The sequence below is a fragment of the Phalacrocorax aristotelis genome, chromosome 13 (assembly GCF_949628215.1).
Source record: "Phalacrocorax aristotelis chromosome 13, bGulAri2.1, whole genome shotgun sequence".
Classification (NCBI taxonomy): domain Eukaryota; kingdom Metazoa; phylum Chordata; class Aves; order Suliformes; family Phalacrocoracidae; genus Phalacrocorax; species Phalacrocorax aristotelis.
This window is the reverse complement of record NC_134288.1, coordinates 11115998-11184391: the sequence shown is the minus strand read 5'-3', so window position 1 is coordinate 11184391 and position 68394 is coordinate 11115998. Positions and strand designations below refer to the sequence as shown.

The following is a 68394-nucleotide window of genomic DNA, read 5'->3' as shown; positions in this document are numbered from 1 at the left end:
CTGCAGGTGCCTGCATGCAAGGGGGCAAGGTCACTGTTCCTGCTGGAGGCAAAACCCTGGCAGGGATGGTATTAAAGATGCCAAATCTTCCTGCTCCAGTCTGCTTTCAGCCCCAGCATTAGATATAGGACAGTCCTTGTGTGCACCAGGTGCTGCAGCCCCGATGGCAGCCGGGGTCCGTGGGACTCCTGAGTGGTGACTTTGCACCGCTGGCATCCCGTGTAGGCAGGGGTGAAGGGCAAAGCTGTGTTCGGGCAGCTCCCTGCTGCCTGGCGTAAGAAGCAGCTGAGGGTAGGTTGCTGATTTTGCTTTTTGTCCGTGCTGCAGAGGCATCCAGGGTCACTACCAGCTTTGCTCCTTGTTTCTGGTAGGGAGATGATGTTATGTAAGCTTTGCCCTGCGCTCTTTGTCTCCAGGCAGCAGTCCTTGTCATCAGGGCAGGGGGTCTTTGTCCCCCCCCGTCCCTAGGAGGGGCCAGGGCACCACTGGGACCTCTGCTCCCCCTGTGTAAGTGTGTGCATCCAAAGGGAATGACTGAGGGGGGTTCCCCAGGGCCAACAGGGTCACCTTGTGGGTGACCTCCATGTCCACAGCAGCACATTATCACCCCATGACTGATCTGACATGACTTCCTGCTGGGCAGCAAACTGCTAGTGCTGGGCACTGCTGGGGGGGGCTGTACCTATATGCATGTGGCTGTGTATCACAGGAGGCATGTGGCAGCCTTTAAACTTCATGAACATGGGAAAATCAAGGAAAAAAAAAAAGCCTTTTCTGAGTAAGACAAGATGAGGTATGCTGTCTGGCTGGAAAGGTAGCTGTGTCACTGGCTCGTACTGGGAAGCACTGCTCTGGGGTCTTCCCATGCCCTGGCAAACGCTCTTGCCTGAGGATGCCTTGGGGGAGCAGTGGGGTCTCATCTGCTGCTGGTTCCCAGTGAAAGCCCCAGGTTTTGGAGAGACACACATTTTTCCAAGCCTGCAGCCTCAGGGCCTTCAGATGAAGGTACGGGCACACAAAGGTAAAGTCAATATTGCCATATTTGCTTGTTGGTCTCATGATCACAGAGGGTCAAACCCAGCAACTGTCCCCAGGCACCTGGGAGAGGCTGTGGCAGAGCAAAGGCACCAATCCTGGCATCTCTGGTTCTCAGCTGGGCACTTTCCCCAGCCCGATCCTGCTCTTGGTGAGCTGCTCTAGCCACCTGCTGCGATGCCACCAGCATATCAGTGCTCTTCCATCCCGTTTCTGGATGCTGCATGGAGGTTAAGATCATTCCCACATTGCTGCAAGGCAGGTCAGATTCACAGCAGGGACCATCAGTGAGTGGCTGCTGTGATGCCGGCAACTCCCTGTCCAGCGGAGCAAAACTGCCTGAAAAATCCTTGCTAAATTAAAGCGGATTTTTCTTGAGGTCTGTAAAGTTTCAGAGACTCAGGCTGCTGCTCTGCTAAGGGCCAGAAAAAAGGGAAAAAACCGGGGAGCCTGCTCCCCATCCCTTGACCGTACTCCCAGGCAGCTTCGTGGCATGGCCAGGAGCAAAGACCTCAGCAGCACCTCGGTTGCTTTGGGTGCCTGCTATTTGTGGAGCCTTTCTTGCCCTGTTGTGGCACTCAGCCACATTTAGGAAAGGCTCTGACAGCCAAGCATGTTTGTTTTTGTGCTATTTCCATCCCCACTGCTGTTACCAACTGATTTCCCGTGTCTTGGGTCACTGGGCTGCCTGCTGCGATGGGGCAGCAAGGGATTCATTGGGCAACAGAGGCAGAATCACACAGAATCACAGAATGGTGGGGCTTGGAAGGGACCTCTGGAGATTACCCTGTCCAACCCCGTGCTGGAGCAGGCACCCCCAGAGCAGGGGCACAGGGCCGCGTCCAGGCGGGGTGTGAATGTCTCCAGGGAAGGGACCCCACAGCCTCCCTGGGCAGCCTGTGCCCCTGCTCTGGCACCCGCACAGGGAAGGGGTTTGTCCTCATATTGAGGTAGAGCTTCCTATGTTCCAACTTGAGCCCGTTGCCCCTTGGCCTGGCGTTGGGCACTATTGAAAAGAGCCTAGTCCCATCGTACTGACACCCACCCTTTAGATATTTATAGGTATTGATGAAATCCCCCCTCAGCCTTCTCTTCTCCGGGCTGAACAAGCCCAGGTCTCTCAGCCTTTCCTCATAAGGGAGATGCCCCAGTCCCCTGATCATCTTAGTAACTATCTGCTGGACTTGCTCAAGCAGTTCCACATCCTTCTTAAACTGGGGGGCCCAAAACTGGACACAGCACTCCAAATGTGGTCTCACCAGGGCAGAGTAGAGGGGGAGGATAACCTCCCTCGACCCACTGGCCACACTCCTTTTAATACAGCCCAGAATATTGTTGGCCTTCTTGGCCACAAGGGCACGGTGCTGGCTCATGGTCAGCTTGCTGCCCACCAGCACTCCCAGGTCCTTCTCAACAGAGCTGCTTTCCAGTAGTTCAGCCCCCAACCTGTGCTGGTGCGGGGGGTTGTTCCTCCCCAGGGGCAGGACCGTGCACTTGCTCTTGTTGAATTTCATCAGGTTCCCCTGACAAGCAAACCAACAAACAAAGCAACAAGTGAGACAAGCAAAGGGGCTCTTTATATACCATACTGCTTCCTAAGCATCCCCCTGATGCCATGAAAAGCCAGAATCAAGATTAGGATTGTTTTTCAAACATACTTCACATTTTTGAGTCACCTGTCAGATTGTGGTATATAAATTTTTCCCTATTAAATTCTGATTAAAAAACATATAGGGACTCTGCTCCCCCAATGTGTTTTATTGTGGTGTTCTTTGACAATTTTCCCTACCAGTTTGGCAGGAATTATAATTCTGCCATCACTCAAATAGGCCCATCCTTTGTAGGGAATCTGCCCCCCCCAACTTTTCTATTAGTTCCTTATCAGTTTTAGAGTATTCAATATTTCCCTGCTTGTCTAAACCTTTCCTAAGTCTATTATCTGGAATTAATGTTAAGATCTTTTGTGTTCTTTCTGTTGCCTGTTTAGCCTTATAATCAGCCAATTGGTTAACTCTTTCCTGGTCAGTGTTACCTTTTAGATGCCCTTGGCAGTACATGACAGCGACTTTAGTTGGCAGTTGAATTGCTTTTAATAGGCGAAGTATTTCCTCTGCATGCTTTATTTGTTTTCCTTGTGCAATTAGCAGTCCTCGTTCTTTCCAAATTGCTCCATGAGCATGGACAACCCCAAAGGCATACTTGGAGTCTGGGCATATGTTTATCTTCTTTCCTTTTGCCAGTTCTAGGGCCTTAGTCAGGGCAATAATTTGAGCCTTTTAAGCTGGTGTCCCAGCAGGTAAGGGTTGGGATTCAATCACCTTGTTTGCTGTTGTCACCACCTACCCGGCCTTTCAGATACCTCGTCGGACAAAACTGCTTCCATCCATAAACCAGGAGTCTTGTGCATCTTGTAGGGGTTCTTATTTCAAATCTGGTCTGATAGAATATGCTGTCTCTATGGTCTCTAAGCAGTCATGTGTCAACAGCTCAGATGTCACCCCACTGAGGAAAGAAACTGGGTTCATAACATTAGTTACTTCAATATTAATATCATCTGGTTCAACCAGAATGGCCAGGTATTGTAAAGATTGGGACAGGGAAAGCCAGTGACTTCCTTTCTGTTCAAGTACAGCTGATACTGTGTGTGAAACTGCCATCTTTTGGCCCAAGGTAAATTTCCAGGCTTCCTGAATATTCACGACCACCGCCGCCACAGCTCGTAGACATCCTGGCCATCCTTCGCTCACCTCGTCAAGCTGTTTACAGAAATAGGCTACAGCTCTTCTGTAGGGTCCCAGCTGTTGAGCTAGGACTCCCAGAGCTATACCCTGTTTTTCATGGGAAAACAGCCAGAAGGGTTTAGTAACATCAGGTAGGCCCAAGGCCGGGGCCTTCATTAGTTCCTTTTTAAGCGTTTCAAATGCATTTTGAGCTTCTTTGGTCCAAATCAGTTGAGTGGGATTGTTTTTCAAAAGTTCATACAATGGTTTTGCTGTTATTCCATAATTGTAAATCGATAATTGACACCAACCTGTCATTCCCAAAAAGATCCTGTGTTCTTTTACCATCTGAGGGAGGGGGGTTCTGCAGAAGGCTTCTTGTTGTTCTGTTCCTAATTCCCATTGTCCTCCAGATAAGATAGCTCATATCCAAGATAGGTTATCTGTTGCCGCACCATCTGAGCTTTCTGTTGAGAAACTTGATACCCATTTAGTCCCAAAAAATTCACCAAACTAATAGTCCATTGAATACAGTCAGGTTTTGTTTCAGTTGCTATTAAGAAGTCAGCCAACTATTGTAAAAAGATTCCGTCTCTGGAGGGAGGGTCCCGTGTTTCAAGTTCTCACGCTAGTTGATTCCCAGAGATTGTTGGGACTATTCTTAAAACCTAGGGGTAACACTGGCCAGGTGAGCTGGGTTGTCCTACCAGTGGTAGGACTTTTCCATTCAAATGCAAATAATTTTTTACTTCCTTTGGCTAAAGGCAGACAGACGAATGCATCTTTTAAATCTAATACTGTAAACCATACTTGTTTATTTTGCAACTTAGTAAGTAAAGTGTAAGGATTGGCCACTACAGGGTGTAAAACTTTAACAATCTTATTTATTCTTCTTAAATCTTGTACTACTCGGTAAGTCCTGTCTGGCTTCTTTACTGGTAATATGGGGGTGTTATACTCTGATTCACATTTCACTAGCAGTCCATGTTGTGAGAAGTTATTAATTGGGCCTTCTATCCCATTGCCATCTTTAACTTCAAGGGATATTTATTGCCTTTGTCGTACCGGGTTTATTCCTTCCTTGAGATCTACTAATATGGGAATCGCATTCTTTGCCCTCCCTGGGGTTCCCGCAGCCCATACTCCTGGATACACCTGACTGATAATCTCTTCAATTTTGGGCACTGATACAGCAGACTTTTCGGGGTACATTAGGGCTAAACGTAAAATTTCAATTAATTGGTTCTTTTTTACTTTTAGTTCCATGGTTCCCTGCTTAAAGACTATTTCTGCTTCCAGTTTTTCCAATAAATCCTGACTCAGTAATGGCTTGGGTGATTTTGGCAAATATAGAAATTGGTGTATTCCAATCTGCTTTCCTAATTTAAATTTGAGTAGCTTCAAAAAGAATGCCCTTTCCTGTTGACCTGTGGCTCCTAGTACATTCACAAAATCTTCACTTACAGGTATCAGTTCTTAATTCAAAACAGAGGAAGAAGCACCTGTATCTACTAAGAATTCTATCTCTTTCTCTTGTCTCCCTAGCTTTATTTTAACCAGTGGATCCACTAGAGTAGATGCCCCAGGTCCCCGTCAGTCGACCTCTGTTTTGGCTATCAAGGTCTGTGAGGTCTCCTTGCACTTTGGACATTCATTCTTCCAATGCCCCTCCTCCCGACTATATGCATACTGATTCTTTCCCAGTCCCCCTCTATTTCCAAAGGGCCTTCCCATTCCTTGTCCTCCAAATCCTCCTCTGTTTACCATTCTCCTCTGTTCCAAGGCTGCCACCGTAGCTGTCACAATTACTGTTGTCAGTTTTCCTTTACCCACATTCTCCCGATTCCTATAAACTCTCTGTGCCTCCTCAAGCAATTTTTCTAAGTCTTTTTTTTCCAGTTCCTTTAGTTTCTGTAACTTCTTTCTTATATCCATAGATGATTGCCCCAAAAATAAAGAGACAAGCTGTTGCTGCCCCACATCCGAGGAAGTATCTAGGGTAGTGTATTTTCTCATGGCATTTCTTAATTGATCCAAAATTCGGTAGGGGTCTCTCTCTGTCCCTGTTTGATGGCATATAATGCTGACCAATTTACGGCTTTAGGAATTGCATTCTCTAATCCCAGTTTTATACAATCTCAATATCTTCTTAAAAATCCATAATCATGCCCATCATTGGGGTCCCAACATGGGTCATTTAGGGGAACATAATCTGCATGTCCCTGTAAAGTTCCTCCTGTAATTTGGGCCTGCACATGAGTTCAAGCAGTTTTTAACACTAATTGTTTTTCTGTTTCAGTCATGTCCCCCAAAATCAAATCTACATCTGACCAATCAGTTTGATTTTTTATCAACTCAAGTGGCTTTGTCACCTTAGAGGGGTTGTCCCAATATCCCTTGGCTACTTCTTTCATAGAATCGTAGAAATATAGACTAATTAAGGTTGGAAAAGACCTCTAAGATCATCAAGTCCAACCGTCAACGCAACACTACCATGTGTCCTAAACCATGCCCTGAAGTGCCGCGTCTACATGGCTTTTAAACACCTCCAGGGATGGTGACTCCACCACCTCTCTGGGCAGCCTCTTCCAATGCCTGACCACTCTTGCAGTGAAGAAATTCTTCCTAATATCCAATCTAAACCTTCCCTGATGCAGCTTGGGGCCATTTCCGCTCATTCTATTGCTAATAACTTGGGAGAAGAGACCAACCCCCACCCCACTACACCCTCCTTTCAGGTACTTGCAGAGAGCGAGAAGGTCTCCCCTCAGCCTCCCCTTCTCCAGGCTAAACCCCCCCAGCCCCCTCAGCCGCCCCCCAGCACACTTGTGCCCCAGACCCTGCCCCAGCTCCGTTGCCCTTCTCTGGACACGCTCCAGCCCCTCAAGGCCCTTCTTGTCCCGAGGGGCCCAAACCTGAGCCCAGCATTCGAGGTGGGGCCTCCCCAGGGCTGAGCACAGGGGCCCCATCCCTGCCCGGCTCCTGCTGGCCACACCAGCGCTGACACAAGCCCGGGGGCTGGTGGCCTCCTTGGCCACCCGGGCACTGCTGGCTCATGCCCAGCCAGCTGTCAGCCAGCACCCCCAGGGCCTTCTCTGCTGGGCAGCTTTTTTCTTTCCAAGGATCCAGGTCGGCAGTGGAGAAGGGAACTTTTGCTCTAGCCGCTTGTCCTGCCCCCGTTACCTCTCATAATGGAGACAAGAGTTGTGGAGCTTTCTTTGTTCTATTCCTGGTCTGTGCTGTAACTGGAGTAAAAGCACTTATTTCTCCTTCCTCCTCGCTGTTGTCATCTGCTTCAGATAGCAATGACGGATGTGGGGGAGACAAATTAAGGGGTGGAGGAGGCAATCCCAAATCCTTGGGTTGATTTTCTATCTCCTCCTTTTCTTTCTGGGGTTTGTTACGGTCAAACGTCGTTGTCCAATACTACATGCTGAGCAACATCTCTTCCTTCTCTCCTGTCCCTTTTCTCATTTCTTTGATCTCTCTCTAGGGATAAAACCAGAGGGTCTTGCGGTGGTACATTAACACCACACTCCTGCCAGACTGGATGATTTTGCAGGGTGAAAAACGTATCTGCATACATAACCTCATCCCACTTTCCTTCTTCCCTTAAAAACAACAGCTGCAATAGTGTTATAATTCAATGACCCATTAAAGGGCCATTTTTCACAATCCTCCACTTTGTACAAGGGCCACCACCGGTTAGAATATTTAATTAGTGTTTTCTTATTTACATTCCCACCTGGTGGTCCCCCTATATCTTTCCAATGTGCTAGTGATAGCCCTAAGAAAATTGAATTTTTGGAACTGTCTGCTAAAGACATAACAATGAACTATGCGAGCCTGGCAAAGCAGAAGTTGAGGCCAGAGATGGAAACTGAGAGATGGGGAAGCACTTGTTTTATGGCTATATCCTTGAGGAGAGCGAAGAGACTGATCAGAGCAAACATCCTGCCTTAGAAGATGCTGAGAATGGGGTGATAAAGTGTATAGTCAAGGAGAACAACTAATTGGGATGTAGATAAGAACTAAAACAAAGTGCCCAGTAGGGGAACTGTCCTCGTTATAATACTAAAAATCGGGCCCATGAGCCAGGAACCACCCCCCGTCTAGTAAATCCCTTAATCTGTGGGCATGCGTGGTAAATTGAGAGTGAGCTGTACTGTTACACCCAAGCGAGAAAGAAATTAACCAATTATTAGCTGAGGCGTGTGAGTATTAGCTGTGATTGACACATTTAACTGTATAAATGCCTTGCAGTTTCTCGGTGTGGGGGTGCAGCTTTGTGGGTTACCACCTAGCACCAATCTTCACATAAAAATGACTTGAATAAAATACCTCCACTGTGTGTAATTCGGCGTTTCACACACCGGGCGAATGAGCCCGCTTTTCAGGATACACTAGGGTGCATCCTAGGGGGCTTTTCTTTACAATACCGCCACTTTGTTGTTCCCCCATTGATTCTTTACTGCTTTTACTTTCCTACTCTGACCACGTTTCACAATTTTTCACATTGAATATCCCATCCAAATACTACCCATAAATTTTGGTTACAAATAAAACAATTCACGAGAGAAGGTGGTTCGCATTCATTTCCATGGTGAAATACACAGTTTTCCAGGTTTCCCACACTCACTGTGCAGTCGCGCCGCGGCCCCGTCACTCACTCACCAGTCACACCAGAGTTAACTCAGCTCATTCATACTTAGTTGCCAAATCCGAGGCAATTTCCAGCAATCAAACCTCCGCGAGCGTATCTCGGTTCCCATAAGGAGTTGCTTACTGAAAGCTCCCTGATTTTGCAGTGCCACAGTGCCTGACGGGCATATCCAAATTCAATATTAATAAACTAATGTCCGAGTTCAGTATCAGTAAATCCGTACCACCAGAAGTACAAAACTTATGCTGGTTACCTAAGTGTACCAATACCAGAAAGCACGTTATTGCAGAAGTACAAGGCTTAACCCGTACCAAAGCACTGAACACCAGAGTGCACCACAGCGAACATGCACAAAACCAGAAGTACAAAACTTTATATATATTATATGAGCCCTGTACTACCAGACGCATCCCTCAGGCACTAGTAGCCTGTCCTATGACTTATGAGAACCCTCCGATGACCAGTCCCAGATTCCAGAACAGAAAACCAGAAAGAGTTAAAGAATACCTTCATTTCTTTACATGGTCCCTGTCTGCTCCCGCAGTGATCCGACTGAGGCGAGGAGTCCCTCTGGGAAATCCCGGGGGTACCCTAGGGAGTCCTGTTCTCAGCGGGTCCTGCAGCCGAGCAGAGGGTCCCATCTGGGTCACCAAAATGATGCCATGAAAAAACGAAATCAGGGCTCAATAGTCTGAACGATTATTAAGCAGGTATTCTTTATTGCAGCACTGGACCAACAGGGGATCACGCCTAATCCTCCTAATGTGTGCGCCAAACAAGGTCAGTTACATAGCTGATATACAAGGTATATATACATATTCATTAAGTTTCCGAGAAATTATTTACGTATTCATTATTTTTCTGGGAACTTATCATCGTAAGTTACCACCCACCCCCACATGCACACTATAGTCTCTCGGTGGTCTTGAGAGGCATCTGGTGGTCCTTTACTTTCTCCATTCCTCATCACCATGTCCTTTTGGTGAAGTTTAGCTTTTACTTCCTTATCTTGCTGACAAAGCCGCAGAACTGGTTTTGGCTAGTCCTGCAGTCTGCAGCCTAAAGGCATTCAGGCATTCTCTTCTCTTTATCTCATGACACCCTTGCATTCTGGTCTCAAAGGTAAGTTCCGCTTAAAGAGCAGTTTATATACATATATCACAATACAACTGTTACATAGTTGTTGGTGGTTTTTTTGTAGCTGCTTCTTTAAAGGCTTTAGCTAGTAAATTTCCACTAGGCCCTTGCTTCACCCCTTTCCGCTGGGCTTGCTATTGGAGGGGCAGGCACCCACCTCCCGTGGCACCCAACCCCCACAGGGGACAGATGTCCCCTCCTCTGCTCCCCTGCTGCTGCCTCTTGCTGCTGGACGAGGCACCGTGTTTTGACTGTTGATTAACTCACATATTTGGGCAAACAATAGCTGGTGCTTTCCGCTCTTGGCTCTTGCAGCAGCCCTCGTGCCACCCCACTGCCCTTGGACAAGCTCTCACAGGAGCCCCAGTGTAAGAAATATTTGCTTTCATTGCTTGCCTCTTGCTGCTTGGGGAATTCAGTTTTTTTCCTGCAGCAGCTTTGCTTCCTCCTCACCCTTCAAAGTCCAATGTGCGCCCTTAAAAATAGAAACAAACTGTGCAGCTCAAACACATGGCATTAGCCTGACGCTGTTTTGAAATGCCACTCGGTCAAGTTGAATCCACAAATGGGACACATGCCAGGCTGAAACCAGAGCAAGCGAATGCCTTTAGCAACAGTATTTGCATTGCCCACCCTGAAGGGGCTCGGCAAGGACTGGGGCCCTGGCAGCTCTGCCTTTGCGTGAGGGATTTTTGGGAAGAGCCCAGTCCCTGTAGCTGCTATGATTTTGGGGGATCCCTGCCCAGGCTGAGATCCTGGGAGAAGGTGAGAAAATCTGGGCTCCACCCCCCAACTCTGTCTACTTTTAGAAAGCAAATAATGACTCAGAGGAATGCCAAAACCCAGCAGCCCGTGTTGGAGGGCAAACCCAAGCAGCAGATCAGCTTTTAATGCAGCTGCAGAGGAGGAAGGGAAAGCTGCTGTGGGCAGCGCCATGTTCCCCCTCCACACCACCCATCATGGCATTGCTGCAGCAGAGTGAGCTGTTTGGGGCCCCATGGGCGACGGGGCTGGTGCAGGCAGGAGGGCTGCCTGCAGCCCTGCCAGCCCCGCTGGCTTCTTGAGGGACCCCGGCCATGCACCGCTGCTCCCCACGCCAGCCCCACCGCCCCAGTCACCCCACGCACAGCCTTCTCTTCCTGCTTAATTTTTAGCTCCATCTGGTGGCAGCTAGGTCTGTAAATTCAGTATCTTTCTGGCTGCAACAGCCCTGCCATGCCCACAGCACTCATCTCTCAGCCCTTTCTTGGTGTGCAATAAATCTATCACCTGCTGGATGCAGCTTCGGTCTTTAGTTTCTTGTAGGAGGGGACCTGGGCTGTGCGTACGTGTGCCTTCTGCCTGTGTGTTTGATCAGGCTTCAAAATGCTTTGCGAGATGAGGGTTTCTTCTTGCAACCATGGACACATGCTGCAGCAAACCCAACCTGTTGCTTTTTCCAGCTGTGAACAGTCTAACCCAGAACTGCCACCTTCCCGGGGCAGGGCGGCAGCTCCTGCGGGCTCAGCAACTGCCTCGCTCTTGCTCGAGCTTCAGAGGAAACATGGCCAGACCAGAATTTATCACACACCTAAACCAGATTCCCACCCCCCCTTTCCAGGCCCCCTCATGCACCGAGACTTGCTCAATTAACAGCCAGACACGTTTCTGCTATTTTGCACAGCATGGATGCTGCTCACACAGGGAGAGTATTGCATAAACTTTATTAACTTTATATATTCCAACCCTGCTGCTGTTTCAGTTCTACTGGTCATCCCTTCTCCTGCAAACATGCAAAATGGGCTTGTCAGAAGGAAACCTAAACCCGGGCAGCTGCAGCTGCCTTTCGCCCGTGGCGTGTGCTCCCTGCATCAGTGTTTTGGGGCACCGAGCATGTCAGAGCTGAGCAGCCCCGGTTGGGCTGGCCCTGGGGTGGCTGCCTGCACCAGCCTGGGGCCTTGGCACTGCCCCTGGTGCTGCTTTTCCATGAGTCCTTCCATTGCTGCCAAGGACAGCCTGGCCTTTGACAGCATGCATGGGGGGGTGCAAAAGGTGCTCGCCCAGAGCAAACGCTCCCCCCAGCTTGCAAGGGACAAAAGGCTCAAGGTCGTCCTGTATTGCCATACCCTGGGACTGGCGAGAGGGCCTCGGCAAGGGGCTGGGGGTGGTGGGAGCGCCGCTTAGCTTTGCACTGTGGGTGTGATGAAGAGCAAAACAGAGTGAAGCCGTGTTTTACCGAGTGCTGCCTGCACCTGGGCTAAGCAGGTATTAAACATTTGAACTCAGACATACATTTTTTCTTGGAATAACCACACATCAGTGAGCAAGACGAGGAGTCAGAATGGAGCAGCCTGGGCAGGAGCTGCCGGTGCAGGCTCCTTGGGGCAAGCAGGGCTGCTGCCTGGGAAAAGGGTGGCAGAGGCACGTGGTTTAATGCACAGCTGGATGAACAGAGACCAAAGAGACACAAAGATGGCTATATCTGTGGTTGCAAGAGCAGGACTGGTTGCAAACCATTGCTTCCTGGGCAGGGAGAGGAGCAGCATGGCTGGGGCTAAGCGTCCAGCAATGCCCTGGAAGGACTCACATGGATGGATGCACGCATATTTATTGCTAAATACACTGGACACACACTACAAGAAAAATCAAGCTGAGCCATAACTGAACACAAACTGCAAACCTTCACGTTGGCGTGGGGAGCGGCAGGGACCTCCCACCCTACTGGCTGAATGAAGATGTAAACTCTGGGTGATGCCTTCACTACCATGGGGCTTTTCCAGACTGCTACACAGCCAAGCGCTGGCAACGACTTCTCCCCAACTCGTTGCCTTTTCCCTTGGCCACCTCCCTGCATCCTGACTGAGAGGGACCACGGGCTGTTTTGTGATGGGGGATGTGCTTTCCTTGGAGCCCTGTCAGAGGGAAAACCATAAGGAAGGAGCGTCTTGGCAAGAGCTGGCCTGGAGGGGTTTGTGCAGGAAGGGTGGTGGGAAGGGATCCCTCAGGAGAGGGAGCTGAGCAGCCGTCTGTAGATGAAGCCCAGCTTCTCTCGCAGGGCCAGGAAGGTAGGACGCTCCTCTGTGTTGCCGCTCCAGCACTCCAGCATGATGCTGTAGATCTCAGGAGGGCAGGAGCTGGGCCGGGGAAGGCGGTAGCCCCTGGTGATTTGCCGTACGGTTTCTTGGTTTGTCATTCCTGCAAGAAAGAAGAAGATGCCCCTGAATCTAATGTCCCCAAAGGGTGTCCTGAAGGTACACCTGCAGTGGGCCAAAATGTCAGCTGGCACTGCGGTAAAATGATGCCTCTCTGCCATGAGGCTGGTAGAGGACAGGCTGTAGGAGATCATCCAGCCCATACCACCTTCCTGCCCTCAGCTCCTGCACCCACTATGCAAGCAGTGAAAATCCCTCTAAGCAAACCCCAAAGTGGACAATAAATTGCTCATGCTCTAGGAGCTGCTGCCACAGCCCTTGTGGAAGGGGCAATATAGCAATTCATGACATGTTGGCTTTGGGGACTATGGGCAAGCTGCCTGGCGTGTGGACGTAGCAGCGCTGGAGGGGGCTGGCAGCCCTACCTTCATATGGGATCTGTCCATATGTGAAGACTTCATAGAGCAGAATCCCGTAGGACCAGACATCGGACTTGAGGGAGTAAGTACGATAGTTGGCTGCCTCCGGGGCTGTCCACTTCACTGGGATTTTGGTGCTGCTGCTGGTGGAATAAATGTCATCCTGAAAGGCAACGGGAGACGAGTCATGAGGGATGGTGTGATGAACACAGCTGCTGCTTTTGGGGCTTTGCTGATGCTGCGGGCTGGGAAAGGGAACGGGCAGGGAATGGCTGCAGCAAGGGGCAGTTTGGTGGCTTGGGGTGATGGGAGGGACCACAGTATCCCACTGACCAACCTTGAGAAGCCGGGCAAGTCCAAAATCGGCGATTTTACAGGTGAGTTCTTCTCCTACCAGGATGTTTCTGGCTGCCAGGTCCCGGTGGACAATGTGCTTCTCCTCCAGGTACCTCATCCCATCTGCCACTTGGCAGGCGATGTTGAGCAGGTGGGAGGTGCCCAGGGACTTCCCTTCAGGACCTGTTAACCCAGACAATGCAAGTGTTGGGTGCAATCTAGCAACATCTATTTAGGGTGTTCTGGTTTGGAAAGAGACCCTATTCTGGCAACGTGGGGCCAGGAGAATGTGTAAAACCTCGAATTGGAGGGTTTGCCTAACTGTCCTGGTTGTGCTGCTTGGGAAGATCAGCACAGCCATGTGCTCGTCGGGAATGGAACTGGGGTGAGCTCTGAAGAGCACCCTGCACTGTATTGAAGACACAGATGTCTGGCTTGTTCAAAGCTAAAGGTGACCTTCTACCATGCAAATCTCCAGCCTTTCAACTTGTCCTACCTGCAAGCTCCAGCTCCTCTGGCACCAAATGCTGCTGGAGTCCCAACCAAAAATGAGGTCAGTGTGGGGGAGGAGGGGGGTGTATCCAGTAGAAAAACAGGTCTTGGTGGGAGCTGTTTGTCTTGTTTCTCTTCAAGACTGATTATTGGGTCAGGAAAAGAAAGGCAAAGAAAAATAAACTGATGGCCAAGTGATGAGTGGACCATGGCTTGTTACCAGCTCTGCAGGTGAACAAAACCATGCTGCCGGGCCCAGGGGGAGGTTTGGCCATTTCATGCTTAATGAAGGCAGAGTTGCCCAAACACAGCAGAGGCGTTTCTGTCCACTGATGGGAGCTGGCAGCTCTGATGGGAGCTGGTGGGTGAAGAAGAAGGGATGAAGGTCCATACCAGCACAGCCAGGCTCCCAGGGACTGATAGGGGCGCAACTCACACGGACACCAAAAGGATCATGACAGACTGTGTCTTTTGGTCTTGGGGTCACTCAAGACCACCTCCACCAAGTGCCCTTGCATTGTTCTGCATTACCACCCATCTAAGAAGGATGGAAAGCAGGCTCACTCTCTCTTAGAGTCCTCACTTGGGTTTGTAGGGCCATTCCAGGGCATGGAAAGCATCTGCAGATCAGCAGTGCCTCAGGACCCCACTCCCCATGGTGCTGGCACCAGTACTCACTGTTGAGGTAGCTGTGGAGGTTGCCTTTCCGCATGAGCTCTGTGATGATGTACACGGGCTCATCCAGCGAGCAGACAGCATGCAGCTGGATCAGCTTCTCATGCCTCAGGCGCTTCAGGTTCTGAATCTCCTTGGTGAAGTCTTCTGCCTTCATGTCAGCTGGGGGAGAAAGCCAACACAGCCGTTGTGAGCTACTTTCTCATGTGGATGTTGGGAGCTCGGCACCTCCAACTGGGATAAGAATCGTTTTCCTCCTCACAGCCCACCCCTGCTCTCAAAGTTCACGTCTGCACACCCTGTGTCTCACACCTAAGAGATGTTTTCCATGGGGCTTTGGATCCCATTTTCAGGATCACAGTACCATCAGGACTTGACTTATCACAAACCCATTGGACTTGGCTTAACATGACATCCCAAACCCACTGGACAGAGCCATTTTATAAAGGTGAAGCCCAAGCATAGGTAGGTACACAGAAGTAGTCCAGTGGCTACTTGCCAGGTCCTACCACAGTTTGCTTGATAAGACAGACACAGTGACCAAGAGGAGTAGGAAACAAAAAGCAGTGAACGATGTGGCAGTGAACGAGAGACCCAGTAGGCCACCATTAACATCCGCTCCTCCACCTACCTTTTATGATCTTGATGGCCACTGGCACTGTGTTCCTCCACAGTCCTTCCCACACTTCTCCAAAGTAGCCCTCGCCCAGCTTCCTCCGCAGGGTGAACTCCCAGCGTGGGCGCTCCCAGCTGTCCCTCTCAGGGGGGGTCTGTGAAACGGGCATTGCATGCTTGGACCAGCTGGACAGGCAGGACCTGCTGGTGGAGCCTGAACCAACTCTTGGTGCCCACCAAGGCCTGGTGGCCACAGAGGAGTGAGCGGACATGGTGCTCCACCACCTGCTTTGCACTGGTGTTGCAGCCTGTGCATTGCTTTTACTTCTAAATGTTCTTTGGGGGCACAAAGCATGTAGGGCATCCTCTGCGTTACCTCTGCTGGGAGCCAACATATGCAAGGGGGGACATTTTTGGAGACTACATGAAATATCAGGAATTCAAGTCATAATTCACTCCTCATCAGACCTCAAAGCTGGCTTTTCTCCATTTCCACCAATAAATAAAAATCAGTAAATGAATATTATTGCCTATTATGGCTGATTTAGACTTCAGCTCATTAAGCATTTCTTTTATCTTACACCTTTCAATTTCACTCTCGAATTATTCACGTTTAAATGTTATTTCTAAGTCATAATCGGTGGATGGAATTCTGATCAGGAAATGAGTCGGCAATTTGGGATTAATAGTCTAATTTGATTTACGAGTGCCACATTAATTGGTGTGAGAACTATATAAAAGCAATGTGGTCTTAATATACTCTAGGAAAAAAGTTGGAAGTGCAGGTATTTCCAGATTCAGTACTGAAGGGATTTGTAACAACGTGGTGGGGAAGACATTTCAGAAAAGCCTGTGCATTTTGGCTGCTCAAAAATACATACAAACACCATGTCCCCACCTTAACATGGCTGATAAAAGGTGATGCTGGCAGCTATCCTAATGGTATATTTTAAATTTAGCTTAATAAAGGTCAAATCCCAAATGGATAGACTAATTATTTCTATTTTTCCCTAATTTCTCTTTCCTTTTTTTCCATCGTGGGCATCTTTGGGCCTTTGGCCGAGCCGCGCCATTGGCGTACGCACCGCGGGGCTGCAGGGCTGCAGCAAGGGGCTCTGGATGACCTTCCAGTGCTCGGTGTAGAAGGTGAGGAGCTCCTCCATGTCAGGGAAGGGATGCCCCTTCTGTATGTAGAGGCTGCCCCCAGGGGTCTTGCAGATTCGGAAGTGGCTGACCTTCGTGTGGTTGCGCACTGCAGGGAAGCCCAGGCAGGGGAAAACTCAGCTTGTGCAACCGCCGGCTCCTTCCCACCTCCCTGCTGACTCTCACCCTCTCTCCTTTCCAGGCACCTGATCTATTAGTTCACCCTAAAGCAACCCAGCTCTCCTCTGGGGTATTACACCCCACTCCCCATCGCCCCCTTTGCTCCCACTTCCTGGCTCAGAAGACTCCTGGGCGCAGGTGAGGGGGCTTGTTAGGACCGGAGACGTGATGCTTTATTAGCAGGATAATTCCCCAGGCAAACGAACTGCCCAGAGAGCGGCAGCATTCGTGGCTGCTCGAGGTGGATAAACCAGTGACAGCGGGACCTCCTGCAGGCACAGCGCATGCCGGGGAGGTGATGGGCGGGATGTGGGGTTTGCCATGAATTTCTCATGGTTGTTTTTATGTGGATCAGACCAGATCATAGCGGTGCTGCCTGGTCTGAAACTCCCTGAATTCAGATTTCTGTATGTGGGAGCAGCCCAGGCCCTGGCGACCTGGAGTGGCGGCATATTTTTAGACAACCCTCAGATGACAAAAGCTGCTGGAATGAAATCCTGGGAGTTAGTGCTACAAAACCATCATTAAGCTGCTGTGAATTGTTTATGGCTTTCATACCCCAGACAGAAGCAATGTACTTTCCTTTGCCACAGTATTTCAGCAATCCATACCTGCATCTATTATCTTTCCGCATGCTTTTAGAAAGCACGCAATTCACTTTAACAAGATGCTGTAAAGCGCTTTAAACCTATTTCCATGTTTTTCACCTCATGCTGACCAAGCCAGGAGCTGCCCCTAAGCAACAGCCTGGTTCCTTTCCCTGTGCTCATTTTCTCTGGATAATTGCCACAAAATTACCTGAGAGAGAGTACTCGCCCTTGCTGCTCTCACTGTCCCGGACAAGGAAGGAGCCATGCTGGTTGGGAGGCGAGAGGAGGAGCTGCTCGGCTTCATTTCGGCTGATCTTACTGAAGTACCAGCTGCGGGGGCAGAGGAGAGGAGTTAGTGTGTGCAGGGAGATAGTGCACAGATGGGGCTGCATCCACCCCAGGGGCTCCTTCTGAGCCAGGGAGGGGCAGCAGCTCCCTCCCACCATTTGCTCACCCCTGGCAGCCACCACGCGAGTGGCACAGTAGCCAGCCCACGGCTCAGAGCTTGTAAACACGGCTGCCACGCACACCATTGCCAACCTGCGTCAGGGCTGCTTCATTGCATTGCTTTTGCAGGCACTTGTTGCATTTAATTGCAACTTGCTGACTGCAAACCACTTCCTCCAGCAGTGTCTGGTCAGCGCTGTATCCACCTGGCCAGGTCTCAGCTCCATCCCAAAATCAGGAGTTTTAAACCCTTGGCTCAGCACAGTGGGGAGGTGAGCACCTGGGCTGACACCCTCCAGTAAATAAAGCACCAACCACCTCGTGCTGTGTGGAAGATGCTCTGGTGGGGTTGCACCCACATGTCCTGCCACACGAGCAACAGCTACAGGCACAGGATCACTTTGCACTTCTTGACCTGCAGCTCATGGACACAACCAGCTCTCAGAGTCCATGAGCGAATTACATCAATGAAAACATCTCTGGGAGTTGTCCTCTGCTACTCCAGACATGGCAGTGCTGGCTGGGGACCTCAGCAGCACTAAGCAAGGAGAGAGGAACCACGCAAACCCCTCTTCTGTGCCCGACTGGCGCCAAGGTTCATCACCAAATCTCCAGCCGAGGCAGGTTGGCTGGCTGGGTCCCGACTCAGTGGGACACACAGGAGCATGGGAAGAGGCTGCTTCATCCAGGCTAATACAGCTGGGATGTGAGAAGCTAAAGGTTTCGTCATTAATTGGGATCACCAGCGTCTCAGAAGCCATGCCCAAAATTATATGTGATGGGGGTTACACAGCTGCACAAATTACCACCCAGCTCCGACCTGCGGCTCCACAGAGTCTGTGCGCTTGCAGCTCGCTCTGGCTGCAAAGCCACACACATTTGCTGTCAGCCACCATCCCACACCATGGCATCCCCCTCACCTCCGTCCTTGGGATGGGGCTGGGCTTGAGCTGCGCACAGGTTATGCGCGCACACACACACACACACACACACTCAGCTGTAGCCTGCCCAACTGTTCTGTGCAATGGGACTAAAGCAGCGAGCCGACCCCGCGGTCCTTGCTGGTGTGGTCTCAGCGTGGTCCAAACCAGGCTGGATTTGCCTTTCTCCAAAGCACATGCAGGGAGGCGAGCAAGGGAGGGTCTCTCCCATCCCTCTGGCCGCAATCGCTGCCCCTGCACTTTGGGGCCCCTTCCCAGGCTCCCCCTTTACCCCTGCTCCCAGGCAGCGCAGGGCGAGTGCCAGAGGTGTCTGCAGGGCAGTTACACCCGCCCCGTCCGTGCGCTCGTTGTTGCTCGGCACGACTCAGGGCCTGGCACAGAGGGAGCAGCAGTTTCTCAGGGCACTTTGCCTGGCGTGTTGGGACCAGGCTGCCTTATGCAATGATAAGCCTGGGCTTTCCCCAGCTGAGACAGGGCTGAGACATCAACCAGAGCTCCATGTCAGGTGGGAGAGGCAGCGACAAGGAGGGAGCCCTTTCCCCCGGATGAGCAGGAGCCGGACAGCAGCAGCAGTGGCATGGCTTGGCCCTACAGGGCTCCAGGCTTCCTGGCAAGTCCCAGCCCAAACTGCTTCTCCCCGTGCTCCCAGGCTTTTTGGAGCTGTCAGGGCTCAGGCAGAAGGTTCTCAAGCTTCTACCCTCCCTCTTTATGGGAGGAAGGAATCTTGGAAGGGGAGATTGTCTCCGGCTCCTCTCTCCTCCTCTTTAATGCAAGGCAAGAGGGGGAGGAACTGGAACAAGCAGGAGCCCATTTATTCAGCACTGTAGCTGCACCCATGCACACCACAGCACCTCATCCCAGCCTGGAGCCACTTCATCCTGCGTGAGGGTGATGTGCCTGGGAAGGGGGACCAGCATCTCTGCTCCCCAGTGCATCCCCCAGCCAGGATGTGCTGAGTACCTCCTCCCCACTATGGGCTGCAGGAGCGTCCCATCAGGGATGCTCAGGGGAGGGAAGGTCCCCTCTCAATCCCAACACTGCTGGTGTCAAAAGCAGGGGGCAAGGAGCTCGTGCTCCCTGCCGGAGCAGAATGCGAGCACTGCCTTTCCCTGGGCAAGGAGATGCTACCCTGGTCCAGCCTCCACCCGCCCTGGGGGTCCAGAGCATGGGATACTTACGGCCGGTGAGCGGAGGTGCCCTGGCTGAGGTTGGCCACGTATGCAGCAGGAACGTACCCCATGGCCGGCTCCCCCAGCAGGCGCCGGGCTAAGACATACTCTCCTTCTTCTCTGAGGACACGCAGTTTGTCCCCTGCACTTACGCTCAGTTCCTCCGCGCTCCGGGCTGTGAAAGCGTATAAAGCGATAAAGAGAGAGGACTTGGGGATGAAGGAAATGGAGTTCTGCTCCGAGTGCAGCGAAACAGAATCGGAACCAAGATACCCCAGTGAGCAGCTCTCCGGCATGGAGCGGGGACGGAGCTTGTTCCAGAAGGATGTCAGGAAGGTCAAACGCTTCCGGACGAACTGCTCCATCCCCGGCGGATGCAGAGGGTGCGGTGGTCTATGCCACCGCGCTTCTTGAGGCCAGAGGAAGGGGCGATGCTGGGTTCGCGCCGCCGGTCGGGCGGCTCATGCTGCCATCCCGCGTCCCTCACGCACGTCTGGGCTCTCCCCGGCCCTTCCCGGTGAACTTCCTATTTCTGAAAGTGAAACTGGTTCATCTGGTGGGACGAGTCTGCAGGTGGGATGAGTCTGCAGGCGGGAGTCCCACGCTCAGACCCGCGGGCACATCTGGGAGACAGGCACAGCTGGAGCTGGGCTTGCCGCTCTCGAAGAAGGAGAATGGCTTTTTATTTTTTTTAATTATTATTTTAAAGTGCGCTCTTCTGCTTGTTACTAGAGCACCGGTAAACACAGCTCTGTGTTCTTCAAGCAGCTCTTGTGACAAGTGGCTGACTCCAGTTAATAGTCTTGATCTCACTTGTGTGGGAGGGATTTTGTTTTCTTTTTTTTCATAGGAAAATAATCGCATCCACAAATGTGTGAGTTAAAACAGAATTAAGCAAATAGCCTTAGAAGAGATCTGAAGTGGTTTGGGTATTTGCTGGGTGGATATTGTGAGGTTTATAACACAAGATCCTTTTCCTTTTGGTCTGCAATGACCTCCCAGGGTCACCCCACTAAAGTATTCACCTTCTCCCATTAATTCCCCATTGCAGTGGATCTCTAGGGAATCCACGTCCCAGATCCACCAGGATCCGGTGCTTGCTCAGCCTCTGGCAGGTATGGGTCCCCCTCAGCATTAGGAGGTCCTTGTCTGGTGCAGGGTCTGGATCAGACCCAGGCGCCTGCGTGGCACAGAGAGCTGAGTCCAGGCACACAACGCCCGGCTCCTGCGGCCGTCAGCACACCCACGCTCCTCACAGTCCTGGTCACACTCAGACGCAGACATGCTACAACCCCCCTGACAAACCCCAGCAACCACAAACATCAGCCCAAGGATGGAGGTTGCCACCTCGCATCTTGCATGTGCACGTTAAGGTGCCCGAAGATATCTGCTCCAGTGAGAAATCTGAGCTACACCCCTACCCCCCCCATCTGGGTTTTGTCACTTAACTGTTCCATCTAATTAGTGGGAGTTTTGTGCCTGGCAACTCCGCTCCTGGCCTTGAGCCCATTATTTCAAACTTCCTCTGCTTTTAATTGGTTTGGGCAGCTCATTTTTGGTGTGCAGTTGATTTTTGAAAGAAGCTGTTTTAAAAAAAAAGGAAAAGGAAACTTTATTGTAGGGGTCTAGGCTGCACACTGCCAGCCTATGGTGCATGAAGAATAAACTGGACCCATTGACTGGACTGGGTCAACAAGCTCTAGGCTTGCCATGTCCTGTGTCCTGGGTGTCCCATGACACTCAATCAACCTGCAAAAGCAGGATTTCGATATCTGGGTTTGGGGGTCAGTTCTTTCACCACCCTCTCCCAGGCAGAGAAACCCAGGGCAGAGGGCAGGATTATGCAGCGATCCGTGAGTGTGCTCTACGCATTGCTGCACAGATAAGAACTAGAATAAAAGGCAGTCTTTAATAAAATATTCTGCTCCCTGCTTCCCAAAGTAGCACCTGAATATATGGGTAATTCCCCCCAGATCTTCCCCTGCCTGCCCAGCAGGTAGCCTCGCTCGTGGTGGCATGCAGGGACGTTCTCTGTTTTTCCCACTTCAGCATGGGGAAGGGAACAGAGGCTGGACTGCAGAAGGGTTTGCAACACGTGGGGAAGGGACATCCCCTCCGCTGTCCTTCTGCAGCACTTATGACAAGTCTGCTTCTCACATCACGCTCCATCAGGAGGAAATCAGGCTGCTTCGTTATGCATTTAGATCTTATCCGATTAGATCAAGCACCGAACATTTATGCCTTACTGTTTTGAATGAGGACTTGGTAAACTTGTGGTTTGCAGGAGACTGGAGGCTGTTTTACCTTTATTGACCTTTGCCAGATTAGATTCTCTAGTGGTACAAGCAATAGACAAGTGCAGCTGATTTACAACATGCAAGGCTTTGGATCTTGATTTGCACCTAAATGAAAGAGTACTTCAAAATGACAAGCATCCCTGAGGGCTAAATACTGCCTCTGAGCTGAACTTACCAGACATGCATAACACACACTCATCACTGCAAACCTGTGTCTGCACAAGACACACATGCACAGCTCAGAGTCCCACGCCAGGAAACAGCTGATAAATCACAGCCTTTTTCTAGTATCTTTTTTATTTTCCTATTAAATTCCAGGAGCATCCCTGCTGCTTTGAATCCCTTTGGTACTATAACACACCTAAAAAAAAAATAGGGGGAAAAGAAGAGAACAAGCAAGTTCACAAAAATTTCTGATCCTTGCACAGTGGGGAGGAATGTGGGAGGGCACAGGAAAGATAAGGAAGGCACAGATATCTAATGGATCAAGTATTTTCCCTTTAGTCCCTGTGACCAGCTTACAAGGATGTATTAAAAACTGATCTGTCCACAGATTTAGGGCTATAGTGGATACACAGGGACTTTAGTTCTAGCACCACTAAAAAGCACCTCCAAAGAGCAACAAAACCAGAAGACCTGTTCAGCAGAGCTGGCTACATAGTCCTGACTCAGTTGCAGAGCACCTGGGAGCAATAAACACAAACAGCACTTTGCATTCACCCATGTGTCAAATACTGCACATTGTGTTCTCCCGTACAAATTGACAGAAACCAGCAGCTCCCCTCCATTAATGAGAGCACCCATTACATCTCATTATTTGCGGTTCTGTTCCAGGTCCTGTTATGTTTACACTCAAAATACATCTTCCAGCAAAGAGCCTTTTGGGGAAAAAAGAAAAAAAGGAAGAGAAGCATAAATCCAATTAATCCCCTAAAGGGGCAGAAAGTTGGAGAATGCGGGTCAAGTTGAGGAATATGGTTTTGAGCTCTGGGCATGTAACGGTAGGCCACTCGCTGGGTCATGTAACAGAGGATGTGCCACTTGTTACCCAATGACTGGCAAAGTACAGCAGCTGATCTTGGCATCGCGGGCAGCCGCGGTGTGCTGTGTCTGGCATCCCATCCTGGAGCACCCAAACAGCCGGGAGACTTCCCCAGGCCTTGGGTTCACCTCCCTGCTGCTGGCAGGGACCGCAAGCCCAGCCCAAACGGTGTTTGCCAGGGCCCGGAGGTTCCTCTTGCTCTTTCTGTTGGCATGAGAAGATGGCTGGGAGTTTGTTTTGGGTTTCATGTTTATTTAAATAATTTTTTTTTTTAGATTTCTCCAGAAGCTTCCTGACACCACAGTACTTTTGAGAAAGGTTTTGCCTCTTAATGAATTGTTTTGGTTGGGTGCCCATGGGACATTTCAGACAAGGGGTGGTAGATGACAACAGCATCACGTGGAAGAGAAGAGCAGAACAGTGGCACTAAAGCAGCTTCAATATTCTCCATTTCCTGGGGATCAAGGAAGAAAGTGGCATCTCGGCAGACTGCTGGTCTGTCACCATCAAAGAGGGCAAAGCTCATCCCCAGAGGCAAATGGTTGAGGGGCTCATAGACAGTCAGTGCAGAGGGTTCAATACAGGCAGAAGTACAGTCGTCCTGGGACAGGGAGTGGTTCAGGAGGTGTGAGAGGAGGCAGAGCATCGTGGGGTCTCGTGGCTGCTGTTTCTGAGCCCTGTAGGAGTGGGTTGGACTGGCTGGTGGAGAGCAGGAGTGCAGGGCACAGGGCACCTGAAATGGCACAGGAAAGCAGAAAAATGCTATGGGAGGCAGACAGCGCTGTTTGTACGGTGGCTGGCAGGTCTGGGGCATGCATGACTGCAGCACAGAAACAGCAACAGCCCTTTAAAACCACAGAAGTACTTTTCAAGGACTCTGTAAACCCTAGAGTGCTCTTCAAGGATCTGCAAAGGACGGCAAGGAAAAGCCAACTTGTGTCACACTGCAACTTATATCAAATTTCTACAGGGAACGCCAGTTCAGCTGGAAAAATCTACAAGGACTCACACACAAAATCAGACTGGAAAACAGTGTCACCAGTCTATAGGCTTCCCCTTCTGCTTTCTGCTGAGATTATCAGTACAGACCAGCCTTTGCTTGCCCTCTCCTGTAATCTGACTTCCAGAGGGTGCTCCTTCTAGTACAGACTGTCTGGCAGAACAATACTTCAGCATAACTCTTCTGCTCCTGTCCCTGGAGTAATCATTTGCAACATGTAAAAACCATTAAACACCTCCTCCAGACTGGCAGGTGCCAGCAAGTTGTTCATCCTCTCTTTCAAAGCTGCAGGGATCTCCATGGAAAGCGGGCTCAGATAGGTCAGTCTGTGCTCTCTGTGCCCCTGAACGCAGGGGACCAGAGGCCTTGCCAGCACCCTGCCACAGATGAGCAGCAGCAGAAGACCCCAGGCTGGCAGGTGCTGACAGTGACTTTACCCATGCACATGAACAGCCTCACTTGCTTGGCTCGAGCTGAGAAAACAGAGGACTGGTGCCTTCAGAAGAGAGGTGCACAATGACTCAGATGTTGAGGGGGAAATCTCTGCCAATATGTAAGCAAATGATGGATTGCTCCATCTGCCCAGATGTCCTTGTTACCCTGAGGAGGCACCAGTCCATCTACTCCACCACTGAGCTTTGTGATATCTCTCCCCACAAAGGTCCTTTGGAGGCTGTTGGATTTGGCGTTGGGATATTAAGTGTTGCTACAAGAAACCTACCCAGCATCCCAGGAGAATAGGCCTGAGACACCTCACCCAGTCCCCCTAGTCCATCCTATACTTATGTCTTTCCCCATCTTTGCCAAACCAGTTCTTAAAAGACCTCCAGGAATGGATATGCCACAACGTCCCCAGACAACCCATTCCAGTGAGTCACTAATCATTACTGGTAGAAATTAGTGTCTAACCTGCTGCATTTAAGCCTATTACCTGTTGTCCCATTCATCACCAGACTGCTCCATTCCTTTCTACAACAGTCTCTTCTGTACGTGAAGACTGCTCAGGTGTCCCACCACACGCTCAGCAGCACCACATTGATCCACTTCTTGGACCCCTGCCCAAAACAAACACACTGACCTTATATGAACAGTCAAAATGGTCATCTTTTCCTCCATTTGTCTCCAGTCTTCTTCCCCTGTCCATGCGTGCTGGTGTTCCTGTGGTGCCACCTCAGCTGGCTCCCTAGTGAATTCACCTTGTGGGGATGAGAAAACAGCAGCTTTAAGAGGAGTTTGCACAATTGCACAGACAATCTTTAACCTGTCCCAAAAACAAAAGAAGAAAGTGCCAGCTCAAGTTACCTTCACTGAGGATCAAACTTATATTTTACCCTCCAGCTGTAGAGGTCTGAGCTCACAGAGCTCAGTTTCAGAGCTCTTCTCTCCCTACTCTACCTCTTCTCTACCTGCTGCTAGTTCCCTGTGATCGGATGGTTGCTTTTGGCTCTGGAGGACACAGAAGTTGCAGAGGCTGCCTGTAGCAAACAGCTAAATCCTGCTCCTGGGGTGACTCCATGGAAGACAAAGATTGGGGCACAAAGTTTTACCTGTTTCCGTAGGGAAGAAACTCTCTTCTCCAATTCAGCCACAAGGGACTCGAGATTCTCTCTGGAGGAAGGGCTTGGAGAAGGCACCTCATTTCTGGGGTCAGGGATAAAAAGTGAAAGGGATTATGCAAACACCAGTTTCCTGGATGAGAATCATTCTGCCTTCTCCAACATCAGCCTCCAAGTAAGTACCAAACAGAAGGGCCCAAATCCCAGATTCACCCACCAAGAGATGCCAACCAAACAGCCGCTCAGCCCAGATATTTAAATACAAGAGTCGGGCTCTGCACTAAAGCGTTGGAGGACTTTGAGCTCAGCATCTATCTACTGAAACACCTCTGACCTCCAGACCTCTGTAGAATGCCAATTTCAAAGGCCTGAATGGACTGAGTTATTAAAAACTTTTCTTATGCTTCATAAAATGGAAGTAAAAGAAGTGGTGATACTACACCTGTGGAAGGAAGGCTTGTGCTTGGCAGGATTTTCTTCTGGGTAGCTGAAGCCAGGAGACCTCTTGCTTCGGAACCGTTGAGAAAGAGCCCTGAATTGCCCGCGTGTCTGGCAGTCTGGGAAGGAAGGGAAAGTCTGCAGTAAGCACTCCTGCTTAAAGCAGAACCATGTGGATTGCAGGCAGCACAAGGTAGCGCTGCCCTCCTTCACCATCTACCCTTGACATATCTCTTATGCCGAAGGCGAGGAGGCAACAAAGGTGTGGAACAGGCCATGCATCATACATGGATTCCCACGGCTCAGCTGTATATCTGTACCCAGAATATAGTGCAAAGAGACCATGGCAGGATCTGTGGCTTAATGGTAGAGTTTTACAGACTCCCAAATGAATCTGCAAAGTGATACGTGGTGGGGATCACCATGCCTACGTCCTGTTTCAGTCTCTCCCCCAGCATGAGATATTGGCTGCTGCCAGAGTCAGAACCCCTCAGCAAGGGGGACCTGAGGCCAGATTCAATGAAGCTAACAGGCTTCCTAGAGAGGCGGTCGATGCCCAAAGCCTGTCAGTGTCTAAGCAGCATTTGGAAAATGCCCTTAATTTGCTTTAACTTTTGGTCAGCTCTGAAGCGGTCAGGCTGTTGGACTAGATCATTGTAGGTCCCTTCCAACTGAAATATTCTATCCTTTCTGTTCTGTTGTATTCTGTTGTATTCTGTTGTATTGTATTGTATTGTATTGTATTGTATTGTATTGTATTGTATTGTATTCTATTCTATTCTATTCTATTCTATTCTATTCTATTCTATTCCCCTCTTTGCATCCATTTGCTGACACACAGTTCTCATGGTGTAGCATGAAACCAGCTCCTGGCATTTCAGATAAGATGACGGCACGTGACATGTGCCACCCAGAGCCGTCCCCACATCAGTCAGTGCTGGAGCAGCCTCCTTCCTTACCCTCACAACAGTCCTGCCACAAGCGGAGGTCCACCGCGGGAATCTCTTCACAGCCGACCATGCCCTGAGGGTACGACGCCACCCGGAAGACATCTCTCTGGAGCTGCTGGATGTGGTCGCTGTTGTCACAGATGACACGAGCAAGGGATGTCTGTCTGATCTGAGTCAGCTGCGCCGGCGTGAACACTCCAGGATTCTCATACCAAAATCTGCAGTGGGTTGTAATCACAGCATGACTCAGGAGTAGAAGAGGGTGGGAAGTGAGGCTGGGGGAGGGAAAAGAGTTCCCCTACATCTATGTAGTGGCACCCACACCCCTCAAAAGGAGCTTTAATTCTGGTGTTAGGTGGCTGCAAACACAGACTGCCCTTTTCTGACACCATGAACCCCAGTGAGCTGCTGGCCGGAGCTGCAGCTTGTCACCACCTGCAGGTACAGCCCCTTGCAGGGGAATCTCAAGGCTCAGACAGCTCTGCTGTAGCAGGTTGGGACAGGGGTGAACAATGCTCCTGCCCTAAGTGCATCACCAAGCAAAGACGTGTCTCATTCACACGAGCAGCAAATAGGAGTTAGAAGGAAGCTCCTGCAGACATTTTCTAGCATTTTCAGGAGATACTGGGCACATGGTCAATGATGCCCAGTGTCCTGTAGTGAAATGAGAATTAAATTAAATCAGGAAAGGACACATTGAAAGTAACTGTGGCAAGTCCTTTTGCAAGTGCACTGGACAGAGGAGACTCCTTCTCGTATCGTAAGACAAGAAAATAAAAAATTACATGTTCTGTACCTCCCTGTAGGGAGCAAATCCTCCCAAACAGAATACCAAAGGCTTTGGGTTGGCTCCCATGATAATACCTGTCTCCATCCCTCAGCCTTCTGAACTGCGTTGTTAACAGGCACATCAGCGTTGGTCCAACTCTGGTACCAGGGACAAGATCCTCCACCATCAGTGCTGGAAACAGGTCAATATTTTTGGTAGTTCCATATAAACTGCAGGATAACGGATATTAAAAAAAAAAAAAGTTAAAAGACTATCAAAGAGTGAAGATAATATAAATATGATCCCATCATAGGAATTTGTATGCAAGGAACTCATCTGGACAATATTTATAATGGTCTTATCTAAAACACAATAGGATAAAGGCCTGCCTTGGAAAGTGGCGGCCAGTGCAGACAGGATGCAGTTTAGTCTCACTGGAAAACAGCTCCAAGGCTCAATCTGCTCCCAAACTACACCACAGCAGCGCCTGATGACATTCCACTCAGAAACAGACTGATCACTTGGAGGGACCTCATTTGTCTTACCCCGTTCTTAAACCACAGCTATTACCCTATCTTAACATCTGTGGGTAGCAGTATCTGGGAAGGTTATTTGACGGGTGTCCTGGGAGGAGCAGAAACTTTTCACTGATCGATCTCCAGTGATTTTTATGCTTCCACATCAAGGCTACAGTACCTCCTGAGCTTTTCCCTGATCTCCAAGTTCTTTATCTCATTTCTGAGGTCCTCAAACTCCTGTGCAGATGAGAGGTTGCAGAAGACCCTGAAGTCATTGTAAGGTGGGATACCATGGTCTCGCCCTCTCTGGATGTTGATAGCAGCCAAGTCCAGTGAGACAGAGTGTGCCATGGAGAAGAGCTTCTCAGTCAGCTCCATGTTGAGGAGTTCGGAGGGGACCCGCATTTTCCCAGGGACTCCAAACAGCCCGCGGAGGAGAGGGTCGATCCCACCCTCCTGTGTGATTCTGAAAGGGGAGAAGAAGGCCTTGTGCAGGGGAATGTGGCCTTGGCGGATGGGCTGGAAGGTTTCGTTCAGCCGGTACAGAATGGGATTGATCAAGGTGTGCCCAAAGCGGAAGGCAGCAGTGGCAAAGGCATTGAGAATCCCTGCATTGATGTTGGGGTTGTAGCCTTTGTACTCACCCAGCATCTTCATCCCAGCATCCCCAAGGACCTTGGGGAGCCACTGGGCATAGGTGATATGCTGCATCTGAGCACCCACAATCTTCCGTGCTTCGTGATACAGGAGGTCTCCATCCCAGTGGGGATTGAGGGCCGACAGCTCCATGGCAATGCGGTTGTGCTCCCTGAACCAAAGCGTGTGCATGGCCGTGAGACCCAGCTGCTCATTGGCACGGTGGTCTCCTGCCAGGAAGCACGGCACGGGGCTCTCATTCTCATCTCTCATACACTCAGTGGGTGGCCCTACAGCAAAGGGAAGGAGACGTTTCCCCGAGCTGGGCACAATTTGTCCTTGCTTCAGCAGCCCATTTTGGCTGCTCAGATCCCGCAGCTCCCGTGATTCCTGCTCTGTGCTGCCATAAACATTGGAGGCATCGATGTAAGATGTCAAGTGGTTGATCTGCTCCCTGGCATAGACAGAGTTCATCAGCAAGGAAGTCATGCCGCTGCCGCACACGGGGCTTGAGCGGACGAAGAACATGCAGCGCCCGTTCCTCACGCGGGGGTCATTGGCAGGGACCATGACAGAGAAGCAAGGTGGGTCGTTGCTGCACACCTCACTGCAGGGTGCTCCATCTGAGAAGCGGGACATGCTAATGGCTGCCACCGTCTGGTCCATGTCATGGTCCAGAAACTGCCCCCACTGCATGAGCATGTGTGTGAACTGATCATCAGGGGTGATGGTCTCAGTCCCAACCATGGCAGTGGAGACGAGGCGCGGTAGAGGAAGGGGCAGGTCCCTGGCATCTTCTGCCAAAGAAAACCCCCGGGGGAGGTTAAATCCGTTCTGGTAGGCAGGTTTGAGGAGCCTCTGGAAGGCTGTGAGAGATGCACCCCACATCGGGTGCTGCAGGTTGTTGCAAGACCCATCGTGGGTCCTGTACTTCTTGTGGAAGCAGATATCCGAGCAGTTTGGCGTGCGGCGGTGGGCAGAGCAGCCCGACAGGTTGGCAATCATGTTCAGGTAGTGAGGGGACACCAAGTCATTGTACCGGTAGCCTGCAAAGGTAAAGACAAAGCAGCAGGTCGGACCACAGCTGCTGTAGCAATCCAGTTCCTACCATCCTGTGTAAAGGCTCTGTGTGAAACCTGCTGCTGGGATTGTCATGGTGGGTATGGGAAGGCCAGGTCTCTCACAGGTCTCACCTCTCGTGGTGTTGCTATGTAATTTATGGAAGGTTAAATGAAGCATGGCACCATACCAGGCCCACAGAGAAGAAAAGAAGGGGAAAAGAGTTTAGTATAAGCTGTGCAGAGGTAGAAAGCAGTAAATGCTGTGACTGGCAGACCAAACTGTGAAGGTGGTCTTGGCCTCCATCCTGGGTTTATTTTACATCTCTCTGGGTTATTACTGCAACCTTGAGCATCACTGGCCATCCAAACCCTACGTGACAAGCAGCAGGGAAGCTGTGGGTGACTGCCAGGGCGCTACGCCATGCAAAAGCTCTGAATAATGCTGTGCGGATGCTGACAGGGCAACGAGGAGGAGAGGCTGGCAGTCCGACCAGCCCAGACGAGACCTGCAGCCTGGAGAGAGACTCCTCGCAGCGTGGAATACATCCAGTCAGACAAAAATATTTACGGGCCCCAAATGTACATGCCTGCTACATGCTGACTCACATGTATAGGTAGAAACATGCAGTGTATGGGAATTTCTGTTGTATATAAAGGAAGTCCCAGCTAGCAAGTTTTGGAGTCCAGCTGGTGGATGCTTGGATCTCACTAGGTATTTTTGGTGTTGCATTGCTTTGTTGATTGCTATCCTGCCTCAATAACAGGAACCTGAGTGGTTGGAACCCATCTGAGTTTGTAGCTAAGAGGTCAAAGTAGTAGAGAGACAGAGGAGTGATATCCACCTTCCTCGTTACAGCACCCAAAAACTTCAGAGCTTCCAGTATTTTTCTCATTGCCACTTGGAGGACAGGAAACATCTCTGACCATGCTGCTGAGGGACTGAAACTCAGATCCACAAAGGTACCCCTTTGTGAGTTGGATGGCTAAATACTTCTGAAAATTAGGGCTTTCATAGCCAGTCAAGAAATCTTTAGCAAAATGGGTAATCGAACCACTTTCCTGAGTATGGGGTTGGTATGGTAACCGCAAGAGCAGCCCTTTGGCTGTTACGAAAACCATGGGATGTAAGGAAGCATTGCAACCCAGGCAACACATTTATTGACATACCCAAATTTGCACTTTTTAAACTTTCTGGATGACCACACATTATTGTTTTAATTTAACCATATGCATGAAGTTAAGAAGGGAAATAAAATCTCTCCTACCTGTGACATTCATATCCACGATTAGACCTTGTTGCACATGTTCCTGAATCAGCTGCAAGGTCCTTTCAAATATCTCACCTGCCCTGGCTGTTTCAAGGGTGTAGGGGTCCCGAGGGTAACGGAAGAGAGCCAGCAAGTCATTGGGTGTCTTGGGGCGTCTGTTTCAAGGAATTAGAAGTGATACAGGAACATTAAAAAATAAATAGACTCTGTTCAGAGCAATGAGACTCTGCAGGCAGCAGGAGTCAGGCTCTAAGTCTGGTCCGGTGCTTGACCCCCAAAAACTAGGGTATAAGAATGATGTGGCTTGCCTGCATATTGCAGATGATTAAAGAAAGGATATTTTTCCCCAGGAAAATATACGTATTTAATTTCCTCAGCATCCCTGTTTTTTCCTGCTATAGTGAATTTTTTTCATGTTTCAACAACTGAAACCCAGAGATTTTGGGCTTAATACAAGCTATCTATCTTTTCAATAAAAACATATATTGGGGTGGAAGGGCAGGGAATTACCATTCACTCAGGAAGTAATTTTTCATTGAGGAAATCCTTAGAATTATTATTTCTGTTCACACTACACAAAGTCAGTTGCATTTATAAAATTACTATGCTGATTTTTTTCTTTTCTATGCACTGTCCCTGGAGCCAGCTCCAGCTCACAAAGCGCCTGTTGCAGATGTAAGTGACACAAGAGGTGATATTCATGTATCAGATTTTTCCAGAATCCCAAATGCCTGTTATGAAGCTCTATCGCATCCTTACATCTAGTAGCGCAGCTTCAACCTCCAAAACACGAAACAATACTGTAGCTTTCATTTGCAGATTGTCAGCAATAAAATGAGATTTGAGAAAGCTTCATTCAGTGCCTCTTTTAGCTCTTTTCTGCTTCACGTCTCAGTCCATGGCACTTCACCCACTTACTTGCTAAACAGCTCGGTGCGTGTTGAATTGATGGCGTGGTCCACACTGCTGATGGCTTCCCGTAGCGACGTGGCTACAAACGTGTCACCGCTCCGACCGACATCCGTGGCTTTCCAAAGCAGAAAGAAAGAACATAAAAATTATTTATTTACTTTGATATTAATTTGTCTTCCAAGCTTAAGAAAATCTGTGTATCAGTACAAGCCCCATAGTAACTCCACTGCAGGTCGAACTCCATTTCCATTTGCAACATAAACACCATGAAAGTCTTCTTTAAAAACAGGTATTCTGAAGAAGAAATGAACTGCCTGAAAAAGAAGGGGACTTTTTCAGGACATGGCTGTGGAACTCATGTTCAGAGTTTGCTCCTGTACAGTTTTGCAAATAAAAGCCTGTTTCGGTTGGTGGTTAAACTGGAAAAAGAAAATGTAAAAAACCACAGCAAGTTAACACAAAAGAATGTATTTACTTCCCACAAAGGAAACTTCTAAAATTCATGAAATTTGTTTGAATGTCTTGCTCATACATTAATTTTCCATTTGTAGAACACTTCTAATTCAGTTCAAATTTAGCATTAACACATCAGATACATTGTTCTAAAACAAAAAAGAAAGCTGTTGATTGAATACCTTCAGAAGTAAACATATGAATTCTTAAAAATTACAACAGAATGCAGTTTTTAAGCCAGGGCCTTTGTCACAGCTGAACAAACAAGTTCCCATTCAGCTACTGGCGTATGCAACAGCCAGCTGGTAAATGAGGTACCAATCAAGAATAAATCACCAAAATTATCTTACAAATGATTTCAAACAACAAAGAAATTTCAGATTATTCTCAGGTCCTTCCTTGCACACAATCCCTGTATAGAAATGATACTAACTTCACCTAATAAGCTACTCACTATTCATGCTGGTTATTCCTGTGTGCTTGAGGAACAGACCTCTACTTTTATTTTTAACCTTATTGCTTGCCTTTGATTTTTTTTCCCCTTCCCAGTTCCTCCTTAGCCTCTGAGAAGTACAATTTCCACTCCTGACCTCTGGTTTGACTAGCAGAGGAGTGCTACTCCTCTTTATTCATTACAGCTTCCCTAATTCATGGAGCAGTAGCTTGAAAACAAGCTACTTATTTCCCCTCCCCAAGGGACTGGGCAAACACTTAAAACTCTGTATTTGCAGCGACAACGTTGTTCTCCTTCTCCCTCCCCTGGCGTGCAGGGTTACAGTCAGACGATGACTCGTGAGCGTGTTGGCACATTTTAATAAGTTTCTCCCTCCCAGCAGAGGCAGTAACCACACACGCGCCGACAGCTCGGCTTGCAGGAGGCGGTTTAAGACAACACCTTTGGCTTTGCAGGGAGCAATTGCAGCTCAGCTGAGAAAACAGCGAGGAGCAGCAGGGAGGTGCAAGGGTTTTCACAACTGAGCAACTCCAATCATGCCTGCGAGGGGCCTGTCTGCAAAGAAGCTAAAGAAATAAGAGAGTTATCTGTTCAAAGCATAGATGTCAACACAGCACAGTCCCTCCTTACACGAGAGTACGAGAAGACTGCAGAGGAGCACAGGAGATACCCTACCGGTGATGGTGAGCTGCATAGCGCTGGAGGTGAAGCCAAAAGGGTTTCTTGCTATGCACTCGTATCTGCCCTGGTCAGCCACGCCGAGGTCTTGAATGGAAAGGGTCCCATCTTGGCTTATGTGGAATTTGCCACTCTCTGTGATCTGGATACCCTCCTATTGCCCCACAAAAAACAGAAAACATGTAAGGGTATGGAAAGCTTTCCATCAGCCCAGCCTTCAGCCTATTCACCAAACCCACAGATGGGTGCAATGAACGAATGTGGCCAGCAGATGTTAGCATTGCTCTTCCAAAGAAACCAGAAAGCCATCCAAGGACATCTGCTCCTGCCTGGACCCCCTGCGAAGAAGGCCTTGCTCAGCTCCTTCATCCTGGGCCACCTCCAGGCACTCACTGCAAGGCACAGACACCCCATGCATTTCTCTGCACTTCTTACAGACAGGCTGGCTGGAGCTAGTGCTGTGCCCTGATGGTGTCACAGAAGTTTCATGGCACGTAAACAAGCCTAAAAGTCTTCAGTTTTGGGACAACCTGAAACTGATGGATTTTTGCTGGCCTTGACCTACAGATACCACCTTTTTGCTGGCTGTGGGCAGTGCTGCTGATCAAAGTGCTGTGAGCAGCAGCTCACTCAAACCCCACCCCTCACCATAGGTGGTGGCTTCAAGTTTTACTTTTTTATTCTCCTATTTCTTAACACCTTTCTGTTACCCTACCCCAGCCTAATGCTTACTGTGCTGCACTCCCAGGCTCTTCTGTTCCTACTGTTGGCTGGAGCCCAAGGCAAGCTGCACAGTCACCTCTCACAAGACCTCTGTAGGGTACCTAAGGCTCAAGCATTTTCCCTTCTAATTTGTTCTGTGCCTGACTATGCTCAAAGGTAGGGCAGGTGTCAGTGAAGGTCACAGGTTTTGTACTACGGCACAGCAGGAAAAAGTCTGAAGAGCTTCATCTAATGAATTCTTGAAAAGAGCAGCCAGGCTGCAGCGTGATTTTGAGGGATCGTGGCTTTTCCCCATCAAAGCTGGAGCCAACCAGTATCACCCAGTTCCACCAGTGGGGATCCTGGAAATAAGGACAAACTACTTAGGAAAAAATCAATTTTCAGTTTTTTCCAGGAATAGTCAATCAAGCGTTTCTAACATCCTGGAAGGTCACTGGCTTCAAGTTACTTGTTTAGAAAGAAGAACAAGAGAAAACAGGAATGTGCATTGCAAGGCTTCGAGCCTGAGAAAGATCAACATTCTTTTAGACCATTAAAAACCCCAAATCAGTGGAAATGTTGGTCCTTAAATTTTCATCAAACCCAATTCTTCCATGTGTATTGCACAAACTGATTTAGCTAGTTAACCTGGGAGAGGTGTTTAAGCCATCCTGCTTCCCAGTGTCTGTTGAGTACATGGCATCATCTCTTACTTTCACCCAGGTTATGGTGGGCCGTGGATCTCCTTGGGCGGTGCAGGTAATGGCAACGTCCTGGCCTGTCTCTGCCACCACGTCTTGGGGGGGATGTAGGAACACGGGTATCACTGTGGAACACAGGGAAAAAAGTCACAAGTGCAAGAAATGCATCAAGAAAAATAGAGAAATCTGCATGCAAAACATCTCAGCATGGGCAAACCAGAGCTGCTGGGCTCCTGCTGTTGCAAGGGCTCTTCAAAGGCGTGTCAATTTACCCATGCTCTCTTTCTCTACCAAGTCCTCTGTAATTTATGTTCATTATTTTCTGCTCCTGTGTGTGTCTACTTGGGGCAATTACACAGGAATGTGCTGGTTCTCTGTCATTTAAAATCATTAATTCAAAGGCTTTCTAGAAAAGATGCTGTAGCCGAAACAAGGATCGTGAATTGATTCAGGAATTGTCAATGACGCTCTCTGGCAAGTGTTAGTCGGTTCAGATTAAATAATTATATTGATCTTGCTGGTCTTAAAATATTCTGTGAATTCTGTGCTTGAAGAATCACTAGTTTCCTGTTCCCTTCCCTCCAGTCTACCATCAGTAATATTCTGCCATGTTTGTGAACAAGTAGGGATGTTTGCTTATTCAGAATGATTATTTGTATGGGAACAAAAAAGAAAAAAACATGAAAGCATTCCTGTGTGACTTGCGTTTTATAGAGGCTTGATTTTAGAATACCTAAATTTAGGTTGAACCTATGACCTAGTACTTAATGTTTAAGACAAACCTATCTGGGGCCAGAGTTAAATCTTCCTGAGAAGAAATCAGGTTTTTTTCAGAATATTCAATTTTAAAAAGAATCTTACACTTCATGCTGTAAAGAAGCCAAAATTTACAAATAGTAAAAAAAAATTAATAAGAATTTAATACATTTTTTTGTAAATTCTCAGGAAAAAAATCCTTTGCTTCCTTTCTTTACCAAAATCATTTTCTTAATAACAACTCCCAAACACACTGAAAGGCCCCATTTTTCACTCAAACTGCCAGCTACCAGAGCTCATCTGACAGGCGTTAAAGGTCATTTCTGATCACATAACTCTGCCCTAGTGTTTATTTTTGCAGTCGCCAGCCAATACCATCCCATTCCCTGGCCACACCAGATGAGTTTCATTCCCACGGTTATACTTTTTCTAGTCTACCAGATAAATTTTCAAGGAAAACTGAAGCAGCTTCTTCCAATTTACAAATCTTGGCACCCTGGGAACCTCTTTAAAGTTTCCCACCAACTGATGGAGCTCTCAGGGCTAGATGTCTGCTCCCAGGCAAAAGCAATATCCCATCCCATAGGAACCAGAGCGATTCCCTACCTTGTCAGAGAGTGTGTTGTATACCATAACGTTAACTTAATAAACACATTTGCCAGCCCATATTTCCTACAGTCTCACCAGCTTACCTCGTGGGGTCACCGACAGCTGTACTGGGAGGGTCCTCACTCCAATGGCACTGATGGCATGGCATTCGTACTGGCCTTGGTCATGCAAAGCAACCCTCACCACTCGCAGGGTACCAGTGGAGAGGATGCTGTGCCTCCGGTCATTCGGCAGTGGCCCACCTGGTCAAACAAGCAGTGCCAGTTGTTAATTGTGAGATTTCTCTTCCCATCTCTGGATGTATCTGTATGACAGTTAAAAACTTAATTTCCTTCCCAACATGGCATCAGCCACCCTGAAATACCATCTTCATCTTGCTAAGTGAGGAACAGGACAGATGCTGCTCTTCCCACACCAGGGTCATGAATGAGTTGTCTTATCTAAGCAACTGGAAAGGAGTTGGTACCATTTTTCTTTCCTCATAAGCCTTTTCTTAGTGCAAACTGCAGATTTACTGACACCTGATGGGTAGCAAATCTGTGTTCAATTATCCAAACTGGCTGTTAAATCAAGCAAATGTAAACATTTAGCATTGTCTTTTTTAATTTGGTATTTTGACTTTCTTTGGTTTGGAAACTGTCTTGTTTCAATATTTCCTCTATTTAAGGAGAAAAGTTCAAAATGAAAATGCTTTACTAAACCCAGACAAAATTATTAGTACTTCTCAGTTTAGCGACTTTTTTTTTTAATATTCCATTTTTCTCCAGATAAAGGCTCTTTGTTCTTCCCAAATACCAAAAGGAATCTGAATCCTCCCCACACCACCAAAAGTAGCTCTGAGAATGAGCGATGCTCCATCACCTCTTCTCCTCTTGTCTTGTTCTTAGCATGCCTTCTGTGAAAGCACAGTAAAGCCTGGTTGATCTTTGGATTGCTGAGTGACCTAGCAAACCTGGATACAAAGCAGTTATTAACCTTACTTCTTGTCACTGTGCTCCTTTCCACATTTCTAAGAGATATCTTCTGAAATCTGGGCAGTGGAGGAAAACAGGTTAAAGGAGATGGAGAACATGCTGGTGAAGGAGAATTTCAGCTGGTCCTTCTTAATTCCATGTCAGGGCTATTGCTGTGGAAGCTGGAATACAATAGCCGTGAATTCTCCACAGCACTAAACCATTAATTATGGCTTGTGAAGCATAAGGAAAAGTTGGAGGGCCTCTGGGCCAAGCATTATTGGCTTCTGTCCCAGAAAGTGCTGCATGGGATCAGCTCAGTGGAGCCAGCGCTAACAATCATCTGAGACTTAAAGTTCACCACCACCTGTTGGCCCAAAGAGGGTTTCCTAAGCTAAAAGAAACCTCAGAGGTGTGTCAGCAGTGAGTAATGCTCTCCTGCAATGCGCTCCCCGAGAGGAGCAAGTCAGTGACAATGATGGAGATCTGGTACATGGTGCTACCCACTGACTCAGAGTGTCCAGACCCTACCTTTTCAAAGGAGGTAGGAAGCCACCGCAGGAGGAAGTTTGAGGCTTCTGCGGGTTTCATGCTGATGAAAAACAGCACGCTCCTTCTGACATGACAACTTAGTGTGTCAAAGACCTAAGAGGCTCCTTCCCCAGCGTTTATCATCATCCTTGGTGATCTACAACATACCTCCTGGTGTGACTAGGTCTGTGCTGATCACCATCTGTCCTGTGCCACCACTGCAAGTCACCACCCTGGACCAGCAGCTTGGCTGTTCTCACCCACACCCCATGGACGGTGGCATGGGAAAGACATCACAAGTCAAGAGAGGCAGTACCTGCCCTTGTCCAGGCAATCACAGGTGGAGGGTGACCCTCGGCAGAGCAGGGGAAATCCACACTTTGTCCCTCAGTTACTGTCTGATCAGTGGGGATGAGGAGAAACCTGGGAGAATCTGGAGGGGAAAGAAATGACTGAGCAGCACAAAAAACTCAGGCAGCAAGCTTGAGTTAATTCTCAGTTCATGGGAGCAGAACCACTCACAGGGCTTAAATACACTCTCCTGACCAAGCACTTTATCCCAGAAACATCATTAGCCTGCAAATCCTCACCTTGCACTATGATCCTTGCTGTCGCCTGGATGGACCCCTCGGTGTTGCTGGCATTGCAGTTGTACTGCCCCTGGTCCGAGAAGGTGACATTCTGTATGAAAAGTCCTCCAGAGCTGGTGATAGCGAAACGGGAATCCTGTGGTAAAGGAGAGCCTGTGCCAAGGGTCCAGCTGATGCGAGGGTGGGGGTGCCCAGAGACCCCACACTCCAAAGTGACGCTTTCCCCAATCAGCACTTCAGTGTTCTGTGGCTGGATCACAAAAGTGGGCTTGGCTGGAAGGAAACGAGTGCTTCAGAAACCAGGAGCTCTGATGCCTGCTCAGTTATGGGCAGACATTGTTTGGACTCCTCATGCAACCCAGCTAGCAGTCACCTGGCTCTTCCCTGACCTCCAAATCCTCACTGTGAGCAATTCCTCCAGCTCTACCACCTCCCCATTCCAGTCACTTAGTGTTAGAGCATTCCCACCCCTGTGTCCCCTTCACCCTTGATACCTCTGTGCTGCAGAATTCCTCCCAGCCTCCTGACTCCCATCCCAGCCCCAAATTACCTTCAATCTCTAAACCCTCCAATTTCTGACTCCTACAAAGGAACCGCCTTACAGCTCAGACCACAGTACACTGTTAGCCACTCTCTTCCCCAGCACACCAAGATCATCTTGGCACATACACAGCCGGGACTGACTCTGACTTAGCTCCGCTCCCAGCCCCAGCCCAGCTTGGTCCTTCAAGGGATGCACAAGGATCAATTACATGGGGTGCCAAAATAGCGCAGAACGACTTCTTGGGTCTTGACCTCCCCAGCTATGTTCTTGGCCATGCACTGGTAGACGCCTTTGTCTGACTCCTTGGTATTCTGGATCATCAAGGTACCGTCTTGTAACAGGTTCAGGCGGTTGTCATCTTTCATGTCAATCTCGTTACTGAAAAACAGCCACAAACAGGCAAAATCTGAAAGGAGTAAAGACTGGTGTCTTCGCCCAGGCTGCTGGGGGAGTGATGGGGTTTTGCATGTGTTGCAGTAAATTGGTGTTCCTTGGAGTTATTCTGAGACTTCATGAAATTTATAGCAAGAGTTATGACTTACAGCACTGAACTTCAGCTCCAACTCTGATTTACTCCCTGGGTGAGCTACTTTTTCTCTCACCACTGATTGCATACGACATTTACAGCCCATCAAGAGAGCATACTGTTCCCATGCAACAGCATCTAGTTGCTATTGTCAGGGCATCTAGGCCAGGAAAGCTTGTCCTCATTATTTACAAATTGAAAATATAATGATGAATTAATATTGTTATTGTGTGCTGCCATTTCTATTCAAATGGGCTCAAAGGCCTCAGGGGGGCAAAAATCTCTAAGCCAGTCACTGTGGGACCCCAATACAGCTTGGACTCCAACCCAACCCAAGAGCTGTGAAACATTTTCCTTCTTTCTACAATGACCTGCAACTTCTGGATCCCAGCCTGCGGCAGAAGGTCCCACTGCTGCATCCCATTCGTCCCAGCACGAAGGAATCTTGGATGGCTGCAGATGATTGAAAAGGGAGAAGGGACCTCTCTCTCCCTAAGACAAAGGCTGAATCCACTATGCAAACTAATATGCTTGCTGGGCATTTATTTAATTCCCCTGGTGTCTCTTCACTCTAGTCATATCTCGTTTGTGGAACATTTATTATCATTACCCCTCTTACAATGCTGTCTTTGGGAGCCTGCCAGCATTTCCCTAACAAAACCTTCCTTCCAGGGGACTTAACTCAGCCATAAACTTTTGCTTTGTGCTGAAACTCTGCCTGGTGGGGAGTTAGCTGAAGAAGCATACATTGATCATTTTTATTAATAACAGAGCCCAATTCAGGCTCCCACAGACAAGAAGCTTGTAAAGCAGCAAAGTAACTTCACTTCCACAGTGGGCAACTGCTTGTGCACAGAATATTTTATTGTGTAGCATTTCCCAGAAACACTTTGGCATCTAGCATAGCCATGTATTTTTTCAGTGTTGCTGTACAGAATGATAAGCTATATGCTGCCTTGCAAGATCTGTCTTTCAATGGACACCAGTGATTTTTCCCTTTGAAAATGAGTCATTCACCCAGCACGCTAGGGCTTCAGTGAAAAAAACCTAGAGACTAGAAGCATTTCAGCAGTTAATAAATGGCAAGCATGGTGGCTTAGAGCAACGAGAAATACTAATTTTATTTTTTTCTGATCAAAAGACAATTGCTTTCAGCCTGCAGAGAATGTTTACGGGAAAGTTATAAGCTTTTGGAAGACATTACAAATGCAGATGAAACATTTCAAATGCAGATGAAAACACCATTTGGATTACATGGTCACTGGAGAATGCTATTAAAAGGAAGGTAAATAGAACCCATGGAATATCCATTTCTTTTTTTTTCATGTTGCATGAAACAGCTTTTGTAATTATAGGCAATCACTGAAGAGCTCGGTGCTTGAAAACCTTTGCTACCCAAGGGCTCATTGTGTGTGACTTACTTGTTGTGCAGCCAAATAATTGCAGGCTTTGGGTTGCCTTCTGCCCTGCAGGTGAAATAAACTGTGTTTCCCAAGAGGACGTCGACATCGTGAGGTTCTGAGGTTATGCGTGGCCTCTCTGCAAAACACCGTTTTAACACAACCCAGTCTAGAGCAGCACAAAACCACCTACAGCCCAACCGGAACGCACTGGGTAACACAACACCCGTTCTGCAACCCCCGAGCAAGCAGGCACCAGCAGAGCCCTAGGCACAATGACATCCACTCAGAGCCACCCCAAGACTTCTCACCAACATCAGCAAAAATTATGTCAGGGTGGGAACAGCATCATTCGTCTGAGCCTAATAGCAGCCCTGGAGAATTGAAGTGGCTGTTCCTATTACCAGTACATTGGGCAGGGGATCAGCTCCCTGTACAGCCCCAGGCAGCACTGAGAAAAAAACAGACCTGGGTTTACACTGGTTCAATATAGCTGCCCCAATAGTTGGTCCCTGGCTCCCCCAAAATATGCAAAGAAGTCAGTGGCATCCTCACTTGGGTTGTTTTTCTGCCCCTAGCAGCCTGCTGCTCTCAGCAACTGCCTGCTCCATCTGAACATAGTGCCAGCCCTCTGCAGATCACAACTCTTCCCTTTCAGCAGGATTTCATTCATTATGTCCCTAATTCATCAGCTGACCCCTATTCAACAAAGCCTTTCACTGTGTGTTTCACTTTAAGATGTACTCAAGCACTAAGAAAATTAAACATCTAAAGGATGTGCTAAAATAGGAAGGAATTTATGTACATAGTCTGGAGCATTTGATCTTGATTCAGCAGAATACTGACCCATCTAACAATCTCTATGCTCACCAGTAATCCAGTAAAACCAGCTGGATTATTCATAAGATTAAGCGAGAACCTGCCACCTTTTCCAGTGGAAGGTCTGTGCCCTTAGACCGCAAGCCAATGGCTTGGCAACCAGCCCCCATGGTGCCTGTGCAGGACCAAACCCACCGCAGCCCCATGGCACAAAATGCTGATGCTCTGCTCATTCACATCTGCTAAAAAGTGGTGGGTTAACTTGATGCCAGCAGGCTTCGTACTGACTCAGATATCAGCTGCCTGCATCATTACAGCTTTACGCTGAATTATGCATCATTTGTCTTCCCCAGCTGGAACAATACCAGTGTAAAATCCTAATGCCAGCAAAATCTTCCCACCAGGTGCTCTGGCTAATTTGACAGACATCCCACTGTGTGCCCATGCCTAAACCAGAACAAATTTACATTAACAGCTGTACTGTGGCACCGGGTGTGTGTTGGGGACAGCTCGTTGTACAACACATCCACTTTCAGCAGGTGCTACTCCATGTGTCCCTGGCTGCTTTCTCTAGACCCTTCCTACTCCTCGCTGTCCCCTGAGGTTGCAGGCTCATTTATGCCAACTCAACTCTTTGCATGGCTGTGCCCTAAATTAAGCTGTGAAATGGTCAAGATTTTTTTAAAAAATAATAAGAGCATAGGAGAAAAGCAGAATGCAAGGGAGACTTCTTCAGAATCCAGCTGACCTCACACATCTGGCTCACAGCACGGCCACGCACACAGCTGGACTGGCACATCCAGGAGGGACGCTAATAGCTGGCCTGGGCGAGTGGGAACATCTCAAACTGACTCTACCAGCAGTGAAGGATCAGGGAACCACAGCCAATGCTTGTGTTATCCTCTGCTGACTCCTGCACTTAAAAGTCACAGCTTTGTCTTTTTCTATATGAAATATTTAACTTCTGAATTTCTCAGAACAAAACCTTTTGTTTCAAAATGACATTTTTCAGTGTGAAATTATCTAAATTTAAAGAATAACAGCTTAACCAACACAACACATTACTGCAGTCAAACAGAGCATTCAGCTATGTATCTACTAAAAGTTTGCTTAGGTTTTCGGTTGTGTTTCCAGCCATTGAGCTCTCCCAGCGTTCCCCTTCTGTTCAGCCTAATGCGGGACATTTCCTCTGGCTGCTGGTTTAGCCACCGACCGCAGCAGGTCCTTTACTGACCCTACTCTATCTAAAAATCAAGACACCTGCCAGCCAAAACAGAGCTGCTTTCAATCCCCACCCAACTGTCAGCTTTCTCTGCATTATCCTGATAACTTGTGTGACCCCACTGGGACTTTTCCATTTCAGCAGTAAAAGGATGGAAAAAGCGGGATGGTAGGACAGGGAAGAGGGAGGAAAAAGGGTGAGGGAAGCAATTCCTAGATGAAAGCCCAACTCCACGGGGCTGGGGGTGGCTGGTGGAGGGGTTTGACCTCACTCACCGCAGTTAAACTCCTGGGCAGTCAAGGTGACAATGGAGCGCCCGTGCAGCTCCCGAGGAGCCTCGCAGGTGGCAGCTGTCTGGATACTGCCCTGCTCAGCATATTTCTTCAGCAGCTCAGCCAGCCACATCAAGTCACAGTCGCAAAGCAAGGCGTTGGAGTCCAGCCGCCTGCAAGACCAAGAAAAAAGGCAGTTCATTTCCCAGCCTCTGACAGCTGCCTCCTTCTCCAGGACACAGGAGAGCAACAGGACACCTGGCTGTTCTTCCCTGCATTTGATTACATCCCAAATGAAAATTTGATATATTTAATTTCCATAACATTTAAATAGGATGCTTAACCAAGTCAGAAGGATTTTGGTGAAAAACTAGCATTACCAATCAGCCATTATAATTTCAAATGAAAATTGTTCTGTTAAACTGGATTATGCATTTTTGGCTTAATTTGAGGCATAGACAGACACTGAAATATTGGTATTTCCCCCAGGATGGAGACTTCAACCTTTACTGAATTCTATAAGAACAGCAGATAATACTACCTCCGTTAGAGCTTTCCATTCCCTTTTACTCTTAGCTCAGAAACCCTCCGCCTTGATTTTATTGTGCATCAGATCAACCTCCGTGACAAGCGGCTAGAGTTTGTAGTGGTTTTGCGCAACTGTAAGAACTTTTCTTACTGCAGCATACACCTGAGCCACGCCGAATGGAGCACCGGTGACCTCCCAGCGCACCCCTGCTTCTCCCTCTGCTGACCTCATTCCTGCGTGCAGTGCTATGCATAAGAATAAATAAAGACTATTGGGGGATTACTTGATGCCTCCTTTCCCACTGACAGTTTTACAGTAGATAGGTCAGGGCGATTGAGAAATACCATTGAAGAAGAGTCTAATGTTTCCAGGGACAAACATTTAAGAATGTGAGATTTTGTACAAGGCCATGGTACAGCATTTCATAGACACCCCACCTTTTTGTCTGACACGTACAGACAACATGTCACAAGTTATTCCCTGTTAAGGAAAAGTGAAGCATTTTAGCACTTGCAGAAATCACAGAGGGCTGCAGTGAGAAACACATTATTTTATTATAGTTTAAAATCATGGCAGAACACCAAAATTCTTTAGTTTTTGCCTTTTTTTTTCCCCCCAAAACGCATAATAGAACTGATTTCCACAGATCATAAAAGGCAAATAAAGCAAAGCTCTGGGGGGTTTAAGCAAGCAAAAAGTAGACTTAAGAGACAGCCAGGTTATGTGGGAGTAACAAACTAGAGCATACACTCCTCCAACTATTTTCAATAGCTAGAAAAAAAGCCTTTTATTTTACAACTACGATTTTTCCTTCCACGTTATTAGATACTGAATTGAAGACCTGATCAACATCATATCTGTGATTTGGACTTCCTACATTTTTTAAGGATTTTTTATGGGATCAAACTGTGCAGGACAGCAGAGGGTTGTGAGGACTTTCCAGGAATGTTCATTCCTGTGGCATTATTGAGCTGTAAGAAGTTTATAGTTAGATTATAGTTAGATACCAGCATGAAGAAACCACTAACTGGTTAAATCAGTTCTCATGTCCAATCAAAACTGTTTTATAAACTTAGCAGTGGCCTTAGAAGTGCAACAACTAAAAGCTTTGCCAACCAGGCACATTTTTCCCCAGGTCCTGGCCATCTGATCAAAGATAAACAATTGCTTTTTGCAGGCAATGTGTTTTACTTACAGCCGTTTGAGGGATTCCAGTTGAGAGAATGTCCCTGGATGAATCCTGGAAATCCTGTTGTTGTGCAAGAATCTGCAATGGGAGAACCCATGCCAAAACATTATTCAGTATTTGCACTACGCAGATGATAACACCCCAGGTCAAAATTCAGTTTAAATACAAAGGCTGTTCATCAAAATGGAACATAGGTTTAAAATTTACTGTGTTTGTTTCCATGAGCTGTAGGGATTTCATTCATTTACGAGTGCAATGCAATGCACCAAAGTGGAGAGCGGGTGTGGACTGGAAACGGTGACTCAAGACGTGATGTAACAGGTTTAAACTGGAACTTTAAACTTAATCTGCTTCATGCTCTGCAAAGGGAGGAGAAAGGGCATGAAAGTCCCCACAGACTGGACCCACCCTATGTTTTCTCTGCCTGGGTCAGCTCCAGTTTAGATGGGACCTTGTCTCCCCTGCAGAAGATATGGTAATTTTACAGGAGCAGCCATTGAAGCAAGGCTCCAGCAGACTACGCTAGACAACTCATGCCCAAGGCTCAGTGTAGTTATTAACCCAAATCCATAAGTAAATCTAATTCAGACAACTACAGATAAGAGATAAGCTGGGCTTATCTCTGAGCAAAGTTGAGGCAAATTCTCACTTCCAGAGTCTTAGCACGTAGATAAGACTCCCCAGTTCTTCGAAAAAACCTGATTGTACTAAGGTACCAGGATGGAATAATTAACTCTCTACTCCCTTAACAGAGGAGGAAATTTAGTTATGTCAGTTACATCTAAAACTCATAAAAGACCATTGACAAAAGATAGGAAGCCATTTAGTAGATGATGGAACAGGAAAGAAATACAAACGCAGTACAGCTTGCGTGCAAAAGTCTGCATACACACATGCACACATGAGTTCAGCCTAGTTGCCCAGCTTGGATGCTGATAAACCTTCCTCTAAAATTTAGATCCAGAATTTTTGTTGGATCAAATACAGTGACTGAGATAAGCCATGGTGTATTGAACCAGGTCTCAACTTTCCTAAGAGCGTTTGGAACCCACAATTTTATTTTCCTAACATGTATGGACATAAGGCACATTTTCATGCAGCACAGAAGGGTCTGTTGGTTTCACCATGGAGTGTGAATCACCATGTGAACTTTTGTTCTAGTGGCTACATTACTGCTAGAAGCAGCCCTGGGGAGCAGGAGACACAGGACTTCATTCCCTAACTGCTTTGAAGGATACATGTTTTTCGTGTTAGATTTTCTTCTGACTTCCACACTCTTTTTTTGTACACACTGCCCAAGAGTGACTAATGTTGACCTTATGGTCAGAGTAAAATTTCAAATTGGCTTGGCCAGCTGTAGGGCTTTCTGCAGATTTACCCCTACTTAGGTGGAAATGTGAACATAACACAACATGGGAAATTCCCTTCATATCCTCAGTAACCCTTCTACTTGGCAAGTATGTAAAATCTCCTTCTTCAAGGAAGCTTCTTGTTGCATTTCCCTCTATTTTGAAGATCACACTTCATGCTACCAAAACGGTTACCCAAAAGGAAGGGCTTTTCCCCTTCCCCTCACCCCCTTACTTGGCAAGAAAGGTCCCATCTTTACTTACAGCCTTTCAAGTTTAGGCAGATCACTAAAAGTCTCCAGCTCCAGGCTTTCCAGGTTGTTGAAATGGAGGTACCTGTCACGCAAAATCACAAAAGGCAGGTTTGCAGATGGCAATTTAAAAGACAGAAGACCCTTCCAGATCAATCCACCAATGCCCACCAATCAGTCAGCACACATCTTAAGGCAGATGTGGAGAAGCCAGCGCTCTCTTTAGTGTCTCCACTGCCTTTTCCCTATTCTGTCAATTATTTCCTCCCTCTCTTAAAAAGAGGAGGACAGATTTGCGCTTCCCTGAAGCCTAAGACCACCACCATCACTGTGAATTGCCTGTTGCACTGTTAAGGGTCAGGATGAAACCACTGCCTATGACAGCCAGCAGCAGGTGCTCCTATCTGACCACCACAGGGGAGTTTTCCCTGCCTTTCCCCTAGTGCCTCAGCATTCCCCAACACATCCTTGGATCATCAAGGAGGAGGAAATAAGCCTTACTCTAAGGCACTTGTTCCCAGCCTAGGAAATGCAACACTTCTGAACAGGATCGTGAGTTTGCTGAGAATTCATTTGTAGAAAATGCCCTGAACAACCTGACAAAACTTTGAAATTGGTCCTGCTTGCTGCCGAAGGTGGGACTGGAGACATCCAAAGTCTTTTCCAGCCTGCATTTGTCTCTGATGCTGGCTCCCAGCATGTGCATCCACCCAGCAAAAGCAGAAACATCTGGAAATGGTTGCCATCGGGCTATTCTGTTTCTGCAGAGGGAAGCCACAGTCTCCAAGGACAGAGATGGTGCAGTCAGCTGGTACACTTGGATCTAAATGGCACATTAATGTGAACAGCCCAGTCCATGGTAATACAGTTTAATGTTTTTAGTTCCACTAAAATCTCAAGTGTGACCTGCTGTTCCAGAGGCCTGGGAGACCTTCTGCACTGCCCCAGGTCAACCCTTGCCATCAGCAAAGAAAACCTGGGGTCTGCAGAGCAACACCCGCCGATACCCGAGACTCCCTGTTACCATTAGCTGCGACATTCACCAGCATAACTGGCATGTTCCTGACCTTTAGATGCATTTCGGTATGGTTTCAAAGTTGCCTAAACTCTTCCCCCTTATTTTACACAGGCATAAATTTCACAGCAGACACTGACTGATTAATCACGGATCTACAAATACTCATTCTGCTATTGTAGCTGACTGCGTTAAGAAGTAATTGCCTAAGCTGCCACATGGCTGTTTGATTTGTAATGGAAGGAATCATGATAAATGGTCCACTATCAGAGCACAAATTGAGAGACTGTGACTCAGATTCTGCATTGGAGGGCAACAGTGGGGAGAGACATACATCTTTTAATAAGTCTCAGATGTCTGCTGTCATTGCTTTGGACCTTGAGGAAAGCATCTGATACTGTCCATCAATCGGGTTATACTTTTTCTTGAAAAGCTGGCTTGTGGGGTACAGGAAAATGGGGTAGGATTTGAGCAAAGCTAATTCTTTTGGAACCATGCCTGCCTGAGATTGAAAACAGATGGGACTTTCTGAGGGTTGTTTGTTGGTTTTGTTGGTTTTTTTTTTCTTTTATTCGTGACATCAAGTCTGGAACGCTCATTGTTAAAATATCACTGTGGCCAGCATCATCTGAGCCAGTATCTGCTTCCTATGTTTTCTCCCAGGCATCCTTGCTGAGCAGGCTGATGAACAAATCTCTTGTACACAAGGTTGGTAGCACACCTAATATTAAGCTTGCCTAAAACTTCCTATTATACTCTGTCCGCTTCTTCTGTCAGCCTGGAGAACAAGCTGCGTCCTATCCCTTTTACAGCAAACCCCTTAGTTACATTCCAGCCTTATAAACACTGTCATTTGGCACAATCCATGTATTAGAATGGTTTCACCTTTGGTCCCAGTTCTCCAATGATGCAAATAATTCCTATACTTCAAACACCCATACGAACACTCTCTCCATATGTGCACATGCATTTACACATATGCACATAATATATCATGGTCCTGGCATGAAAAATCCAACCCCAGTTTAGCAAGACTCTCTAGAAGAGTCAGACCTCAGTCTTCCTGTCTGACTTTGAGCATGAAGTGGTAAGAGTCAAAACCCAAAACTTCTTTGATTGAATAACAGCACAGATTTGCAACACTCAGAAGAGGAGCAAATAATGACTGCTAGAGTGTCACTGTGATGGGCTCCAGCTGCCAGGAAAGGAAGCAAGACTCCTTTCATCCCAGGAGTGCCATGCAGCTGGGAGGGAAGGTCACTACTTTCTTTGGATCCACCATCTTCCCCCATTGCAATATCCAGATTCTTTACAGTGCACGAGAACCACCACCCTGGTAGCTCCCATGAATACCACACCGCCCCAGCTCTCAGCTTGCACTTCATCCACTCATTTTCAACAAAGGTTCTCAATTCAAGCAAAGGGCCAGATCCTACTCTCTTGCTCCAGGAGTCCCTGCAGACATAAACACAGCAGGCCAGCTGCCTTCTGCTTCAAGCCATTCTACCAGACCCCTATCTTCTGCCATCATACAGTCCTTGGACGTAAAGGGAATCAGAAGCACAGCTGGGCTCTTCCTATGCTCCAGAGCATAGGGCATCAGTAGGAAGTTTACGGCATCAGTAGGAAGAGATCTCAGCATTAACTAACCAAAATCAGTACTGGGACCAGCTGTTTTCACGTGAAGCCAGGGTTGTCTTGGGAAGCTGGACGATAAACAATAGAAGTCTCACCCTACTCCTTGCAAAGTGTCTGGTACTCTCCACTACTGGAAACACAGCACTTTGGTTAGCAGAGCCAATAAATCAGCTCTTATGCACATCACATTCAGCAACAAAACAAGGCTTGTTTGTACTTACAGCTGTTCCAGAGAACGGAGCCCATTGAAGGCATGTTGCTGGATGCTCTGAATTTCATTTTTATAAAGGTAGCTTTCAAAAGGAGAAAAAGAAAAAAGCATTAGGATAACTGATCAGCAGTTGTGTTTTAAAAAGACACAGAAAACAGCTCTGAACCTCAATCCAAAGCAGAGATTTCTGATTGGCTTCAAGGGCAATGTTTTATAGCTATGACATTAACATCCAGAAATTCTGAACCCAGAAAATATGTTCTTGACTGGCAAACATTAGAAGTGGGCTGTTAAATTTCAAAGAGGTTAAGAAACTACTGAGCTACCGACTCACAGGTACTTCAGGTTCTCCAGATGTTCAAAGGATCTTCGCACAATTTGTTTTATCTGATTATTGTTCAGCAGCCTGTTCAAATGAAGAAAGAAAAACACAATCAGTGAATTCGGCACGTGAGACTTGTGGCATTTGTGTTCCTGGATGCTCACTGAAAAATCCTGAACTTGTGTTTTCCAGACTTTAAATCTTAAAAGTGGATACTCACACCAGCAAGTCAATGAGAAGGTTTCTCGCCCAGAGTTGCCAAGTACTTCCAATATGTACAATGTTCAAAGACTTTTCTTTACCTTTTGCCACAGTGGTTTTCACCCCAGAGTTACAACTTTGGCCAGGAAAGGGATGAGGGGAAGGGAGACAGGCAGAAGGAAGTGGAGGGGAGGGACAAATTAAATCATTGCTGCCACTCTTGTACGACTGCAATGTTTTTTGAAGGTGCATGGTTGTGTTCAACGTGTGAGCAGGGGCTTGCAGAGCCAGTTTTTAAGAGTACAAACGCAGTTTAAGATGCCACTTTGCAGAGGAGTTATAGGAGTTATTAAATAGTAATGCTTTGTGCTAATCACTTTTTATACAAAGATGTGCAAATGAAAAATAAATACAGATCTGACTCCTGAGGCTATTCAGAGACAGCCTCTTTCGATCTAGAGAGCCTTGTGCCAGATTTTAATATAAAACCTATGGACAACATCACATTGGCAGGCAATCTCCAACTTGCATGTGCAGTTGCCATGACTGTGCATACAAATGCTGGTCGGTGCCAATGACCAGAAATGCGGCATAACCTTGTAATAACCACGCTATGTGCAGCAGTGGTAACCACGCAGCTGAACACTACAAAAACCTCTTCTGCAACCACTGCCAAGCCCAACACCAAAAAAATGAAATAAATTACTTATAAATAGCTCTTTAATATACAACGTTTAACTATTCATCATGGCTGTCTAACTGCACTCCTGTGGGTCTTTCGCCATGGCATCTCACTGATGTTCAGATGTGGCAAACTTCACTGCGGCCAGAATGCTGGTGGAGCTTACAACCCAATATAACTCAGAGCAAGGATTTTACTGGCTACACTTATTTTTAAAATTCCTAAATCAGCATGAGGATGGAGAGGAGAGCTGTGACCATGTACTGCAAACACTTGTTTTTCTAGTGTTGTAGGAAAAACTGCTATTCCCACTGCAAGCAACCAGATCTTACAATGTTGGGTCAAATTCAACCCATGCATTGGATGTGAATTTTCTATTTTACAAGCTCCTTTTTGTGATAGCTATGCTCCTCAGAAATTATCAGCCACCAGACAGCAGGTGAGAAGACGGTTCAGCACTTTCCCAGCAGTAAAGCCCAATCTTCTGCCCCCCTTTGCTGGAGAAAATAAGGTAGGCAGTGCATCAGCCAGCCTCAGGCACTACAAGCAAAGGTCCCCTCCTGGGAAGAACAGTTTGTGCAGGTAAAGGATGGAGGAAAAAGATGAAGAGGTGGGGAGAAATGGAAGAAAACCTGTGGGAAAAGATGATGAAGATAAAAATCAAAAGCCTCAGGGATGCAAAGATAAAGTGTCAGAAACACACACGTGTTATGGCAGCTTCACAAGTTACTGCCAGGCACCTGAGTCACACCAGCTTTCCACCACCTTGCTCTCAGGAGGAATATTACATTAAGGGTCCAAAAGGCACATAAGAAACTTAAGAGCAAAGACACCTTTAGAAGTCAGAACATTAAGGGTTTGAGAAAAATATCAATATTCTTGATTTGACTGTCCTCTCTTGATGAGCCACCCTGCTACCACAGATATGGGTGCCACTACCAAACTGCACGTTGCCAGGGTTGTGGATGAGCAGTCCGAAGAGGTTAAGCCAGAAAGTTGCTGGAAAGTTTCTGCACAGCTGGAAGCAATGGCTCAATATACATGGCTGAGGTTAAACAACCCAATTTCACTCATAAGGATGCAAAAATGATGTCAAGTCCTTGGAACACACTATTTCGCTTTGACGGCCAGAGGTGCTGAGTGGAAATACAGCCCCCGAACACCAACCCAAACGTTTGTTTGATGACTGAACACCCAAGGACTGGAAATAACTGCTTGGGAGCAGTGCAGGAGAGGGTTTTTGTCTATTTACCCACAGGACAAAGACAACACAGGCACCAACCGTGCACACTTCCTTCCCTGCCCTCTATCAGTGCGCTTTCATCCTCAGCCAGAGGATGGAGGCAGCTTGTTCTCTGTTATCTGATCCTTGGCCCCACTTCTGAGGACACTAGATGGGCTGATAGATGGGTGCCAGCTCCGACATCATTCCCATGGACACAAGCACTTGTCCCCTGCCACATAACTGGCATCAGCCGCTTGTTTCACAGGGGACATGACATAATGACCAGGTCCTGCAGACAGGGTCATGCCAACAGCCTGAGCAGCCCCCTGCACCACGATGGTCTGGACTCCTTTGCTGACCCTTTATCTTTAATGCAGCGAGTTCAGATGGGGGTTGAAATCCAGGACAGATTTCAAATTGCAACATGTTGCCTGACTGCATTTTGGTGCTATTTAAAAGCATTAACCTAGCCTGCTTTGTTGTCTTGCTATTTAGGACAGTTCGAGGGGATGTAATCAGTGATCCAAGCCAGATAAGACAAATGCTGGAAGTTAAGATGGCACACAGTATGCAGGCCTCTTATCTCATCGTCTGATACTTAAAGATTTGTTCATTGCCCAATGAAAGGTTAAAAAGCGTATGGAAGAAGCCATCTCTGTTTCCTATCTCAGGATTCCCCATTGTAATAGAAGGATATGCCCTGGAAAAAACTCAAAAGTGAGATAATTTATTAAGTCCATCATAGTCCACATATTCCAAAATGTTGCTTTCAGAGAAATCCATAGACAAGACAGCACATCTGGCTCCCATAAAGACTTTAGATGGCTTGTACACAGCTGTCTGCTCCTCGACTTCTGTGCAATTTACCCAGGCAGAGAAGTGTGCAAAATCCTGGCATGACCCAGCTATTGATCCCAGCTGCAATCAATAGCAAGACACCCAAATTCCTGCTAATGTTAAAGAGGATTGAAAGATAAAATCTACTGCTACCCAGATCTGTTGGGAATAAATGCTCTGGCAGACAGAAGCTGGAAAGATCATTATCAATACATGTCTTAAGTATACCCTGTAGCAAAACAAGCTAAATTAGAAGTATCAGAAGTATGCTTCCTGGAGCTTACAGAAAGATAGCAAAATGATGTGGCGTTCCCCTTTGTGCCAGCTGGTGAGTTGGGCTCCACATGAGTAGGTGGACTCAATCATACAGGTTTTAATCCTGAAAAATTCTTCTGGGAGGTTTGAGATATACAAGCACCATGAGATCTGGCCCAGATTTACATTCAGTTGCCTTTAAGTTTTATGTCCTGACCGCCCCTCCCTTCTCCTTCCCCACCCTCTCTCTGGGCTGTCAAGCACAGGCTTAAGTTACATTAAATGAGTCATTTTCTGTTTTGAAGAATGTATTAAATGATGTGACAGTACAGAATTCAGACTCAAAACTTGTACTCTTTCCTCTTTTCGCTTGACAAAACACATACTACAGTCGTTGTGACATAACAGCTGTATTTTCCTCCCACCATTAACAGAAATGATCATGTAGTGTATTTAAAGGGAGAGAAAAAGTGAGTTTAATGTTCCTCCATGCATCCTCCCTTGTTGACAGAATGATCTGGAATAGCCATTTCCCATATTTGAGGGAGAAACTTTTATTCTGAGATCCAAGCAGGCTCCGACACCCCCTTCTTGCTTGCAGGAACTCATTCCCTCAAGAGCTACTAGAGGGTTCAGGACAGAACCTCTGTGTTACTCCCGTTGTTCACCCTGAAACCCTTCACAAGCAGCATCTAAAGGAGAGCTGCAGAGCTCACCAGAAGTGCCTTTTGCTCTCACCTAAACAGAAAAAGAAACATGTGTGATGTGTGCAAGGACGTTGGCAGGGCAAAGGCACAGGCAGAAGCACATACCATGATGTGGTCTCCACAGAGTCCCTATTCTCTAGGGTGCCCATGGCACAGGCACAACAAAATACCTACTGGGAAAGTCAAGAAATACTGCCTTGGTCTCAGGGTTGGACATTTCTATAGATGATGCTGGAAAGACCCAAGTAGCAGGCAACCATTTGGCTGTGATGATCTTGGTTTGAAAATCAGGCAATCAACCAGTTGGGTCAACGCAGCAGGGTGCTGACCTCCTGTGGGAGCATGTAAGGGCACAGTCATGCACGGGTGTCATCATCCATCCCCAGCCAAACATGACCTAAAGGAACAAACACTGGAATGGATGCTATGCCTCACCATGGGCTCGCAATGTGTTTTCTTTCTTCCACAGTCCACCACCTGCTGTGAGCTAATGTTGGTTTCAGCGATGTGGATGGGTTTGGCAAACTCAAAAAAAAAAAAAAATCTGGTGAGGGGCTGTGGGTATTTTGTGGATGGCATACAAGAGTTTTTTCCCCTCCCTCTCCCTGCTACCCTTTTTTTTTTTTTTTTTTTTTACCCAGGGGACATAGTAACGGTTTAAAAATACACAAAGGAGACCCTGACACCAACATCTGCAAAGGAACTGAGAAGAGGCAATAGGAAGGGATGAGGAAACCTTACAACTCTGAGACCTTTGGCCCAGGACTTCTCCAGAGCACAGTATGTTGCTGACAGCCAATGAGCAAACTGCCAGTGGTGCAGGATTTAGGATAATTGCTTATTACCTGTGGTGCTGTATCAGGAGTCCCCAGCCAGAAGCATATAATGACTGTATCTCTTCCATAGACAAACAGGGCTCCTGTTTTTAATTTTAAAGTAGTGCTCTGTAATTTATCAAATCTCTGCACCAGGGAGAGAAAAGAAGAGAGCAGAGCCAGGGGAAGGTTTGAACTGTTGAAAAGCCCCATGGGAGATTCTTGGCAGGCTCCTCTTCTGTCAGTCTCAAAGCCCACCTCCCCACATCCAATGCAGGCTACAAAGGTTTCCTTATCAGGGTGGTTTATAAACTGTCAAAATTGGATATAGTACAGCCATCCTGCCCAAAACAAGATATAGAACAGAAGCTTCACCAGAATCTGCTGCCCTTCCTCTGCCAGGCCAAAGCATTGTAGGAAAAGGCTCTTAAAAGCATTCATTTGCTTAAGGAACATTTATTTAAGTCCCATGGCAGAAAGCTGCAAGCTCAGAGCTCTGCATACAGAACCTGAGCTACCCTGTCCTCCAAACCACTCACTTCAAATATTCTGGCCAAACTTTCCTAGTAAGTATCTCAGGGATTTTAAAGGATTTATTCTCTTTATCACTTGAAGACCTATGAGAATCCTCAGGCAAAAGTTTACCACATAAGAAACATCAGCAAATTCTTCAGCTCTTGTCAGTTTTGATGTGGGAATTGGACAAATCAAAATTCCTGGAAAGAAATTTGCTTTAGGACTATGAGGTCTGATGTTCTTTCATTCAGTTATCAAGCTCCTCATCTGTGGGAGTTAACTACTCCGAGTGAGAGAATAACTGATTTCTCCAGTTTGCTGGCCAACCAAGAAATACAAAGTACTACCTAAATGGAAAGGTTTCATTTGCAAAAGCAGTTGATTTTCAGAATTCAAATATAAAAATGCCATATTTTGTTAGAGCGGTGTTTCACCTAGTCTAGTATTTCAGCTTTAACGATGGTCACAGGACACTATTTAAGGAGAGCCACTATCTGTGCAAAACATGTTCCTCTTACTGTCCTGGCATCCACAATGATGAGATTAGGGATGTTAAGGGGTACATTCCTGCCTATTCCCTTTAGTATCTGTTCATGGACTCACTGTCCTTGATTTCTTTCTCCAGGAGGATGTGGAGACAGAAAAGAAAAAGAATTGGACAAATTCATGGAGCATAAACAGGTATTATAGGGAGGCAGGTCTTTCCATCTCAGCCAGGCTGCGTATCTATATATAGCTTTAAGCAGAAGTCTTGCAGATGTCAGGGACCTGCCTAGACCAAGGCACTGGCAGGGCAGGAACTGGGATCTCTTACAAAGCTCCACAGGTTGGGTGGAGCCTCTGTCCAAGTGAAGGCCTGCCAGCATCCTTAGTTTCCCCAGGGTTCGGCTGAAACTAGCCTGGCGGTCCTGCCGTGCTGCCTGCCAAACATCTGTCTGCATCACACAGAGATGACATAATTTGGAATGGTTTGTTTTCTCTACTCAGGAGAGCTTCAGGGGTGAAAGAGCAGCTCCAGAGATCAAGATGCCTCAGCAGAGCTTTGTGATAAAGTTAAACCCTATGGACTTGGACTCTATTTTCTCACTAGATGTTTTAGTCACTTTTCTCACCATATCTCAAATTACAGAAATCCATCGGTATTAATCTTCAGGTTCTTTTTTCTCTACTATTTTTGGTAATTAAGTACTGTGGTGCTGTTTGAGAGCCTAACACGGGCTGTTCTCATGCTCTGGAGGAACAGCATCATTGGCAATAAAATTTTCTACCAGCCTACTAGCTGACCACCTGCCCTGTGAGCAGGGGCCTGGGCCACAGCCAGGATAATATGAAGCATTGTGCAGTTGTGGTTTGGCCAATCTGTCCCTCACATACAGTGAAAAAATATTTAGCACATTTTGATTTTTAGAAGATAACTATTGAACAGGTCTCTCTGATAAAGTGCTGCTGTATTCCCACTCTTCCTAAACTTGTTACAATTGACTGAATTCCTTATTGACCAGGTCTTCCTTCTTTCAGCACTGCCATCTTTACAGAATGAGGGACTTCAGATCTTTCAAGGTCAAACAGTAAAAACAAAACAGTCTGGACTTTCTCTTCCATTTCAGACCATGAATCTACAAACCCAGGAAATCTGAGTGTGTCTGTCGTGCAGTGCAGATTCCCAAGCTAGCTGGTTTGCTTCGCAGGGAGATTCGAGCTTGGACCTGGAAATCTTATAGCTGTTAGCACCATGTTACAGCTTGAATAATCAGATCAGAGTCTCAACAGCCAATTTCATCCAGCACAGTGCTGTGCTGACACAGCTTCTGTTTCTGATTTGGGAGCTGGTTTGTTTCAGCTTCTTGGCTACACAGTGTATATGTACTTGTATCTATGTTCGAACCATCAGCCTTACAGTGGCAAGAAGCAGCAAAGGTTCCCACTATTTCCTTTGAGCACAGTGAGAAACGTTTTAGTAAGAGTAGTGTATCAAACCGACGTGAGCATATCTGCTCTGGCTGGGATGCAAGACTAAAGGAACTGCCTTCTGCTCCCACTCCCACCTGCAGTAGGGTAGGCGTAGGCATTTATTCTAGGGCAAGGCATAGGGACAAGACAGCATTTGGAAGGATGCCCTCTCACTTCAGTCAAAATCATGTAGAGCAGTTAATGTGGTTCATGTATTTGACGAGGCCATGGAAAAGAAGCTTTTAATGCATCCCTCTGCTATCTTGATCCCAGGCCAGAACTGTTTTTATGGGCTACTCTAAAGCCACACCTGCTGAAACACGCTCAGGCGGTGACAGTACGCATCAGGATTTTTAAGTTTGTTTTTTTTTTTTTTTTAAAAAAAAGACAGGTTAATTGCCAAAATGAAAGTTATTAAATTGCATATTGAAATTAAAAAGGGTAAGACACATGATCCAGGGAAGAACAGAAATAATTTCAAAGCTTTAGCTGGATATGCACAACTTGGCTGAAAGAACAAAAAGAACAAGGCCATCTTTAAGCCATTATGGGGGATAGTACTAACATAAGTAATAAATGGATATCCTCACTGCAAGATCACTGAGTGGAACTTACAGCGTGTTGAGGTTCTTCAGTTTCCTGAAGGCTCCAGGCTGTATCTCCTTGATGTGGTTGAAACGTAGATCTCTGAAAGCAGAGAATACAATCAGTGCACTTGTGATATAAACAAGCCATTAGCAATCAGCATCGTCCACGGGAGGAAGGGAAGAGGGCTGCTGGGAAAGTCTGTCATACAAGGCCTACGTTAAGTGGAGAAATGGAGACAAAGATCAGGGAAGGGAGCGGAAGAGGAGTGGGGACAGTGGCTGGGGTCTACTGTTGTCTGCAAAGTAAGCCAACAGCCAGGACAAGCCTACATTTACAAAATTCATTTTAATTTCACAGAAAACTAAAGACTGAAAGGACTCAAGTAATCATTTCCATGACCACCAGAAAAGGTCTGCTGCTCAACACCCCAAGTTCATGTGCAATTACACTTGCAACTCATACTGATTTGTAGAGGAATGAACATCATCACATGGATCCATTTTTTAGCTCCCTAGCAAAGTTATCTTTGCCCTAAAATGGTTAAATCTGATCAAATAACCTCATATAATAAGCATTTCACATTCTGCTCCGCAATGCTCCAAGACTTAGAACAGCTTATCGCTGCCTGCATTTCAAATTTGTGCCAACTTCAATTAGAATTAGTGGAGTCCAGGGGATTCTGGCAAATTTCAAGGGCTGTCCATGTAACTACATCAGCTTGGAGCCCTAAAACATGGGGTTTTGATTGCTAATGAGATAATAAAATAAGAGCTAAGTGGTTTAACCTGGTTAACCAAGTAGAAACACTTCTATAGGGAATGTGCATTGATTTGGCACCTTCCATGGTCCACTGTATTAAAACAAATAGCAAAAGACTGTCAAATGTTTTTTCTGCTAGCTTCTATCCAAAGCAGAACAATGAAGTTGCTTTTTTTTTCCTCCTTCACTGCCTCAGCTATCATATTTAGAGAATACACAGCTATTTCTCAGTTTAAGGCAGCCTTTTAAGGGCATTTGCCGTCAGAGTTAAAACCACACAAATATGCTGAACTGCCTGTCATTGTGGTGCTAAGTTACAGAGCATTTGGAGGCAGACTTTAAAACAAAAATTCTACAAATAACTACAAGTTCAACACTATTTTTTGAACAGGCATCAACGAGATTCATGTTTGTATAAAATTAAGGTTAGAAAGAGGTGCGTTCATTGCAGGTAGCTGTAAACTCAAACTGACAGTGAGTACCCAAGGGGGCTGAAACATCTTTGAGCAAGTACTCAAGAAGAGGATACACAGTAAGTTAACCTGATTTTATTTTAAGATTTAATACTTCTTTAGCTTAACAGTTTGCAAAATGAGTTATTGTATGTTAAAAAAATCCCTGTAAATTTTCTTACTTCTTAGGCAGAAAATGCATGGCATTTTCAATTAACACAAGTTACACTGAACTATTAAACCTCTGCCTTGTTACTCCTTTGTTATCACAGAATGCAATAGAACACATGCCGGAGGAAGTTGTTTTTTAATGTTGTTTTCTCCTTTCTTTTCAGCTCTGAACAAAGGAGAGAAGACTAAGGTAGGGAGAAGTCTCTCCCCTTTCTTAGTGCTAAGTATTGCACAGAGAAGAGTTAGAGGGCAGGAAGGAACACAGCTTCAGTATTTCAAAAAAAGCATTGCAATTCTAATTTACAAGCACCATTTGTCCACTGCAAACTGCAGTCCCGAAGGGTCACCCTTAGGAATTGCAGTTTTTAACAGTAACTTTACCTTTGACATTTTCTGATGTGTTTGGCTTTACTTGCATTGCTTCAAATGCACGTTTCTTGCTCTTCTTGTTGGAAGGTGTTACATATCCCTCTTCCCTGATGATGTGAATTTGAGGATATCTGTACAGATTTTTCAAGGCAATGGTTGACACCATAAAGCCAAATACAATTAAACATTGGCAAAGGTGATAGCACAAGGCACCGACTATTCTCCACGGCCTCATTAAAAGGAAATGAGGAAAGACTAGACCATGAAAAAAAAGTGAAGACATGCAAACTTGATTTATACACTGTAATGCACAGACACCAACTCTGCCTGCCCTGGGGGGCTGTAAAGAGCTGTGTAATTAGTCCAGGCAGCTGGCTACAGGTAATAGGGAAAATAACAAATAAATGGAAGAAATACACAGGGGTCAGAGCTGAAGCTGTTGACGCTCATGGAAGGCAGCGGGAAGCAGGCAGTGAAGTGTAGAATACCGCTTTGGGTCACAGACTGCAGGTGGGGGAAAAAAAAAAATCATACTGTTTTAATGAACAAAGACAACTGCAATCCTTCACACTCCAGCCTTCACACATAAGCACACAGCTTCCACAGCTGAAACAAAAAGCAGAACACAACCACAGACTGAAAACACCTCTGAAAACCCAGAAAAATAAAACACAAGCTCTTCCACTCCCAGGGCTGTTTTCTCTATTGGTTGCTTGCTGAAAATGACTCCTTGGAAATGCTGCTGTGGAAGTTTGCACCTGGTCTCCAGCTCCCTAAGGAAGTCTGACCTCCCAGGCAGTGGGTTTCTTCACCTGCAAGAGCAATAAAGCAAATCTGGGCTGCAGAGCCTGGCAGGAGTGACCTTGTGTCACTAACAGAGAGGTCTCATGGCTGTCGCTTGGCGGGACCATCTCTCAATAGCGTTCCTGCTGCTGAGAAGCACGTGGATGGGGAGATGCCTCCTGAGAGTTCCCACTGCTGAGCGAGCAATGGGGGTCTGGTTTCATGCAGGAACTTTTCCCCTACACCATCACCAAGGAGCATATAATAGAACTTAGCTTGTTATTTTAATATCTTGACTTTTTTCTGTTTTCTGTTCCAGATAAGAGCTTCAAATGTGTCCCAGGACCCCAGCTGTCTTGCACTCTTTTGGAAAGCTCACTCTCCGGTTTGCTCTCCATTACACAAGGGCAACAACTTTCCCCACAGACCAAAAAAGGGAACTGAAAGAGTGCATGTCTACTCTGAGTGCTTCATTTCAAGAAATGATGTGAATTAACTGGAGAGAATCCAGATGAAAGCAATGTAAATGATCTGAAGTCTAGAAAACATGACAATGAAAAGAACTGAAATGGCTTATTTAGCCATAGGTACAAAAACTATATCAGAACATTGCTACAAACAGAAACGGGCAAATAGTCACTGACTAAAACTGCAGGTTCTGGTTTTTTAACCAAAAAAAAGTCTTAAACAGCAATGCTAATAAAACACTCAGGTGGAGTGCAGGTCCATCATTAGTTGCAATGTCGTTTAGGTAGCATGGATCCTGCCCTGGAGCCAGGATGGACTAGAGTATTTTGCTCCCTGTATCCATGAAAGTAGCAAAAAGACAGTAGTGTGGGCGTCCCTACACAGCAAAGAAAGCCCCTGGAGACATGGAGGAATGCACATCTTCCTCCTCACCAACATATTAAGAAAAACCCCAAACTTTGGCTCATCCATAGTGTTTTTTCTCCAGACCTTGCCTTAGCCTGAAGTTTAGCTGGTAATGAATGCCACGTAGGGCTGCACTGGGAAATTCCTCGCTTGCATGTATTTGATTGAGAACATTCCCTACAGAGTTTGTCCCCTCTTACACAGAAACGCTTGTTTCCCTCTATTCCCAGGGCACTCACTCTGGAAACTTTACACTTCTTTTCACGAACAAGTGTGCTTTTTACAGGGACCCACCACACAGCTTCTCCCGGCCAGCACGTTCCAGCTGCTGTGTGCACCAGCAGCTGGGCTCCCTCACTCCCGCCTGCTGCTTTCTACCTTGGTTGGTATTTGCAAAATGGGGGTAAAAAAAAAAAAAAATCCCTTGTGATTTAACTCTCCCCCGTGTTTTCAAGGCCAACAGTCTGAGATTACAAGATACCTTTCCACAAGGAACAAAGGGGATATCTGCTGCTAGAGGATCCCAGATCCTTTTCTACCTTCACATACACAGTGCCTGGCGGCCTGGGACAGCAGCTGTCCTGCTTCACACAACACTGATCCCTCCGGACAGTACCAGCCTAGCTGGCTTAGCAGAAAACCTCACCAAACCCTCGTGCCAAAGCACCATAGTTTTGACAGGTAACTGGGCTGGAATACGTGGATAATCCAGGATCTGCTATTGAAATAACTCACCTTTTCTGACTCTGGGAACTCTTAACCCCATTGCAGAGGCTTACCAAGAATGCCAGAATTTGCAAATGGATGAGGGAACAGGTCTTTACAGAATGACACTTGAATCTTTCTGATCCTCCCAGAACAATCATTCCTAAAAAGCACTGTGTTAAATAATTAACAGTGATTAGCATATAAAGCAATCAATGGCTTTTCCACCTCTGTTTAATCTATTTAGGCCTTTGCAGAATCATGTATTACTATGTTAACTGAGCAGATAATTAGCTAGAAGAGGTTTTTCACTGCAGTACCATGGAAATTACTGGGTTTGTTTCATGGAAGTATCTTGTGTTCAAAAACTCTGTGCAAAGCAACGATCTGGCAGTTCTGGAGCATTTCACCCAGAACTGGCTGAGTAAGTGGCAGCCACCCAATCATTTGCAGCAAAAAGAGAGAGAGTAAAGGTGGTTTTACAGAGATAAGACACTGAGGTTCATTCCAGTGTTTCCTGGGGAAGGGAGGGTGTGAAAGACATCCTAAACACAATTTATAAGTCAACTTTCCCACATATAAGAAGAGCCAGAACATTTATCAGAAAGATATTAATCTCTCTTACTTATCTGCAGAACATCTGAGTCAGCTCAGCAGGTTCCCTGGTCCTGCCAAACAGCTCGAGCCCTGGCAGGAAGGGAAAACAGCCTTGCTGAGATGGAAATGAAGTCTTCCAGACTCACTGTCATCAGCTCCCCAACTCAGGGACACGAGTCCCCAAATGGTTTTAATAAATGACAGCCTTCATCTCAAATCCCTACATGGACAGCTGAGCATTGCCATTTCTGCTAGACAGATGAGACTGCAGGGAGGCTCAGGGCTGGGGGTTTTTCCAAGTCCTGACTATTCTGGGGAGTACCAGCTTAAGACATCAGGATTTGACTGTTCAAAGAGTGAAGAGGAAGGAAAATATGTTCAGCATGGAAATACTAGTAAACGAGATTATATGATCATGGAGGAAACACTGAAGAGCAAGCAGATGCAGAGAGCCTCACGCTGCGGAACAGGCTGTGTTCTCTGGTGCACTGCCACGCTGCTTACATTTTGAAGTCGGGATGGGCACACTAGATATTACCTAAGAAATTACCACAGGTATTCCTGAAACCAGCTTTTTAAGATTTTGGCTCCCACAAACGGGGGTCAGATTTTCAAAAGGGCTCCCTCTGCGTCAGCTGGGGCTGTAATTCAGGAACCAATGTACCAAGATGTTTTGACCCCACCTTTTCTGTGCACATATGCTGGTGTGAATGTTGCACTTCACAGCCTGGCCTGGAAGGCTGTGCCAAGGCAGGAGAGGTCTGCTGGTGCTTCACCCCTGGTGGAACCATTTAGTCTCCTGCCACAGGGCATCCCTTTAGCTCCTGCCAGTATAGGCAGGAGCAAGGAATATCTCAAAACATAGTTTTGGCCCTGGACACATATTCAAGTAAGGAAATTACACAGGAAGCTGTTGACCTGATCAATCTTAGATAATTTGATCTATTATGTATTAACAGCTGATATGGAAATTAGGGTCTGATCTTAATCAAACCGGCTAAGTCTATTCTTGGGCATCCATGTCAACAAGGAGCAAGACTCTCTTAACCTAATGGGTATTTACTTTGTACCACCTATTCAAGATATTGCCCACGTCAAATGAAGACAACTTTCCCTCCTGCTGAACTGTGTTCTGACCCTCACCTGGAAGGAGTAAAAGAAAATTTCAGAGCGTAAACATATATATATATATCTTTTTCATGGAGTCCAAGAAGCAGTAGCAAAATGCCAGCTTGAATGAACTGCTGGGGCATTCTTTAATATCAAGTCTCACGTAGCATAGGTGTCAGCTTTTTTCTTTTTTAAGAGCATGACCATTTAAGTCTTTACCCAAAATATACATTCCTTCACCAAAAAATACTGGCTTCTCCTTAAAAAGCACAGGAAAAAATCCCCGTATACCTATGGAGAGAAGGATGTGGTGAGGTCAATGAAAATACAAATACTCAAGTGGAAACCAGATGATGAAGTACTATGAAGTTCATTGAAGGCAGGTTTTCTAAGCACTTAAGGTAGCTACAACTGCAAGAGTTAGGACACTTTCATCAAAAGATGCTGGAATGTTTCTAGAAGGAAAATATGTTTTAAATACTTTCCCTCCCCATTTTCCTTCCGATGAAGGGACCTCTATAAATAGAACATACAGACGACTTTGGTCACCTCTAAAAGGTTTAATGAGGCTTAAACACTACACTGAAAGAAGTCAGAAAGAGATCACACCTGGCACATCCAGAATGCGTGGGTGTGCATTTAATAGCTGCATATAAGACTATCACACGCAGAGGAAATGAGTAATCTGTTCTTCAACCCAAAGCGCACGACAGAGACCACAAAGGGAGCAGCACTTCCAAGAACTCATTTGCTCAGTAAACCTTTCCCCAACAAATGTATGAAGTTCCTTCTCAAAACTATGCTCCTTAAGACAGGCTGAGCTCGCTACGCCCTGTCCTACTACAGCCTCCCCCTGCTGCAGCGCAATGACCTGCGGGAGGAAGAAAGGAACCGAGTGGCCACCAAACAAGCAGCACAGCAATGAAGGGAAACAAAACTTGTCAAGCTGGCTGTGCTTACACTGCCCAATTAGCAACCAGGTCTGTGAACAACTGGGTCACCTTCAGTTCATGCCAGCGATGCGTTCAGATCCCAGATACTGCGCTGCTTTTGCTTGTGCCCTCAGCTATGTTTCTCTAGAAGTACTCATTCATTATGTGCTATGCATAATGCAGAAAGGAGAATAACCCATGGATAATTGGATGGCAATCCATTAGCTGCCAGCCAGAGGGGAACTTCTTTCCATGGATTTCTTCTACTCATGCCCACACGTTTCAAGTGTATTGTTTTAAATGTCACACTGTAGAACAAATGACTTAGAAGGTTAAAGACCTATTGAAATTTTCTGAGTGTATGTTTCACAGCTGTTCCCTTCTTTGGGCTGCTGGCAAAAAGAACTGCTTGAATCCCAGCGGTAACCAGCAGATCACATCTGGATAATCATGTTCCAGTTGAACAGACAGCAGCCAAAATACGTTTGCAGTTATACACCATGAATTTTTATGGCTTGCTTATCTGTACACGTGTAGCCATTTCTGCCATCCTATTCTCTGCTCAGGATAAAACAAACAGACTTCATTACCAAAGATTAATAGTCTATTGCTAAAACCAGACATTGGGCCAGATCCTCAGCTGCACCCAGCTGGGACCGGGAAGGGAGGAGGAAAATGGCGACCAAAGAGGAGCCAGTAACACTTCATCAATCCTGGAACTGGTTCCTTGCCAATCCCAGCATCACTCGGAGAAGGCTATGGGCTGCTCTAAGTTAAGCCAGCTGGCTACAGCCCCGAGGGGGCCATCTGCCAACCGGCCTTGTTGAAGCACAGCATGTGCCAGCTAGAAGACTTCCCCACTCTTCAAGGATTGTTAGAGAGAGGGTGGCACGGAGTCATGGAGGTCAGGAAGCCTCAGACTCCCAATTTCAAAGCAAACTCCATCTGGAAACTGCAGCTGTTCTGCAAGGGAACAGAGCTGGATCCTGGGATCGATGTTTGTATCTGCAGTCACAGACTTGGTCCTATTCACACCAAGGGGCGAGTGTGGAAAATATCACAAATATCTTCTATTCAGAAGAACTCCATGATCAAGACTATTCTTGCTATAACTCTGAATGTTCACTCTGACAGAACCATCCTCCCAGGAGAAAGATTAACATACCAAAAAGTTGGAGTAGGCAGGGGCTTGGTTAAGAAGCATTCTTTGATCTTTCACAATTAAAGAAAGTTTAGTTATTCAAATGCTATTTATAACAGATACAATAGGATGCTGGCTGGCAAAGGCATTTACATACATTAGATCTTCAAGATAGCCAGAAAGTCAGCATTTTTACTTGCCACACACATAAAGGCACACAATATGCCAACAGAGAACACTTACCAGGCTCTTATGCCTTTATATCTACAGAAATTTCTGCTCATCAGTATGGCTTTTGCTCATAATTATGTACACAGTATTAGAAGAGAATAAACAAAATAAACCTCCTTAAAAAAATACTGGTCTGTAAAGACAGTCATCTCATTTTGGAATGTTACTACTTTTATCTCTCACACCTGCCATTTAGTTAATGTTTAAAAACACAGTTTCCCATTCAAGGCTGTGGCTATCATGTTAAACTAAATAAACCAGCTTTCCAAATGGTTAAGCAGACAAAAAACATGGACCATTTACAAGCAGTTTACATGCAAAGTAGAACAGAGGAAAGGGAATTGAGGTGACTGCATACATTGCCCTGGAAAATCTGGTCTGCTTTCTAGATTGAGTTTTACAGACAACTGAATACCACCCACATTACAGCAAGATACTACCTGGAGTTCTAGTAAAGCTGCAAGGACAAGCCATGGACCAGAGTTACATTTTGCCCCCTGCAGCACAGAAAGAATGAAGCGTGCTATTGCCAGAGACCATTTAGAAATCCACCATTCCAGTACTGAAAAAAAGTTGGTGACCACAACAAATTTCCTTCCCCCTGCACTCAAGAGAATCTCTACAGGAACCACACTCGGGCTATCCAGTGTGACAGTAAATGCTGTCTCATTTTGGAAAGAAAACAGAAATAAAAATCTACTGAGCTCAGAAATATCCGAGTTTAGCCAACAAAACAAAATTTTCCCCCAATAAAATCTATGTTTAAACAAAGAGATACAAACTACTTTCTACTACTGCTAAAATCAAATAACATAAGGGTATTTTAAATATTTTAAAATTTTAAGATGCAGATAAATTTATAAGGGGGAAAAATAAGTTTGTGGAGAGTCAGACCCTGCAAGCTGCTGTAGAGCAGATAACCACTACCCAGTTTGCAACAAGCCATACAGTACTGACCCGTTCCACACTGTAGAATAACCACTTCATCCCTAGGCCAGAGAGAGAGAGCAAGTCTACATTCTGACCTGCCCCATGTCAGGGTGAATCCCAAGCAGCCCAGCTGCCATCGGTTTTCTCAACAACATAGCTTTGGCAGCTGTAGCAAGTGTAGACATTTTCCTGCGTGACACTAATGCTAGAACCGCTGTGGTTTCCATCCACCAAAACAGATCTGGATGGCCTCAATTAAAATGCCAGCATCTTGCCCACATCACGTTCCTTAGGCTGCCAGCAGAGAAAATGCATTAGCAATATTAGTGAGATATTTACAGGAGAAATGCTAGCAGAGATGTTCTGGCTGAAACCAAATTTGGCTTGTTACAGTCACAAGGAAAGGCTTCTCAAACTAGCATTGAAGAAGTTTTACAGTCAGCAGCAGTTTAAGGAGGATGAGCATAAAGACAAATTTTTGACAAGTCTTTCCTACTATTTACAAAAAAAATCTTCCAAACCAAGGGATCAGCTCAGAGCAGCACAAAGGAAAGTATTTTGTCACTGCCTCTTAAAGCCACCTTTAAGTTTAGGATTAACTACTTCAGAATCACAGGAAAGTGCCATTCTGGATCTATCAGAAAGAGCTGTGTAAGAGTCTCCAAACATACATGTCCTTTTCCTCCACTTTTTCTGTTCAAATGGACTCAGCCAGCAGCTCCCATGCCAACAGGTACTTTATTTCTCAAGGAATCTGTGAGTTGCCTCAATTTTTGCTTTCCAAATAAGACTTAAGTTTGGTTTGTATAGTTCAGAGAGAAACTGGAAAACCAGTGCTTAAAGTCTAAGAAAGAAATAGGGTCATATTTATTAGAAAAGTGTTTTTCAGTAGAGAAAAAAATCCTGAACTGCTGTATTTCCTCTCTCCCCCTACACTGATATACAAAGCCTTCTCAAACAGACACTGTGTAACTTCCTGGAAGCTTAGTTTAACATTTGTGACCCTTCATTCTCCAAAACTGTCTTCCAGTGATTGTCCTGGCATTATTCTTATTAATTTTTTCAGTTCCCTTGATTATCCTGTTAACAATTAACTGATGCTAAAAACAAGCAGTTTCCTCATTTAAAAGCATTAAACAATTTGTGATGCAGACAATTCTGCGGGGGGGTGGGGGGTTGGGCAGGGAAGGAAGATAAAAAGCATGCCTTTGGCCTTGGCTTTTTACTTCTTTTTAAAGGCCAAGCAGGTAAGAAGGCAGTAAAATGAAAGGGTTACTCACAGTATGTTTGTCTGGGGTGGGACATCGGGGATGGTTTCCAACATCAGATGCATGCATCTTACTGTAGCCCTGAAGCACAGGCAGCGACTAGGACAGGAGCAGGAGAAACTAGGCAAGAGGAGAAAATACAAAAATCCTCGAAGAGCTGAAGATCTGGTCAGCATGGTGTTTGCTGGAGTGTATTTGCCTCAATTCTGAACTGCAGGGAGCTGACAAAAAAAAAAGTTTCCCAGCACTGCGGTCCAGGAGGAGGGGACTCATCAGCATGTGTTTGCAATTAAATTAAGGCAGTTTGACAGTCTAACCGCCCACCCTCTCTGCCATTATGTACATCACTGAAGATCAGACTGTTTCCACCCCTCTTTAATAGCGGTGCTGAAATATAAGCTCTTAATTTCTATGTATTTTTGCCTTGTTTCTTATTTTGAACA

General features: G+C 46.7%; 2 protein-coding genes across 2 annotated transcripts; both read right to left on the bottom strand.

Annotated features, from left to right (window-relative positions):
- Positions 1-12122: 12122 nt before the first annotated feature.
- On the bottom strand, positions 12123-20188 carry LOC142064023 (tyrosine-protein kinase Srms-like). Its single transcript, XM_075108542.1, has 8 exons — positions 19703-20188; positions 17345-17466; positions 16309-16475; positions 15240-15378; positions 14612-14770; positions 13443-13624; positions 13112-13268; positions 12123-12729 (listed from the first exon to the last, which is right to left on the bottom strand). Exons 1-8 carry the CDS (start codon positions 20056-20058, stop codon positions 12536-12538), a joined length of 1476 nt encoding a protein of 491 aa, XP_074964643.1. The 5' UTR covers positions 20059-20188; the 3' UTR covers positions 12123-12535.
- Positions 20189-22261: 2073 nt separating this feature from the next.
- Positions 22262-68184, bottom strand: PXDN (peroxidasin). The gene is made up of 23 exons (XM_075108541.1): positions 67964-68184; positions 57658-57729; positions 49867-49938; positions 49543-49614; positions 46682-46753; positions 45075-45146; positions 43354-43523; positions 41059-41176; positions 39320-39489; positions 38568-38840; positions 38294-38410; positions 36577-36735; positions 35141-35253; positions 33723-33879; positions 32147-32255; positions 31226-31383; positions 28442-29945; positions 27841-27975; positions 26986-27194; positions 26031-26145; positions 25580-25673; positions 25111-25228; positions 22262-23765 (listed from the first exon to the last, which is right to left on the bottom strand). Exons 1-22 carry the CDS (start codon positions 68125-68127, stop codon positions 25133-25135), a joined length of 4221 nt encoding a protein of 1406 aa, XP_074964642.1. The 5' UTR covers positions 68128-68184; the 3' UTR covers positions 22262-23765; positions 25111-25132.
- Between the last annotated feature and the right edge of the window lie 210 nt (positions 68185-68394).

What these genes read in the sequence shown, in the direction of transcription:
- LOC142064023 (XM_075108542.1), bottom strand. Translation starts at nt 20,058, where the DNA reads ATGGAGCAGTTCGTCCGGAAGCGTTTGACCTTCCTGACATCCTTCTGG. An exon ending in GGGCGAGTACTCTCTCTCAG is followed by an intron (nt 16,476 to 17,344) that starts GTAATTTTGTGG and finishes GCTTCCCTGCAG; the next exon opens with TGCGCAACCACACGAAGGTC. An exon ending in TGGACAGATCCCATATGAAG is followed by an intron (nt 12,730 to 13,111) that starts GTAGGGCTGCCA and finishes TCTTTCTTGCAG; the next exon opens with GAATGACAAACCAAGAAACC.
- PXDN (XM_075108541.1), bottom strand. Translation starts at nt 68,127, where the DNA reads ATGCTGACCAGATCTTCAGCTCTTCGAGGATTTTTGTATTTTCTCCTC. An exon ending in CCACCCCAGACAAACATACT is followed by an intron (nt 57,730 to 67,963) that starts GTGAGTAACCCT and finishes CTCTGCTTTCAG; the next exon opens with AGATCTACGTTTCAACCACA. An exon ending in TATGCAGCTCACCATCACCG is followed by an intron (nt 32,256 to 33,722) that starts GTAGGGTATCTC and finishes TGCTTTGGAAAG; the next exon opens with CCACGGATGTCGGTCGGAGC.